At 41.2% G+C, this 71894-nt stretch overlaps 5 protein-coding genes across 5 annotated transcripts in view; 2 read left to right on the top strand and 3 right to left on the bottom strand.

The window, feature by feature from the left end:
* The first annotated feature begins 2579 nt into the window (after positions 1–2579).
* On the top strand, positions 2580–12558 carry LOC143825403 (vomeronasal type-2 receptor 26-like). Its single transcript, XM_077313433.1, has 5 exons — positions 2580–2845; positions 7716–8445; positions 9866–10084; positions 10802–10928; positions 11630–12558. Exons 1-5 carry the CDS (start codon positions 2580–2582, stop codon positions 12556–12558), a joined length of 2271 nt encoding a protein of 756 aa, XP_077169548.1.
* Positions 12559–17242: 4684 nt separating this feature from the next.
* On the top strand, positions 17243–23456 carry LOC143825404 (vomeronasal type-2 receptor 26-like). The gene is made up of 4 exons (XM_077313434.1): positions 17243–18031; positions 19857–20084; positions 20860–20986; positions 22534–23456. The coding sequence occupies exons 1-4, from the start codon at positions 17243–17245 to the stop codon at positions 23454–23456; spliced, it is 2067 nt and encodes a 688-aa protein (XP_077169549.1).
* Positions 23457–40080: 16624 nt separating this feature from the next.
* Positions 40081–44606, bottom strand: LOC143825405 (vomeronasal type-2 receptor 26-like). Its single transcript, XM_077313435.1, has 4 exons — positions 44475–44606; positions 43610–43837; positions 42920–43046; positions 40081–41155 (listed from the first exon to the last, which is right to left on the bottom strand). The coding sequence occupies exons 1-4, from the start codon at positions 44604–44606 to the stop codon at positions 40245–40247; spliced, it is 1398 nt and encodes a 465-aa protein (XP_077169550.1). The 3' UTR covers positions 40081–40244.
* An 11658-nt stretch (positions 44607–56264) lies between these two features.
* Positions 56265–57173, bottom strand: LOC143825406 (vomeronasal type-2 receptor 26-like). The gene has a single exon (XM_077313436.1). The coding sequence runs from the start codon at positions 57171–57173 to the stop codon at positions 56265–56267; it is 909 nt and encodes a 302-aa protein (XP_077169551.1).
* An 11369-nt stretch (positions 57174–68542) lies between these two features.
* LOC143825408 (vomeronasal type-2 receptor 26-like) overlaps positions 68543–71894 on the bottom strand; it is a 9284-nt gene continuing 5932 nt past the window's right edge. Inside the window, exon 6 of the mRNA XM_077313437.1 lies at positions 68543–69441. Within this exon, the coding sequence (XP_077169552.1) occupies positions 68543–69441 (899 nt within the window). The remainder of the gene's footprint in view (positions 69442–71894) is intronic.

Genomic DNA, 71894 nt, shown 5'->3' on the forward strand with positions numbered 1-71894 from the left:
GGAGTAGGCTGGTACAAAATGGCTACCATGAGTGAGCTAAAATGGCTGCCATAGAAGGGAAGGGAAGGAGTTAACTACAAAATGGCTACCATGAGATTGGAGGTGTCAGCTAAAAAATGGCTGCCATATGAGGAGTCAGCTACAAAATTTTTGATTAGTAAAGGGGAGGAATCAGCTCCAAAATGGCTGTCTATGGAAGGGGAGGAGTCAGCAACAAAATGGTTGCCTAGTGTAAGGGAGTTTCCAGCTACAAAATAGCTGCCTAGGGAAGGGGAGGAGTCAGCTACAAAATGGCTGCCTATGGTAGGGGAGGAGTCAGCTACCAAATGGCTACCTAGGGAAGGGGCGGAGTTAGCTACAAAATGGTTGCTATGAGAAGGGAGGAATCAGCTACAAATTGGCTCCCATAGACAGGGAGGAATCAGCTGCAAAATGGCTGACTAGGGGAGGGGAGGAATCAGCTTCAAAATGGCTGCCTAGGGAAGGGGAGGAGTCAGATACAAAAGGGCTGCCAAGTGTCAGCTACAAAATGGCTGCAATGAGAAGGGGATGAGTCAGCTAGAAAATGGCTCCTTAGGGGAGGGGAGGAGTCAGCTACAAAATGGCTGCCTAAGTGAGGGGAGGAATTAGCTTCAAAATGGCTGCCTAGGGAAGGGGATGAATCAGCTACAAAATGGCTGCCATGAGAAGGGAGGTGTCAGCTAAAAATGGCTGCTATGGAAGGGGAGGAGTCAGGTACAAAATGGCGTCCCAGGGAAGGGGAAGCGTCAGCTACAAAATGGCTATCATAATATGGGGAGGAGTCATATAAAAATGGCTGAATAGGGAAGGGGAGGTGTCACCTACACGATGGCTGCCATGAGTGAGCTAAAAAATGGCTGCAATGAGAAAGGTAGGAATAAGCTCCAAAATGGCTGCAAAGAGAAGGAGAGGAGTCAGCTACAAAATGTCTGCCATAGAAGGGGAGGTGTCAGCTACAAAATGGCTGCTATAGGAAGGGGAGGAGTCACCTACAAATTGGCTGCCATGAGAAGGGAGGAGTCAGCTAAAATGGCTGCCTGTGGAAGGGGAGGAGTCTGCTAATAAATGGCTGCCTAGGGAAAGGGAGGATTCAGCTACAATATGGCTGCCTAGGGAAAGGGAGGATTCAGCTACAAAATGGCTGCCATAGAACGGGAGGAGTCACCTACAATATGGCTCCAATAGAAGCGGAGGAGTCAGATTCAAAATGGCTGCCTAGGTAAGGGGTGTTCTCAGCTACAAAATGGCTGCCATGAGTCAACTTAAAAATGGCTTCCATGGGAAGGGGAGGAGTCAGTTACAAAATGGCTGCCATATAAGGAGAGGAGTGAGCTACAAAATGGCTGTTTTAGGAAGGGGAGGATTCATATACAAAATGGGGCCATGAGTCAGCTTCAAAATGGCTGCAATGAGAAAGGGAGAAGTCAGCTACAAAATGGCTGCTATAGAAGAGGAGGAGTCAGCTACAAAATGGCTGCCTAGGGAAGGGAACGTGTCAGGTACAAAATGGCTGCCATGAATCAGCTACAAAAAGGCTGCAATGAGAAGGGGAGGTGTCAAGCTACAAAATGGCTGCCTAGGGTATGGCAGGAATCAGCTACAAACTGGCTGCCATAGGAAGGGTAGTTAGCTACCAAACGGCTGCCATGAGTCAGCTACAAAATGGTTGCCAGCCACATATTCCTCTTCTCCCACCATCTGCAGCGTCAACTTGCAGTTTCCAGTAAGTCACAGCTGCCCTTTATGCTAATTAGTGATCCTTTGGCATTTTTAGGAAAGCTTTCTCCTTCAGGGTACTCACAATTTAGGGGTGTTTGGCTGCCAAACAACTCTTCTAAATGATTCATCTAATGCTCTCTGATCATAGACAAATAAGTGGTATAGTTGATTGAGTGGTGATTATGACTTCTGTGACAGACCCACACAGGTAGGAGCCCAAAGGGGGCTATGTAGGATGAGGAGGCAGTCCTGAAGGAGAAGGTTGAAGTGGCCTTGGAGAGTTCTGAGAGAGAGAATTCCAAGGGTAGTTAGTGAGAGTAAGGAGAGGCAGAAGGAGACATAGTGTTGAAGAGAGATTTTAGGAGGAGGATCGGTGGAAGAGAGAGGATATATGAGACCCTTTGAGTGAAACAAGGTCATGTTTCTCATAAAGATTGTTGAATCACTGCTGCCTCAGCTCATTATGAAAGAAAATCAACAGATTATTTTGCATTTTTAATGAATCACAGAAAATGAAATCAGAAGATATATGCTTACATACCTTCATCTGTTGGAAACCCCAAAATGACAATGGGTGGTCCCCTAGAATTTGGGTTGCCAACGTCTAGGTCAGAGGTAGTCAAACTGCAGCCCTCCAGATGTCCATGGACTACAATTCCCATGAGCCCCTGCCAACATAGGCTGGCAAGGGCTCATGGGAATTGTAGAACATCTGGAGGGCCGCAGTTTGACTACCCCTGCTTTATGTGGTAGCTGGAAATCTCTTGGATTACAACTAATCTCCAGATGCTCAAAAGCAATTCATCTGGACATAATGGCCTCTTTGGAGGGTGGACAGTATGGTATTATATCCCAAAGAAATCCCTTCGCTACCAAACCATACTCTTCTCAGGCTCCACCCCCAGTCTTCTGGTGGCAACCTGAAGCTGGCAACTCATCCTAGAACTGGCCGCCTACACTGTGCTTCTCAGCAGTTTCAGCTTGGCACTGTTGTGGCAGTCCTTTGGGGGATCCTCTGTTTAGAGTCCATGATATTCACCTGTACTTGTGATCCTCCTGACTTTGGAGTCATACATCAAGGCCAACTGATAAGCAGTGGGACAAGGCAAGTGAGCCTCAGGGGGCAGGAAGCATATAAATGGGAAAGTATAAACAAAATAAAATAAATAGCAATGCCATTCTCTCTCAGTTGGAGAATTTTAACATATAAAGAACCTTTTCCCAAGTGCCATAACCTGGATGCATGTGATAATATGAGTAAAGGTTAAAAATGGATGAATATTTAAACTTGTGAGGGAACATTCAGATTTGAGTCTGGGTTTTCCAAATTCTAATTAAATATTCTTAACCACTCTAGCACAATTACTTATCCTGTTCACTGATCCAGTTGAGTGTCACATTAGCAGCCTGGAATGATCCAGATCAGCCATCTGCCACTTTCCTCATGGTATGCTTTTAGGAGCAAAAAACCCCAAACAAAAACAGAGGTAGGATTCCTGGCATTCACCTCCTGCAAAGAGTGTTTTCCTCTACTGTCTTTTCTTGTGTGATGGTACGAGACCAACTCATTTGGGAGAAGTCATTGCCCAATTACTAGTTTCCATCATTGTAACAATAACAGTTGTCCTTCATGTCACCAAAGAATCCCACAGGTTTCTTAAAGATCATCAACAGCTGAATGTGACAAATCATATATAAAACCCACATTTTGATTATACCACAGTCCAGAGAGGGAGAGGCCTTTGCTGCTAGCCCTATTTCCATTTTACATTTCAAAGTATTTTTTTCATACCAATTCTTCTTTCATAGTTCTTATATACAAATCTACCAATGAATTAGGGTTATCAGCCTCCAGGTGGGGGTTTACAGATGACATCCAGACTACAGAGATCAGTTTATCTGGAGAATGTGATTGCTTTGGAGGTTAGATTGTATGACATGATACCTTTCCCCACACCAAACACTGTCCTTCCCCTCCTCCATCCCTAAATCTCCAGGAATTTCCCAACCCAGAGAGGGAAATGCTGGTATGAATACTTCTAGATCTAACCTCTTCTCTCCGGATTAGGTTTGCTTTCTCATGTGAAAATATGAAGCTCATAAAGGAGTTAATAGCTCCCTCCCTGAAACACTGCAAACAATTCTTACCCACCAAGCCACCCCCAAAAAATTGCTTGGACTATATATATGTATATATATTGTGGCTTTTCACACTGATCTTCCACTCTTGTTTTTTTTTTTGTGCTTTTGCTAATTATCATTAAAAAATAAAGAAGTTTCACTTAGCTTTTTGCATGTCCAGGCAAAGCTAATAATAACCAACTTCTTCGTTATTTTAGATTTTGTTAAAAGAAATTCACTCTGAGCCAAAATAACAGCATGTATCCTCAGTATTCATTCTCAAATAAGATAGTAATTTTCTCAACTGTGCTCATGTCAACATATTACAGAAATTGCTTCTGTTTCTTCTTGACCATCTATGTCTCTGAATCATATCTTCTTCCTAATCCAAGATTGACAGTTGTTGACCAGCGGAGTAATTTGTTACTTGAGGAAGGCTGAATTGCAACTGATGCTAGCCAGACAGATAGAAGCATGGGAATTTACATCTGGAGGGAAAAAATTGTGATCAGGATTATAATGATCATGACACTACTACTTATCCTGCTGGGTCACACTGTGGGTAAGAAACCTTTGACTACTTGCAGTCTACAAGATGATCCCCACCCTATTTCTCATGGATTCTATCAGCCAGGCAATCTAATCATTGGTGAGATTGTCAGTCACATTCTCTTCTTCCATGAATCTTCCTCTTTCCTGGAGAAGCCCAAAGAGCTGTTGATTAAGGAATCAATGTGAGCATTTCTTTCTGTCTATCTGGTTTATATTGTCAATGTCTTTCTCCTAATGCATTATAGATAATAGAAATGGGAAAAAAATCAATCTGGTTTGAATGAAGATGACACTGTACATTTCTCCTTCTTCTATTTTCTTGCTGTATTCAGGTTGTTTAAGGCCTGTTGTGCTTTATAATACCACTGCCTTGGGACTGCCTTGATTCCTAGGTCAAAATCAGCTCTCTGTGGATCTCTGCTCCAAACCCACTTGATAATGCCTAAATTTTAGGGAGCACACAGTGATACAGTAACATCTGTCCAATGGACATCTTCATCCCTTGTAGTTTTGGAGAGTGGCTACAGTGGATGAAGTTTCCAGTTTCTTGTTCCCTTACGTGTAACTGTTGTTTATTGGTCTTCTGTGCAGACGCACATCCCTCCCACCTGCCCCACTGTGAACTCTCTGGAATCTTGATTTCTGCAGGTCTCTGATGTTGGCATGGAGGAAATTTAGGGAGACAACTAGATTCTAGGAGCAACATTTCATGTAGATCAGAGGGTTGCAGTGGTAGGAGGAAGTCACAACATTTTCAGGAAATTTCTTTCTGAATAGAGTTGATCAATGATCAGCTTTCATGCTATGGAGTGGCAGGAACGTCGACATAAAGTGGCAGAAGAGTTTTAGTCTACATTCCCTCTTTCCATGAAATTTATTGGGTTAAATCCTATTTTAAAGATCCATTCACCACCCAATTGTAGTACTCTATCTCCCCCTCCTTTTGTTCTGGAGATGCCTCATCCACCATAACAATGCCATATAGCAGTAGTTTTATACAGCCATAGGTTATTACAAAGTACAAAAGACATCTGTAAGCAATAAATTAGATAATCGCACAATATCAATACCATACTTTCAGGGGATGGACGGGGATCCTTCAGGAGGCAAGGAAGTTGTGTTTCCTTGATAGAATCCAAACCATTACTTATTTTTTATAAATATTTAAACAGCTCTCTCCATTTCTTTTTGTAAAGCTGGTTAGTGCATCCCTTACACAAAGTTTATTGACAATGAGCTATATTGTTTTGGTAAACCCAGAGAAAAAGAGAGAAGAAGGGTCTGAGGATATTCACTTTCCACTTTCAGATAAAGGTAAAGGTAAAGGTATCCCCTGTGCAAGCACCAAGTCATATGTGACCCTTGGGGTGACGCCCTCCAGCGTTTTCATGGCAGACTCAATACGGGGTGGTTTGCCAGTGCCTTCCCCAGTCTTTACCGTTTATCCCCCAGCAAGCTGGGTACTCATTTGACCGACCTCGGAAGGATGGAAGGCTGAGTCAACCTTGAGCCGGCTGCTGGGATTGAACTCCCAGCCTCATGGGCAAAGCTTTCAGACGGCTGCTTTACCACTCTGCGCCACAAGAGGCTCTACTTCCACTTTCAGATAGTAAATGACTAATGCAAAAAAATTTGATGAAAAAAAAAAGTGGGAGTGTTGGGCAATGGTATCTCATGCTAAAAGTGAGTAGTGTAAAATATACAACCTGAGATAAATATACCTAATCTCTACCAGGCAGATTTGCTTTTGTCTCAAGGTAGGTTACGGATTGTGCAAGTGGTTTAAGAAGTTGGAGTTCCAGTGAAAATATAGCTGGTCTGGCATGACAATAACTAGGTATGTTTGTTGCTGGCATGAAAAAAAAAATGAGATTTTTCTAATCACAATTACTGAGTGTCATGTTCTCAATATAGGCTTCAGGTTTCTGATGGTTTAGCTGTCTGGGTAAAAGGAATACATTCTTGCCTTTTTTGTGAACACACAAAAACATTTCATCTGGTCTAAACTAAATTAGGGAACTAATGACATATTTCCAAGAAAACCTAACTCCCAGGGATGGGCATCCCATCCATGTATGATTAGGAGAGGCTCTTGGATCTAACTGGGAAGAAATTAGCACAAGACTAAGTCTGTTGAATTTACTTTCTGGTATGGTAAACCATCAGATTGAAGAATGATGCTAAAGATAGAAATCCTCTCATGAATATATAGCTGTTTGACATCATGACCAGACAGATAAGTCCCATTTTGCATAAAACAGAAAAGCTTGGATTGTTTTAGTATGTGGCAAAAAAACCCCACTGTGTCTTTTAAACAACTGAATCTAGAAGCTGCATTTTACAGGCTTGTTTCATTCAAGCAACATGCAGTAAGAAAGGTTACACCAAATTGATTGCCTGTTTTATGGCAAAGTTAACAGTTGGTGAAACATATCAAGATTATAGCTTTAAGACTGATGGGGTGGATGTAGTAAAGAGGCTATGTCTCTCACTTCAGGTCAGTGACGAAGTTCTACCAATATCTCTTGGCCTTGGTATTTGCTGTAAAGGAGATAAATGAGAATCCTAACATTTTGCCAAATATCACTTTGGGCTTTCACATTCTCAATTGCTACTACCTTTTGAAGATGACCTATAAGGCTACTCTGAGTCTGCTTTTCACACACCCGAACTTCATCCCCAATTTCAGATGTGATACCCAGAAAAATCTTTTAGCTGTCGTTGGAGGACTTATGACTGAAATATCTACCAGCATTGCGAGGATTTTAACCCTTTACAAGATACCGCAGGTAGGCCATATAGATGGTGGTACTGAGATTTCACACCGTGGACATGTATATTATCTTCTAGGTAAAGATAAAGGTATCCCCTGTGCAATCACCGAGTCATGTCTGACCCTTGGGGTGATGCCCTCTAACGTTTTCTTGGCAGACTCAATACAGAGTGGTTTGCCATTCCCTTCCCCAGTCTTTACCATTTTACCCCCAAGCAAGCTGGGTACTCATTTTATTGACCTCAGAGGTTGGAAGGCTGAGTCAGCCTTGAGCCAGCTGCTGGGATTGAACTCCCAGCCTCATGGTCAGAGCTTCAGACAGCATGTTGGTTGCCTTACCACCATGCGCCACAAGAGGCTCATTATCTTCTAGTTCACTTCAAAAATGCCTATACATTTTCTTTCAGTTCACTTTTGGATCATTTTCCCCAGTGTGGGGTAGAAAGATGCTATTTCCTTCCTTGTACCAGATGGTCCCAAATGAATTTTATCAGTATATGGGAATAGTGCATTTGCTTCACCATTTCAGATGGACATGGATTGGTCTCATTGCTGTGGATAATGACAACGGGGACAGGTTTCTGGAGGAGGCATTGCCCTTGCTTTCACGGAACAAAATCTGCTATTCTTTTATTCTAAGAATAAACAAAAGAACATACAAAGAAGAAACCCTCATGTGGCTATTGAAGTTTCAGGAACAGTATTCACATCTTGTGGAGAGCAAAGCCAATACATACTTAGTATATGGGGAACCTCCAACACTACATATTCTGAGCATGCTGATTTCTGCCTCAGAGCACTTGCTCCTTGGAGGTAAAGTATGGATTGTGACATCTCACTGGGAGTTTGAATCACTGTCCATTCAAAAAATCTGGAACACAGAGATCTTCCATGGGGCCCTATCATTAACCATTCACTCTAATCAGCCACCAGGTTTCCAAAAGTTTCTTCAGATCATAAGACCTTCCTGGGCAAAAGGAGATGGATTTATTCAGGAATTTTGGGAAGAGGCATTCAGCTGCTCATTAAAAAATTCCCCTGTGCAGGAAGATCATGAAATAATTTGTACTGGGGATGAGAAATTAGAGAATATCCCTGGGATTTTGTTTGAAATGGGTATGACTGGACACAGCTACAATGTCTACAATGCTGCCTATGCCATAGCATGGGCTTCCCATGCCATCTATGCATCTAGATCCATACGAAGAAGATTCAAAGATGGAAGCCGTCTGGAATTTCTGAATGTTCAGCCATGGCAGGTAGTTACAACTCTATGATACAAATTCCATTTAAAGCAGACTAACATATTATACAACAAAGTACCCATCTTACATCGTTCTAAGTCCATTAATTCCAGTGGACGTACAAGGGTGTATGTGTGGATGTAAGAGAATGCAGAATGAGCCACCAACGTGCAAAATTGACCAAGCTGAAGTTTCCAAGATTTTTACTGATCATGTCACAAAACATGTGGCTGGCATTGGCTTAAAATTTATTTAACTTCTATTGTGACCACAAGAGCCTCTTGTGGCACAGAGTGGTAAGGCAGCTGTCTGAAAGCTTTGCCCATGAGGCTGGGAGTTTAATCCCAGCAGCCGGCTCAAGGTCGACTCAGCCTTCCATCCTTCCGAGGTCGGTCAAATGAGTACCCAGCTTGCTGGGGGGTAAACTGTAATGACTGGGGAAGGCACTGGCAAACCACCCCGTATTGAGTCTGCCATGAAAATGCTGGAGGGCGTCACCTCAAGGGTCAGACATGACTCGGTGCTTGCACAGGGGATACCTTTACCCTTTTACCTTTATTGTGACCACAAAGATTTGCATTGTGATAAATTATTTTTAAACTCATAAACAATCACACAATGTGGACTATCCATGAGACATCCCAGTCCCCCTCCCATCAAGGAAATCCTTAAATAGTCATAGTACTCGCTCCCAATGAAGTTTCTCCTACAGTAGTTGCCCAGCATGAAAGCATGATGATGAAGGATTCATCACATGCAATCACACACACACTATTGTAAATTATTTTCAAAAAGTTCAGGGATGGGTGTAGTGGGGTGGGGGCATGGATTTGTGCAATGGAAACCTTTACTTTGTAAATACAAAAATGGACCAGAAGGAAGGATTGAAAACACAGAATTTTGAGAAGGTGCTCTTTCAAAGATCAGTTTAGTCAGTCAATATAAGATTATCTGAAAAATAGATGCAGACAGTATTTTTAATGCTAATTGCCAGTATTATTCCCACCCCTCAACAGGAATCAGTGGACAAAAGTGCCCTTGCATCAAAAGGCAACTGCTTCAGGGGTCAGTAATAACACACCTCTGACCACTCTGCTTGAAATTTTTTGGAGGCAGCACCTTTCGATTAGAGCATACCTTTCTCAACTTTTTTTTTTTTTTTTACTATTGAGACCCCCTGAAACATGCAGATTTAAACAAATGTATTGATGATGGTGTTTCTAATTGAATAGATGATGAGCAAATCTCAGTATTTCTTTGTTCTGGGTTTACTGAATACTGTAAAGCAGATTTGCTATATTCGATGAACTGCTCTAAATAAATTAAAACATTCAACATTTTTCATTTATTTGTCTTTTTCTTTCTTTCTTTATATTTCTATACTGCCCTCCTGTGAGGCTATCTTCCCTTAATGTTCACTCCTCTTACAATACAGCTTCATGTTTTTCTGAGGAACATGTCCTTCAACAACACTGCTGGAGACACTGTGCATTTTAATGAAAATGGAGAATTAGTGGAAGGTTTTGACGTTACCAACTGGATAACTTTCCCAAACAGCTCTTTTGTTAGAGTGATAGTGGGAAGACTAGATCCTCTAGCTCATCAATTAACCCTTAAGGATGATATAATTGTGTGGAACAAGAACTTTAGCCAGGTGGGATATTGCCATGAAGCGTGAGTCCTTTATTCATTTTGGGAATTCCTTTTTACCATTTGGTGAGCTATTTTCATATATGATAGGGAATTTGGGAGTTTGCCTTTTTCATCAATGTATTCTCACTATGAGCCTCTTGTGGCGCAGAGTGGTAAGGCAGCCGTCTGAAAGCTTTGCCCATGAGGCTGGGAGTTCGATCCCAGCAGCCGGCTCAAGGTTGACTCAGCCTTCCATCCTTCCGAGGTCGGTAAAATGAGTACCCAGCTTGCTGCTGGGGGGTAAAATGGTAATGACTGGGGAAGGCACTGGCAAACCACCCCGTATTGAGTCTGCCATGAAAACGCTAGAGGGCGTCACCCCAAGGGTCAGACATGACTCCGTGCTTGCACAGGGGATACCTTTACCTTTACCTTTTTATTCTCACTATCCCAATCATGATTTCATGGATTCTTATTAAAATAACTGTTTCCCTTCATAACTGTCCTTTTTTGGGGGGTGGGATGATGAATTGTCGTGAATTGGGAAACCATTTTAATTCATCGCAGCTTTTATTGAGCTAAATTATCACCAACATCTTAACTATTTCATAATGAGATTTCAGAAAATGCATGTTTGATACCTAGCAAAACCTTAAATTTTCTAGCTGTGATCATGGCAATTACTCATGATGTTCTTCTGCTATGCCCTGTGAAATACTGTTTCTATGCTTATTGACAGGTACCTCCTCTTTCTGTGTGTAATGACAACTGTAATCCCAGCTATTACAGGAAAAAGAAGGAGGGAGAGAAATTCTGCTGCTATGATTGTGCTCCATGTCCAGAAGAGATGATTTCTGACCAGTTAGGTATGACAATGAATGTATCAAGGACCCAAATATTTCTAGTAACGTATCATTATAGTTACTGATAGGTCACAAAGGAACCTGATGTTATGGATTCTGCCCTCAGGTTGAGATGTTAAACTCATCATTGTTTCTAGAAACAAGCTTTTTGCAAAGTATGCTACTTTAATGCTACTTTTAATGTTATGATCCAGACACAGCATTCCTCAGATAGGCCTTAGAAATCTGAGAGTGCCCTGGGTCTACTCACATAGCTAGACATCTCAGACAAATCCATAGCTTTAAGTGGATAGCTGTGTTAGTCTGAAGCTGCATGACTAAATTTGAGTCCACTAGCACCTTTAAGACCAACAAAGATTTATTCAAGGCATGAGCTTTCATGTACCTGCACAAACACTTGAGGAAGTATGCATGCACATGAAAGCTCATGCCTTTAATAAATCTTTCTTGGTCTTAAAGGTGCCATTGGGCTCAGATTTTGAAATCCATAGCTTCTTATTTATTGGATATGTATATTTTAAAATAAACAGCAATGTATCAATCTATACCTTTTCAGAATAACCCACATGTTCATTTTTACTTGGAGATGATAAAACTTGAATTTATAATTGGAAGTTATAATTTGCTGTTCCAGAATTATGAAATTCCTTTGCCCAATGTTTAGGTCAAAGTCTTGAAAAAATGCTGTGGTTTCTCTTTTGCAGATATGGAGTCTTGTGTGAAATGTCCAGATGACAGTTTTGCAAACACCCACCAAACTCAATGTGTTCTTAAGGACATAAGCTTCCTCTCTTACGAAGAACCTTTAGGGATCTTATTGGTTGCATTGGTTATATCTTTCACTCTGCTCACAGCTTTGGTTCTTGGAACCTTCATAAAGCACAAGGACACTCCCATTGTCAAAGCCAACAACAGGAGCCTCACCTACATTCTTCTTGTTTCTCTTCTTCTCTGCTTCCTCTGTTCTTTGCTCTTCATTGGACAGCCTCAAAATATGACCTGTCTACTTCGACAGACTTTATTTGGCATCATATTCTGTGTGGCCCTTTCTAGTGTGCTGGCCAAAACCATCATTGTAGTTCTGGCCTTCATGGCTACCAAACCAGGATCTAGATTAAGGAAACTGCTTGGAGAAAGAATGGCTTATTCAGTAGTGATTTCCTTTTCCTTGATTCAAGTGGTTGCTTGTATTTTCTGGCTAAGTGCTTCTCCTCCATTCCCTGATAAAAACATGCATTCATTGCCCAAGACAATTATACTGGAGTGCAATGAAGGGTCAGTTACCATGTTTTACTGTGTTCTGGGTTACATGGGCTTCCTGGCCATTGTCAGCTTCATGGTGGCTTTTCTTGCCAGGAAGCTACCAGACAGTTTCAATGAAGCCAAACTGATCACTTTCAGCATGCTAGTCTTCTGCAGTGTTTGGCTGTGCTTTGTTCCAACCTACTTGAGCACTAAGGGGAAATCCATGGTGGCTGTGGAGATCTTCTCCATTTTAGCCTCCAGTTTTTGTTTATTGGGCTGCATTTTTTTACCCAAATGCTACATCGTTATTCTAAGGCCTGAGATAAACAGGAAGGAGCAGTTTACACAAATCAAAAATAATAGGAAGAAACATTTAAGCTTCACTTGATCTTTATGATTCTTTTGGTGACAATAAAGATTTTCAAACTTGGTTGCTGTTACTGAGAACTTCTCAGGCTATGATATTAGAGAAGTATAGAAGTATAGGCATCTCAGAGTGGAATTATTATTCTCTTACTGAACCAGTTATCTGTCATGGAAAACTACAACCATTGATGGGACATGTTAAACTTAACTTGTTGGAATATACAAGATCAACAGTATAAGAACAGTTATAACAGGGGGCATTAGAAGATAAGTGTATTTAGCATAGTTAGCTTAGGAACTTCCTGATGGTTTTCAAATATACTTCTCCTGGGTCTTGACTGACTAATTTGGAGACTTCCTGCTCCTTTGAGCATACTTTCTCCCTTCTTGCCTTCAGAATGAACAGACAGAATGTCAAACACTTAGAGAGGTTGCTAGAACTTTCCCTCTCCATCTTTCTATTTTATTCTTTTAAACAACCTGGTGCTTTGCTACTCTTTGTTTATTCAAACTTTGCCAAGAGGGTTATGGGCTACATGTGTGAATTCAGGCTTCAAAATAGAGTTTTTGATTGGCAGAACAAACAGAAAATGTCAGTTTTCTGCAACACTCAACATAATTACCTGCTGAATAGTTTTACTTTAGGCAACTGTCTGATCTGGAAGGAGAGAATAAAGAGCCACCTGCTAGAGATGAGACTGTGACAAGCTGTTAGAGACACCCCCTCCCCCAACCACAAGATGACCAGCAGGCAATACAAAGGTATTCAGAAGGCAAGAGAAGCCCTGGTCAAAGTACACAGTTACCTACTTGATCAATGAAAAAGGACAAGTACAGGAGAAACTCAGTGACCCCATTATAATCAACAAATTTTATTTCATGGTATAAGCATTCATGTATCTGAAGAAATATGCATGCACATGAAAGCTTATACCCAGAAACTCAGGCTGAATTCCTACATTGCCTAAAACACAAAGAAAAAAACAAAAGCAAGATGAACCAATTTAGCATCTAAAATGCATTCTAGAAAACAAATATCTGTTTTAGCAAAAGGAATATGTGAATCTAAAAACCTCTCATTCAGAGGTCTCCTAACCTTGTTGAACATTGTGGAATTTGGAGAATAGGGTATTTAGAGTATACGGAATAGGTGCCACCACGTGGGGATAGAGGCCCATGACAGAATGCTTGGAGGTTCCAGTCTATACATCCTCTTATGACTGAAGTAGCTGTTCTTGAATGCATGCTCCCTGCAGATACAAACACAATGTATGCTAAGTAGGCTAAGTTCTTCTGAAGCCACTTGTTGCTCCAATGAAGTGGAAGAAAGCTAGTACCGGTTATTCACTTTGATGAAGGAGACAATGGAATTCCATTGTTGTGTGACACTTCGGGGAGCACAGTTCTATCTGAAAAGATAATCAGTGTATTCAAAATTCATACAAAACTCATATAAAATCCAGCTGTCCAAATTCATCCTAAATTAGGAACACTGCAGTCTAAAAATAGGAGCATAAACTTAGCTTTTGGAAGACTGCATGTTTGCAGTTTCTTCTCCCCACCCCCCACCCTGAATTCCTTGGCCTAATACTTGTTTAGACCATGTTCAATCTTTATTTATTAATTTTTCTTATAGTTGAATGTTTAAAGTCTGCTCTTTATAACCCCAGCATACTTAATTCCACTTTTTGTGGCATTTTGTGTGCTAAAAGTACAAAGTTGGCCTTACCATGACTGCTGGCTGCTCCACTGCAGCCACAGGGGGTGAGGAATGGAATAGAAAAGGTCTGCCAGGCTAAATAAGGGTCTAGTGTGAGGAGGGGGCAGGGACCTCAGTCCAGAAGACCCCATGCTGTGCAGGAGGGCTGACCGAAGCCTGCCCTATTTAAAAGACTGTATCTAATGGTTGGCCTCTTCCTTGGTGGTCTGGTGTCCTAGGTCCTCTTGCAACCTCCCCATTTGCTTCAGTTCTGTTTTGGGTGGGCCTGCATCTTGGGGTCCTGGTTAATATTGGTTGATAATTTTACCCAAGTTGCTTTGTATCATCACAAATTGGCTTGGGGCATGGGCTGAGCTGTTTGGGGGGCAGTCTGATTCTGTGCACTGGACATGCCTAGCAGAGGCTGTGTGGATGCTGAGCATGGCCTTCTTCACTGGGGTGGTCTGATGTGTTTACATTTCTGGGTGCCAGAGGGTTACCATTTAGAGGCTTCCATTTGCTTGTATCCATCATCTGCCACCCCCTGGGGTTGTTCCCAGCAGACCAGGAGCACCATGTGCTCCCTGCAGACTGAGTGAGTACATCGGTTGTGTGGGTGGGCACTAGGAGTGGTGTTTCCTGGAGGTCTACTGACCGCTAGAGACCAGTTCCCCATGTGCTGTACCCTCCTCCTGATTGGGGTTATAATAAAACTGTGGTCTGTGTCTGAGTACTCTTTATCAGTCTCCTGCATGCCCTCCTGCATTGCAAATCCCTTTAGCAGGAGATACTCTTCCATATTTGTTAGTGTCAGCAGTTAAGTTACTCCCCATGGGGAAGTTGTTACATCTGGAAATAAGAGGTGGGGATGTATCTCACTGGACAGAGAGAGAACGTCTTCAGCTATATACATTTTACTAAGCTAACTTACTTTGGCCTAAGATCATATAACTAAATAAAGATACTCAGCTAACTTTGAAGCAGAAGTATTTTGTCATGTTTCATGGTTCAGCAGAGGGTAATCCATTGGGAAGTGATGAACTTTGCTATTATGAAGATTATGGGTTACCTGCCTGCTACCCAAAGGATTTCCAGAGTCTACTAGCAATTCAATCCGCATTACATCGGAAGGCTTCCGTTTTAAAAATTGATATGTTGATTAGAACTCAGTCTAGAGATAGGGAGCTTGCTGACAGCCTTTGCAACCATTACATTTTGTTTACACAGAAATCCAGACCTGTGAATAGCATGTTGTAGCTGCTCCCCTGATTATATCTCCAGATGTAGCATTTTAAACTGAGAAGCTGAAATTAACCCCCCTAAAATATTTGCACCCCCACACACACTTTTATAGACGCACAGTAATTTACTCTGTTCATTTGAACAAACATTCTGTTTTGCATGCCTTCTAGTGTGAAAATTCCTTCTTAACTAGGCTTTTCTTCAGTAGACATCCAGAGTCACTGGACAGTCATAGAAGACTGAAGCCCAATGGAAGCTGTCCATCTAAAGGGAACACTGGGATTTGTACCTGGAGGGAAATCAGAAAGATCAAGATGCTACTAATCATCTTGTTTCTCATTATACTTCTGGGTCAGAGTGTCTGTACGACACATGCTATTATTTGCTGCATAAATGGGGATCCCTTTCCTATTTCTCATGAATTTTATCAGCCAGGCGATCTTCTCATTGGCCAGATAGTTGCTCACATTGTCTTAGTTTATGACTCCCCCTCTTTTCTTCACCTGCCCACATGGATGTTGAGTAAGGAGCCTCTGTAAGAAATACTTTTGACTTTCTCTCACATCACAGAAGACTTTGGTGTCAATCACATCTTTTGCTTTGCATTCATTATTGTATTTGTTAGACAAACAACATCCCAACATAACTGGAGAGAGTGAGGTGGCTGCAGGGGAATAGAGAGCTGAAGCCATAATCCTCTAGCTGGGGACATTATACCAACTGGGAGGTGGTCTAAATTTCAAGTTAGGAGGACTTGGAGAAGGGATGGAAGGTATCACCGGGTAGTTACTTAGGACAATTATGGAACTTGCAAACTCCTGACAGAAGGAGCACTGGGTGTCCTCAGGACAGTGCAACTCAACAGAGCAGAATAATAGGAGTCAAATATAGCAAGATATTCTCAATATACATTTTAAAGATGGAACCTTTTATTACATTGTGGAATATTTTCAAGCCAATGGAGGATGTCAGGGGGGTAATTTTGTTACATATTAAAATTAAATTATTTTTGTCGGATGTCGATAAAAGCTGGTTTTATGAAGGGTGATTTAAGTGTTTTAAATGTTTTGGCTCTCATCAGTTGCAAGTCTGTGTTCTTGCAATTTTTTGTGTGCATATCTTTTTTGATATGGTTCTTTTAATAAAATAATATTAAAAGGTTATGATTGGTTGTTTTGACACTGCAGATCCGTGGTAAAGAACTACCAATTACTTTTGGCCTTGGCATTTGCGATAAAAGAGATCAATGAGAATCCTGACATTTTGCCAAATATCACTTTGGGGTTTCACATCATCAACAGCAACTATCTGGCACAGATCACGTATAAGGCCACTTTGAGCCTGCTTGCTACACCCCAGAGTTTTGTTCCCAATTTTAAGTGTGACATTAAGACAAATACAATGGCTGTCATTGGAGGACTTTTCCCTGAGACCACTCTCCATATAGCCACTTTCTTATCCATCTACAACATTCCACAGGTAGACCATTCAAAACACTGTCAATGAGATTTCATGATGTTAACCCATAATAGATCATCTAGTCATAAGCCATGACAAAAATGCTTATATATTCTCTTTCAGCTTGTGTATGGATCATTTTTACCTGTTTCTATGAGATTTTACCCCTTTAACACTTAATTGAAATTTTTGCTCTAATGCATGCCAAAAATGAATCAAAACAACCATCTGTATTCTCTTCCAGCTCACATATGGATCATTTTTCCCAAGGCAAGAGGACAAAACACTGTTCTCTTCTTTGTACCAAATGGTCCCAGATGAAGCACATCAGTACCTAGGAGTAATACGTTTACTTCACCATTTCCGATGGACATGGATTGGTCTCATTGCTGTTGACAATGACAATGGGGACAGATTTTTACAGTCCATGGTTTCTTTGCTTTCACAAAATAAAATCTGTCCCTCTTTTATATTAAGAACACCAAAAAATACATACGAGGATGAACTTATAATAACGCTTTATAGGTTTCAGGAACAATATCCTGTTCTTGTAGCGAGCAAAGCCACTGTATATGTTGTGTACGGAGAGCATCCAACACTGCACATTTTAAGAATCCTGTTATATGCATCAGAGAACCTGCCACTTGGAGGTAAAGTATGGATTGTTACATCTCACTGGGACTTTGAATCTCTGTCCGTACAAAAGTTCTGGGACATAGAAACTTTCCACGGTGCCATATCCTTTACAGTTCACTCCAGTCAGCCACCTGGATTCCAAAACTTCCTTCAGATCATAAGGCCTTTCTGGGCTCCAGGTGATGGCTTTATCCAGGAATTCTGGGAGCAAGCCTTCAGCTGTTCTTTGATGACTTCCAATCTGCTTGAGGAAAATGAGAGGCTGTGCACAGGGGACGAGAAGTTGGAAAGCATTCCTGGAATTTTGTTTGAAATGAGTATGACTGGCCACAGCTACAATGTCTATAATGCTGCCTATGCTGTGGCACATGCTCTGAATGCTATTTACCTATCCAGAATCAAACACGGAAGACTGAGTGACGGAGGCAGGAAGGTGCTTCAAAAGTTGCATCCATGGCAGGTAATTCTGCATCTTTCACAAACCAGTAATTGATAGGCTAACACACATGAACACATAGAGAACCACCTTCTATTGAGCCAGAACACTGGTCTGTTAAGGTCCATGTTGTCTATTCCCTTTGCAATAGTTTTAAAATTCAGACTGAAATTGCAGTTGTCCCTATGTCATTGTTCTGAGTAAAACTGAGCTCTTTAGTGTACTATCTTATAATGTTTACTGTTCCTTCTCTTCTGAATAAATATATGTCAATAGATTAAAATTAATCTGTATATCTGCAATGGCACAATACAATTGGTGACATCAAGAAGACAGGCCCAATTTAATCCTTTGAATCATTTGCCCAGACTTTACTGATTGTTCTGATTCACTGAACATTATTATAATGCATGTGTAGTTAAAGAATGAAAAGTAATTATGGCTACCAATGGCAAGGTGGGATCTGGAGTTCTCCTGAAATTACAACACCAGACTACAGACATCAGCCTTCTAGGAGGCCAATGACAGGACAATATGGTTGACAATATGGCATCTCTTCTCCACTGAGCTCCTTAGGTGTGTTAGGTGGTGTTCCTCAGGAATATGATTGGTTAGCTTTTCAGAGTAACGTTAACTAACACTAACAGAGAAATAGAAAAACATTAGGTTACACATTGTGAGGTTTGTAGTAAGCATGTGCAATCTGTTTCAGATAGTCTGAACAGCACCCAAATCAGTGTTGATTTAGACACTTTTATGGACAAATCTTTTCTGAATCACACTTCCCGTGCAGTTAAACTGCCTGAATCAGCCATGGCCAAATTACCAAATCACGATAAAGCTCCAGTTAGAACATGATTCAGCTACATTGTGTGACAAATATTTTTAAAGTTTAAAGTGACAATTTTTTAAAGTTTTTAAATATTTTTTCTTTTCTGTCTATTATTTGGTGAGGGGGGCTGGGGTGTTTGAGGTAGATGCACCAAACTTCCAATGTAGCTGTAGAAGTTTATCCCCAAAATTTCCCCTAGGTTTCCAGAAAGATTGGGCAAAGGGGTCCAATTCTACAGGCACCCAAAGGGGTGCCCCCATCTGACTTCCATTGTTTTCAATGGCGGAGGGTGGGGGGTAGGGAGAGACAAGAACACAAAATCTCTTTTCTCTCACCATTGGAAACAGTGGAGGTCGGATTAGACATTCTCTTTGGATACAGATAGAATGGGATCCCCTAGTCCAATCTCTGAAACTTGGGGGTTCTTTTGAGAAGATCCTGCAGCTATGCTGAAAATTTGGTGCCTCTATATAAAACCCCTGCCCCTCAGACCAGAGGATAGACAGAAAGGTGAAATTTCTCATTGACTTTATTCATGCCTAAAGTTATTATGCCACTGAATTGATTTGGATTCAGACACATTGATTTGGTAGAAACTGAGCCAGGGAAGGTTACTTCAGATGATTTGGCTTCAAGCTCAGTGAATTTGGGTCAAATCCAAAATGGTCTCAATTTTATTTATTTTTTGCACATGTCTGGTTATTCTATAAGTTGGATCCAATGTGCTTTCATGCTTTGGTTCCTTCTGACCACACACACACACACACACAATCACTGCTGTAGAACATGAGATGTGTTTGTCCAAATCCCCTACTGTAGCAAGGAGGGGATATGGACAGGACTGTATAAAATCAAAACAAAAATAAAGGATAGATCAAACCCTCTTTGTGGTTTCCTAGAGACAAGGTGAGTTACAAAAGATGATTTAAAAACCGTATAAAGCGTTGATTTTCTAAGGTAGTACTGCTATATACAACATTTTCATTTCATTGTAACTTACCCCTTTCTCCATCCCAGCTCCATCACTTCCTTAGAGGCATGTCCTTCAACAATAGTGCTGGAGATACAGTTCATTTTAATGAGAATGGAGAATTAGTGGAAGGTTTTGATGTTACAAACTGGATAACTTTCTCAAACGGATCTTTTATTAGAGGAAAAGTGGGAAGATTGGACCCTCATGCCTCTCAAGGTCAAGAGTTAACCCTCAATGATAATCTAATTGTCTGGCACAGAAGCTTTAACCAGGTGAGTCACAAATATAGATTATTTCATCTATAAAATAAATTTGGAGGAAAATGAATATTTTGGGAGGAATTTTTTGGAATATGCTAGATCTGTAGTGTGCGTGATTGAGAAGCATATGAAGAACATCCTTTGAGAGGTATCAGAGGATATGTATAGTTAGCGTAGTTGGATTAGCAACTTCCTGATGTTTTTCAAAGATTCCTCCTATGTCCTGAGTGGCTTAATTGAAGACTTTGACCACACTTTCTACTTCCCTTGCTCCAGAACATAAAGAAGACAACAGTTAGTTACATTAATAGAAATATTTCTCTCCTCTCTCACATACAAAGTTGTTTCTCTCTCCTAAATAAAACTATTATACTTGTTTAAGCAGCTTGGTTGGCTTTCTTTGCATATTTAAACTCTCCCAAACAGAGTTAACACATTTCTAAAATGCACTTTATTATCTATTTAATAAATCAATTTCTTTCTGATGAGTTTTGACTTTTTAAAATTAAAAAAAAATCAACATCTCGTTGTATTGCAGGGAAATGTTTACATTTCCTAGCTATTGATCTCAGGAAAGCATTTTAATGTGTACAATGAATTAGTTTATAATCACATCTCATCTGATTTTCGACAATTACCATGCAAGACATAACAGACTGCTCCATGGAAGAGTACATTCCGAGCTCTCACAAATAATAATTCCATGCCAAAATCTACTTCCTCGATACCAGCCATTTTTAGTATACATTTTCTTCATGAGTTATCTGACCTTTATGTTCATGGACAGGTTTTACCACTATCTGTATGCAGTGACAACTGTTATCCAGGATACAGCAAGACAAAGAAGGAAGGAGAGAAATTTTGCTGCTATGATTGCATTTCATGTCCAGAAGGAATGATCTCTGATCAAATGGGTAGGGTGTAAATAGTTATAGATTAGAAAACATCCATCCTTCATTTTTCAGAAACCTATTAGGAGTCCCAAACTGCATGCCAAATCTTACACTTATTTCAGAACTTGACAAACAAAGTTTACAAGCCAGAGCTTGGCTTCAGTCCTTCAAATATTGATTAAAAAACATTTCCATGCTCAACCAAGTAGTCTGCTGATTAACCTTTGAGTGAGCCTTATTCTCTTAACTGGTTAAGTAAAATGTTACAGAAACTTCAAATCATGGGTCTGGACATCTCAATCCTTAGCTTGCAAGAAGAAGGGGCTATACTAAAATGAATCTCAAAAAGATTAGAAGATCAGGATACTCAGTTATTAGGTTCTTCTATTAACAGTGTATGTTATCCCAATTTTCTGGGATATTCCTATAATATACAAAGCCATGCTCTTGTATTTCCAGACTTTGGAAGGACACCCATTAAAAAGAGCATTTCCATTATGTCACCTAAACCAGTGGTCCCCAACCTTTTTATCACCGGGGACCGGTCAATGCTTGACAATTTTACTGAGGCCCGGTGGGGGGGTAGTCTTTTGCTGAGGGACGTCGCTGCCGGTGCCTGATCCCCTGCTCCACTTGCTTTCCCGCTGGTGCCCCTGACTTCCTGTTGCCCACTGGGGGGCGCTGCCAGCAGTAGCTGTGCAGTGCCGCACCAAGGGGGAGCCCCAGCCATGGCGGCCGCTGGAGAGCACCAAAGGTGAGCCGGCGGCAGAGTGGCAGAGCAGCCCTGAGGCAGCAGCCAGGGAGGACAAGGAGGAGCCACGGCCCGGTACCGACTGATCTACGGACCGGTACCGGTCCCCGGACCGGGGGTTGGGGACCACTGACCTAAACATCTTTCCCTCAAACATCACTCGAGGTCGATTTCTGAAGATCTCTTCTCAGGAGAGACACTGTTTTCATGGGTGTAATGTCCCTGACAAGTTATGCCACATACTCTTGGAATGTCATAGAATCATAGAATCATAGAGTTGGAAGGAGCCATACAGGCCATCTAGTCCAACCCCCTGCTCAACGCAGGATCAGCCCTAAGCATCCTAAAGCATTAGGATGTCCTAGGTTTGCTCTATATCATTACCCCTTAGCGGAATATTTGAAGAAACTGAGATATTTCTGTGTAGATGAGAAACATTAAATTAAAGCTATACTAAGTATGAGGGACTCAGCAATAATTGTAAAGGTAGCTATGTCTTTGATGGGAATTTTAAATAAAAATCTTTCCCCTATGAAATCTGCAACTGAAACTTTAAAATTTTAGTTTTATGCTTTGTCATTTTTATGCCAATAAAGTTACTCTGGTTTAGGTGACACTAGAATCAAGGAACTATTAGCTTGAATTCAGTGGTCTTAGATGAAATTAAATTATACTTAGCTAGTAAAATGTCATAAAAACAAAACTTTGACCTTCATAAAAAACAAAATTAGGTTTTGCATTGACCATTAAAATTATGAATGTTATTTGCCTGGTAGGAGCTGCTTAAAGGATTTAAACACCTGTTTCTTTTTTTCAGACATGGATGCCTGTGTCAAATGTCCAGATGACCACTATTCCAGTAAGGACAAAAAACAATGCATTCCTAAATTGATAACCTACCTCTCTTATAAAGAACCTCTAGGGATTATCTTAGTCATATTGGCTATTTCTTTTTCTGTGGTCATAACTTTGGTGCTTGGAACATTCAAAAAATTCCAGGACACTCCCATTGTCAAAGCCAACAACCGGAGCCTCACCTACATCCTCCTCATATCTCTCTTGCTTTGTTTCCTCTGTTCTTTCCTCTTTATTGGGCAGCCTGGCAAGGTGACCTGCTGTCTTCAACAGATAACTTTTGGTAGCATCTTCTCTGTAGCTCTCTCCACTGTATTGGCCAAAACAATCACAGTAATTCTAGCATTCATGGCTACCAAACCAGGATCCAGTGCAAGGAAATGGGTAGGGAAGAAAACTACAAATTCTGTTATCATTTTCTGCTCCTTGATTCAAGCAGGGATTTGTACTCTTTGGCTAAGTACTTCACCTCCATTCCCAGACACAGACATGCATTCATTGAATGAAGAAATCATATTGAAATGTAATGAGGGTTCCTCTGCCATGTTTTACTATGTTGTGGGTTATCTAGGCTTCCTTGCCATTATCAGCTTGACTGTGGCTTTCTTTGCCAGGAAACTACCTGACAGTTTCAATGAGGCCAAATTCATCACCTTCAGCATGTTGGTCTTTTGCAGTGTTTGGTTGTCCTTCATTCCAACCTATCTGAGCACAAAAGGAAAATCTATGGTGGCTGTGGAGATCTTCTCTATCTTATTTTCCACTGCTGGCTTACTGGGATGCATATTTTTCCCAAAATGCTACATCATTATCCTAAGGCCTGAGATGAACAACAGGGAGCAATTAATGAAGAGGGGGAAAAGGAAAGGAAGCTTTTCTGGGTGAATGTTCTTATACATTTGTGATTTCTTGTTGGAAAAGTTAGAACTATGGGCTTATTTGGTTTCCTATCCTGATGTCCATTTGTATCATCCTGAACTGTGAAATAAGAACAGATTTTCTACTCCAGAACTGGTGGCATTTTGGTTGAAGAAATGTTCCAGATTTAACTGATCAATGGACCTTTTCCTGGTACTGTTTTAAGAAGTGCTCTCTAGGATTTTTTCTGTATATTCCTTTCAACCAGCCAATAAAATATGAAATCGCTACCAATTCAAACACATTTCTTGTTTGAATAGAGTCCAGTGGCATCATTAAGACCAACTAATGCCTCCCATGCTCAGTTTGGTTTAAGGTTGTGTGTTTCTTCTGTCGCATTCCATGGCCAATGACTGCATCAACACATGCCATGCCAACATTCCTGCTATCACCAATAAAGTTGTGGTCGGTTTTACCACATTCTTATTGTTAGCCACCACAAGCCTTCGAGGGAGTGGTGGGATAAAAATACAATAAATAAATACATACATACTTATACTTACACACACACACACACACACACACACATACATAAACACATAAATAAATAAATACATAAATAACATTTTGTTTTTTGTGTCCATCTGTCCCCCTCTTTTTCACTCCTGTATTCTCCCTGACCTGAAGGCCACTATTATCGCACCAGTATGCCACTCACACTTCTTCTAAAGAAACTCTGTATGTGGGATCATTTCATTTTGGGAAACTATATTTAGGACAAAAAAAAGTGGAGAACAGGTGGCTAAAGATGTCATCCTGAGAGGGTGGCAGGGCATCTGCTCTGCTATCTCTGAAGCCTGACAGGGGTCAATTGTGCAAGCAATTGGCAGAAAAGAGGAGGGGTACGCAAACCCCACCTCACCTTTCTACCCAGGAAGTTCTTGGGGCCGTCTCCAATCCTTTAGGGAGTATATCTCCCTGGATTATAGGCTGTCAGCGTTCCAGGTCCAGAGGACGACTGCCATTTTCTACCTCGGACTTTTTTTTCTTTCTTTAATCTTAAAGTATCTGCTTCAACCCTACATGATGATTTACCACAAATGAACGCTTTGAACTGAGGGGAGGACATCGGCTGAGTTCCAAAACATCATTTACTGCAAGTATCTCTCGCTTTTTTTTTCTTCGTCTCTCTTCCTGCATCAAAGCCCTTTGTTTCCCCCCTCCTCTTACTCTGCTCTGCCTGAAGCCACCTCGTTAAGAGGCAGGCTAATTCTCCTAACTAAGCAGAAGAAGGACTCAAATCAACTCGAATTAATTGGCAAAAGCTCTTATTGTAATTGTTTTGGTTTTCGGAGATAAGAGATAAGAGCTGTGAGGGAAAATCTCATGAGAACTCTGTGCCAGTACGAGAATCTCTGCCTTAACCGACTTCAATACGTCACATGCCTGTGCCGGAACATTAGAGGATAAAACAGAGGACCTCTACTGGCCACTTGTAAAATTGTTTGAGGCCGGGTTTTTTTTAAGTCAAAATCATGTCTATGTTAAAAAGATTGGCTCATCTAATAGAGATACAAACCCAAGATTACAAAGTATTTTTAGATGGATTGATCAAAAATATCTCCAAGGAGATCCAAGATGGCAAGGAAGAAGTCTTCAATAGGAATGATGGATCAATAACAGTGACTGATGACAGCTTTAAACAAGGTGGAAAACCAACAGCAGAAGAGAAATCTGAAATTCATATCTTCAAGGAGATCCAAGATGCCAAGGAAGACGTCTTTAACAGGAATAATGGATCAATAACAGTGGCTGATGACAGCTCTAAACAAGGTGGAAAACCAACAGTAGAAGAGAAATCTGAAATTCTGGAGACGGAAAATGGGATGCCGGAGTTCTGCAGCCCAGATAAGGACACCCTTTTTAAAAAGACATACAGCCATCTCAAAGCAACAGTGTACAAAAATCAATCAAAAGAAATATGGATCTGCAGTGAAAGTAATCGATTTAAAGGATCTCTCTGGGGAAAAAATTGCATTGATACTGGAGTCCAGGAGGTGCAACGGCCTCAAGATTTATCGATGCATACTCTGCGGGAAAGAGTACAACTGCACTTTCTACGCCAAAGGCCATTGGGACAGAATATAATTTTACGGGAACGACAAGATGTAGCAAGCCTCGAGATGAGACCCCCTTAAGAAGACCGAAAGCTCATATTGTTTTATGTTTAATGTTATACTGTATTCTATATTTCCATTTTTATGAAAAAGGGGAAGCAATGTCTCTTTCTCTCTTGTTTTTTTTTGTCTCTTTTTTTTGTAGGCATATAGGTAATATAATCATTAGTGCTGAAAATGTAAAATGCAAAGCTCTCAACTTATACCTGTCAGGATGGCTCTTAGAATGGGTCAAGTATAAATGGTTTGTAGATGTATCTGTATTAAGGATAAGGAGAAATTATGAAATCCTTTTGTAATTTTTTTTCTTTGTACATCTTTAAGGCAAAGCCCTACTTTCCTCTCCCTTCATCAGGGTATTGATACAGGGCCAAAACTCATACTGTGCTATAAGAAATGTTTAATGTTAAGCATCTAACTCAAACCTAGAAATATCTGCTAGGATAGCTCTTAGATTGTATCAAGCAGTTAATGTGAGGTCTACGATCTCTCAAGTAAGTTGACTAATAATAACTTTTCTTTTGTATATCTAAACAGGCCTTTTTTTTTTAATGTAGTGGAAATGTGGATGGCTCTTAGACTCATGGCTCTTAGAGTTTTGGGCAAAAGTTTATATCACTGTGGAGTCAATGTGGGGTCGTATATTCTCAAGTGATGATTATATTTCTATCTTTATGAAAATAAAAAAAATCATTATAAAAAAAAAAGTGGAGAACAGATCATTCTTAACTATAGAAATATTCCCCACATACAATCTCCTGTTCAAATATGCTTTTCATGTTCAGTAGTCTATTTGCACATAGCATTATCACCACCAGGTCCATCTCATTGTGTGTTTTCTTTCTGATGTGAGAAACCAGTTATGGTTCAGTTTAAGAAAACTCTTTGTAGCTACTTGGTAATGTTGGATAGTACAACAGAGGCTGATCCATTGGGAAGTAATTATGTCCTACATGATTGTCAGCAGTTATCGGCTCTTTCCTATTGACCCAAAGGATTTTCAAAGACAGTTAGTGATACAACCACCTGTGATACAATCACATCTGAAGGAGCATTTAAATACTTCACATGTTGGTAAGATGTCAGTCTAGTGAGAGGGAAGCCTCAATCTTTTCAGCCATCAAATCCAGAATTGCTAATATTGTTTGACTTTGTATCTCCTTTCCATATAATATTTGCATTTCTTTTTCTACCACTCTTTTATATACCTGTAATGGTGATTTAGAATGTTCCTATGAACGGAAGTTTTGTTTTGCATGGCATCTGGTGCAGATCCTTCTAAACCAAGCTTTTCTTTAATGTATCACCATTCACCTGACAATCAAGGAAGGCTGAACCACAACTTAGCTGGGTAGCTAAGGTAGTAAGAACACTGGAAAATGCATCTGAAGACGAAGTAGTAAGATCAAGAGGAGACATGGTTCAGTAACAAAGCCTTTGCTTAGCATGCAGAAGGTCTCAAATTCAATTTCTAGCATCTTTGGTTAAAAAGACTAGGTGGAAGCTGATATGAAAGTGCCCTGCCTGAGATGCCAAAGAGCTGCTGCCAGTCAGATTAGATAAGGTCAACTTCAATGGACAAATGATATGATTCAGCATATGGCAGCTTCATAAATGCATGTGTTTAGGATGGTACTGATACTATTGCTTATACTAATACTGCTAGGCCCTACAGTCTGCAGGACAATTTTGACTGTTTGTTCCATAAATGAGGATCCCCTTCCTATTTCTCATGAATTTTATCAGCCAGGTGACCTTCTGATTGGTCAGATTGTGGAACACATCTTCTTGGTTTATGACTCTCCCTCTTTCCTTCACCAGCCAAAAGGAATGTTGAGTAAAGAGCCTGTGTAAGAACCACTTTTTGTTTTCCCCCTTAACCCTTCATAGCATGTTGAGAGCATAATAAGCAAGGCCTAGTTATCAAATAAAAGACTTCTCAATTATTTTCATCAGAAAAAGAATCACAGCACAGAAGGAAGGCATTTAGGTGTGTCGAGTATGTTGTTTGCTCTGTATTCATTGTATTATTGTACAAACTCTACCAGGAATTTTCTTGCATAAGCCAGTGAATGAAACATGTTTTTCTGTGGGGTTTACGAGTACAACCTCACCCTGAATCAAATTACTTCAGATCCCTGTTCTTTCATCATATCACTCTTATGTTTTGCCTGCAGTTCTGTTTTTGCCCAAGTGTTACCATCCGTTGGATAATGTCTCAAATTCTAAATACCATACTGTTTTATTCTTCAAGTCATTTTTGCTCTGGTAATTTATTGTATAGTTCTTCTTTTAATATGATGGTACAGTTATGATCAGCAATTAACATAATTTGGTTGAGTTCTAGCTAGGATTCTTTCATTCAACTCTCTTTCTTAGTACAGCCCCCCAATTGCATATGATTTTGGTTCATGTTGGTATCATGATCTACTGTAAGAGAGGTTAAAGGGAATCCCCATTGTCACCAGTGGAACACTGGATGGATCTAACCCATGGAGATAGAGACTCCATTTTGTCCATGTTGTGAGGGACAATATGGAGAAGTCCCATTTCTGAGAACTAAGATCATGACAGACTTTTAAATGCTGCAAGTTTAATATTGACAAGAATCTTCTAATTAAACAATGTTTAGGATTAGTATAGACTATTTATTATCTCTTTTAAAAACACAGAAAAAAGAACAAAAAAGAGAGAGAGAGAGGAGAGAAACACTAAAACCAGTAAGAAAAGAATGGGGAAATGTAGAAACAAACAAACAAAAGTGGAGACGATTGGTCTACCATTCAGATAGGTTTTGATAAAAGATTTCCAAATATCTAAAATGTCCACATTCAATCAACATCTTATGCCATTCATTCAGTTGCAAGGCCCTCACTCCATTGGTTTCCAGAAGGTTAACTTGAGGGTCAAAAAGACTGTGTGTTCATTCACTTTTGCTCAGTTCTGCTACAGTGCTGTGTTTTATCTTTTCTCTCTGAATTTACTAATTAGAATGCTGGAAGTCTGAATTCCGTACCCACACTATGCCTGCCATAGTTATATTTAGCAAAGAAAAAGTAATGGGAATCAACAGTAATGGGAATCAAACCCTTTTGCCCATGAATGCACAAATGTGTGCTTTCTTCTACCTATGGTAATTAGAAAGAATGAGGCAGTGGAAGGGGACAGAGCCTTTACACCCATAATATGTGTGTTTCCTTTATACATTTATTTACTGAAATAATTTTTTAAAGGTTGTAGTTTGATGTTATGGCCCATAATTCTATTGATGTACAAAGGAGTCTCTCGCTTTCACCACAGGTCAGTGCCAAAGCATTACCAGAACATCCTGGCCTTAGTATTTGCTATAAAAGAGATCAATGAGAATCCTGACATCTTACCAAACATCACATTGGGTTTCCAAATCCTCAACTGCAACTACCTTGCACAGATTACCTATAAGGCCACTCTGAGCCTGCTTTCCACACCTCAGAGTTTTGTTCCCAATTTTAAGTGTGCTGTTCAGAAAAATATGATGGCTGTCATTGGAGGACTTCTCCCTGAAACCTCTGTCCATATAGCCACCTTTGCATCCATCTACAAAATTCCACAGGTAAGCCATTAAAAACAGTGGTAAAGGGATTTTACCCCTTTAACACTTAATTGAAACTTTTGCTCTAAGGCATGCCAAAAATGAATCAAATAGACCATCGGTATTCTCTTTCAGCTCACATATGGATCATTTCCCCCAAGGCAAGAGGACAAAACACTGTTCTCTTCTTTGTACCAAATGGTCCCAGATGAAGCGCATCAGTACCTAGGAGTAATACGTTTGCTTCATCATTTCCGATGGACATGGATTGGTCTCATAGCTATGGATAATGACAATGGGGACAGATTCTTACAGTCTATGGTTTCTTTGTTTTCAAAGAATAAAATTTGTCCCTCCTTTATTTTAAGAACACTTAAAAAGACATACAAGGATGAATTTATACTATTGTTTTATAGGTTACAGGAACACTATCCTGTTCTTGTAGCGAGCAACGCTAATGTATATGTTGTGTACGGAGAGCCTCCAACACTGCACATTTTAAGAATCCTGTTATATGCATCAGAGAACCTGCCACTTGGTGGTAAAGTATGGATTGTCACATCTCACTGGGACTTTGAATCTCTGTCCGTACAAAAGTTCTGGGACATAGAAACTTTCCATGGTGCCATATCCTTCACAGTTCACTCCAATCAGCCTCCTGGTTTCAAAAATTTCCTTCAGATCATAAGGCCTTTCTGGGCTCCAGGAGATGGCTTTATCCAGGAATTCTGGGAGCAAGCCTTCAGCTGTTCTTTGACGAATTCCAGTCTGCTAGAGGAGAATGAGAGGCTGTGCACAGGGGAGGAGAATCTGGAAAGCCTTCCTGGGATTTTGTTTGAAATGAGCATGACTGGCCACAGCTACAATGTCTATAATGCTGCCTATGCTGTGGCACATGCTCTGAATGCTATTTACCTATCCAGAATCAAACACGGAAGGCTGAGTGAAGGAGGCAGGAAGGTGTTTCAAAAGTTGCATCCATGGCAGGTAATTCTGCATCTATGACAAACCACTAATTGGTAGGCTAACTCATCAGCCAGAAACACGTTGTTCAATAGTTACCATGCCCTTTACAATTGCTTAAAAAAATCAGACTAAAATTACAGTTGCCCTTGAAAATACCCAGCAAGGTCATCCCTATTTGTAGTTTCCTAAGATTGAAAAGTGGAATTAAAGAGATCTAATTACCCCTTTCTTTTACACATCTCAGCTCCACCAGTTTCTAAGGAGTATGACCTTCAATAACAGTGCTGGGGATGCGGTGCAGCTTAATGAAAAGGGTGAATTAGTGGAAGGTTTTGATATTACAAACTGGATAACTTTCCACAATGGATCTTTTGTTAGAGGCAAAGTGGGAAGACTGGACCCTCAGGCTCCTCAAGGTCAAGAGTTATCAATCAATGATGATCTAATTGTCTGGCATAGAAGTTTCAACCAGGTGAGACATTCATGCAGATCCTTTTATCCATACAATAAATGTAAAATAAAATGTGTGTCTGGATGGAACATGATCTGTTCCTGGTTGCTCAATCCTAATTTAACTAGAGATCACAATATGATTATAACTTTCTGATCACTCTCTCTTTTCCCCTCTCTCTCATTTTATCTTTAACACATCAGAAACCATTTCTATATATTGCAGGCAATTTATTTTTACATTTTTAGGAAAGCATTTTGATGGTCATCAGATGTGCAGTAGTAATTTTAGTAGGGATTACCAGACTGCTCCATGGAAGAGTACATTCTCAGTTTCTGGCAAAATCATTCCATGCTGACATTCTTTATAGACATTGCCTTCCTCGTTGATATGTCCTTTTATGTTCACTGACAGATTCTGCCAATCTCTGTATGCAATGACAACTGCTATGTGGGATACAGCAGAAAAAAGAAGGAGGGAGAGAAATTTTGCTGCTATGACTGTGTTCCATGTCCAATCGGCATGATCGCTGATCAAATGGGTATGATAAACATAACTCATTTTCCCAAAAAGGAGATTCCCAAAATATGAGATCTGTAAGGGATCAGAAAATCCAAATTCTGAACCAAAAGTTTCTCCTGAAAACATCATTCTGAAGTGTATATACAATTCAAAAGATGAAAATGAAGACCCAGACATAGGATTGACTGCACATAGAGAATATAATGGAGAATGTTGTGAAGTCTGCAATGTCTCTCCTCGAAATACCAGAAACAGTCATTTAGTTCTAAGGTCTAAACATATAATGATCAACCATATCAAAAGCAGTGTATAAATCAAGCAAGTTGAATACGCCAAATGGAAATCATCAGTCAGTCAGTCAATCACAGGTTATTTGGTCATTTGACCCATATAGAAATATCAGTGGCAGACGGGACTTACCCTGGCGGCATTTGCTGCAGCAGGGAAGCTCCTATGCCCATGGAGGCTCCAGGCTGTGGGACTATGAGTCCCAGGTGGCTTTGGGGCGAAGGAGGCTGTGGCAGGTGCTGCTGGGGGGGGGAGGGGCGGTGGCCATTGCTCTGTTCCCTCCATTCTTCAGGGGGCGGGGCAAGAGGCTTGTGATTTTTTCCCTCTCCCTCACTGACAGGAAATACCCACCCACCCTCCCATAGTTGGGGGTATATGTTACTTTTTAAACAGTCTCCTTACACTTCTTCCATCTGACCATTATACTTTGAAATGGTCTCAGGCCATTGCCTCTAAAATTAAATCCATAGATCTTGATTCTTTAGCTAACTCTGGAGAGGATCATATTTTTTCAAACTATCCAAAGAAGAATCCAGAATATTGATCTCCAGATAATTTATGCTGGTGCAGGGGGACCATGCTCTCCATGAGTTTTCGGTCTATCCTACACCCCAAACACTATGGCACACTATTTTTCCAACCTTATAATACCTTCAAACTGCAGAGCATTTATGTTAGCCAGACTAAACGTATTTCCTTCTGCAATGGTTGAAGGCAGGTATAGGAGAATTCCCCGCAATGAAAGAATTTGCAGGTATTGCCATACAGAACCAGACTCAGTTTGCCATATCATTCTGCAATGTGAGTTGTATAACAACAAATGTTCTGACTTGATCTCCCCACTTCTACCCTTCCCTAATGCCTCAGATGGCAGGGCTCTTGAATTGCTGCTTATCGATAATTGCTCGGAGACCACTGAATGGGTAGCCAAGTTTTTATCTATAGTAATGTCCCATAAGGTAAAGAAGTAAATGTAACTGGCTTCATCGTTTTGTATTTGCCACTCCCTTGCCTTTTGTAACTTCCCTCACAGTTTTTCAGACTTTTATTACAGAACCGATTATATATTGTATATTGTGAATGGCATTAAAGGTTTTGTATTGTGCGTATTGTGTGTGTGGTTAAAATATTTTAATACTTATTTCTGTTCTTTAGATATGGATGCCTGTGTCAGATGTCCAGATGACCGCTATTCCAATAGGGACCAAAATCAGTGCATTCCTAAATTGATGACCTACCTCTCTTATAAAGAACCTCTAGGGATTATCTTAGTCATATTGGCTATTTCTTTTTCTGTGGTCATAACTTTGGTTCTTGGAACATTCAAAAAGTTCCAGGACACTCCCATTGTGAAAGCCAACAACCGGAGCCTCACCTACATCCTCCTCTTTTCTCTTTTACTTTGTTTCCTCTGTTCTTTCCTCTTTATTGGGCAGCCTGGGAAGGTGACCTGCCTTCTCCGACAAGTTACTTTTGGTATCATCTTCTCTGTAGCTCTCTCCACTGTGTTGGCCAAAACAATCACAGTAATTCTAGCATTCATGGCTACCAAACCAGGATCTAGTGCAAGGAAATGGGTAGGAAAAAAAATGGCAAATTCTGTTATCATTTTCTGCTCCTTGATTCAAGCAGGGATTTGTACTCTTTGGCTAAGTACTTCACCTCCATTCCCAGACACAGACATGCAGTCACTGAATGAGGAAATCATATTGAAATGTAATGAGGGTTGCTCTGCCATGTTTTACTGTGTCATGGGTTATCTTGGTTTCCTTGCCACTATCACCTTGACTGTGGCTTTCTTTGCCAGGAAACTACCAAAGAGTTTCAATGAAGCCAAATTTATCACCTTCAGCATGTTGGTCTTTTGCAGTGTTTGGCTGTCCTTCATTCCAACTTACCTGAGCACAAAAGGGAAATCTATGGTGGCTGTGGAGGTCTTCTCCATTTTTGCTTCTACTACTGGCTTACTGGGATGCATATTTTTCCCAAAATGCTACATAATTATTCTAAGACCTGAGATGAACAACAGGGAGCAATTATTAAGGAGGAGAAATTGAAAAGAAAGTTCACCGTGTACTATGTTCTTATATTGCCCTAGCAGCCCCAAATAAAGACATGAGACTACAATTTGAGTTTAACTAGTTTATTCCAATTAGCTGATCAATACCATCAGATATTAAATATGCTAATACTTAAGGAGATAGGATGTGATAAACAGTGTAGCCATGACTGTCAGTGTTCTGAGCAATCCACACTGACTTCAAAGTTGCTCAGTGGCATCCACTCGCATTTTTTATCCTTTTCTCTCCATATGGTGTTGAGAAACGCCAACTGTCATCAACATTTTTGATGCATCACAAAGCCACTACCAGGACCAGGTTCAGAATGAAGTTGCTTAGCTCCAAAGGTGCTTCTTGTCAAGGCCCATAGCCTTGTGAAGCCACTGATGGTCTGTTGGGTATATGCCCTTCAGCACTTCTGATTCCTCAGGATGCATGTTATTCATCTCTACCTAATATGAGAAACTCATCCTTTTCTTGCAATATAAGAGTTTCAACCTAGCTTTATAGCCTTTTTTTCCAACTGCTGACCATGGGGTCTGTGACATGGATCACCTAAATAAGCATCACAACCTATAGGAAAGAGATAAACATTACCATTCCTGTACAAGTGAAGTATGTCATACATAATAGCCTGGTAATCTCAGATTTCCAACCAGCCAAAGCCTCTCTGAATGTAGTTTGGTTAATCTTGTGTCACACACTCCCAATTTTGGTAGGCCTGACCATCCCCCTTCAAACCTATCTATGCATCTCTGTCTACATCACTTTAATGCCATGGGACCTTTCCTTAACTTTCTTCAAATCCATAATTATTTTGTGTTTTAATGTGAATTATTGTGTTTGTACTAGAGCATTCTTGTCCAGACACAATAGCAGGATTTCAGAAAGACTTCTGTATCTGAATCTGGTGGAGAGAAAGCATGAGTGGATTCTACAACACCCCCCCACACACACACACACACACACCATGCCACTGGATGCAGGCATGTGGGTAGAGACTTGACTGTCCCCAAGTCAATGGATGTAAGCTTCCTGCTTGCTCTGAAATTCTCAATAAAAAAAAGCAATCAGATTTTGTGCCTCAACGTGTCTGCAGCTGCAAAATAAAATGTTGCTTATATGATATAACTCTTAAGTGAATTTTATTTTCATCTCCTAATAGTATGAATTGTCTGCTCTAGCCTCAGAGCTGACTAAACCAAGCCGATGGGGGATGAATGGATCCCATACACATGAGCTGGCAGCCTTCTTTCCTCCAAAATATGCTAGATAACAGACCAAAGCTGGAACTGTATCTGTGAAGGACAATTGACTATTAGGAAGGCATTTTAAACTGGAATAAGACACAACACACCCATGTTGGGTATAAACAAAGCCACAGCTTTATAACCTCCTGATGGGAGGGTTGGTGGAGCATGGGATAGAGAGCCTGCAGCAGACTGCACCAAAACCTGCAGAGTACAAAGGCATGCCGGGGACCTGCACCATTCCCAGCCGGGAGTGCAGATCCTCTTGCCTAATGAAGTCCGCCTTAAGGGAAGCGACCTGTGTGGGGGAGCCAATGGGAATCCAACTCATTTGGCTGCCCCCAATCTGCCTGGCAACAATCCCCTGGCCTCCCAGCCGGGTAAGCTGCTCTCATTTTCATGCCACCTCTTATGGAGGTCTTGCACCCCAGGAAGTCTAATCGCACACCAAACTCCCTACCAACAGGCTCCATTCCATACAAACCTGCAGCTGTGATTAAATACTAACGATAAAACATCTACCTCAAACACTAGAACAAGGCTGTTTCCACATCAACATAGGGTGGGTGGGAGGGAAGCTGCTTTGTGGCATTCTGGGCAAAGCGGCCACAAGTGGCACCTTTATAGCTGCTGTGGGTCCCACCTACCCACTTAGACACTGTGCATGTGGGTATGCACACCTCACACCATGAAGGGCTGCTGGGGCAGTCATGTCTGCCTCCAGCCAGCCCTCTGCAGCATCAACCAGTGGTCATGGTGAGTCTTGGCCCAGACTCACCATGTATTGCTGGAAAAGGTAGCCTGGGAAATATTGACTCCTGGGAGAGGAATGGGAAGGCAACTGTAAGTCGCTTTGAGCCTCCTTCGGGTAGGGAAAAGCAGCATATAAGAAACAACTCTTATTATTATTATTATTATTATTATTATTATTATTATTATTATTATTATTATTATTATTATTATTATTATTATTATTATTATTATTACTAACAAAGCTGTCACTGGGCATAACTGGAGATACCCAGCAGTCCATAATACCACTTGATGGCCCTTGTTATGCTGGTCCATCTTGGCCCAGACTAGAGTTGGTTTCTCTGGAATAAGCACTAGGCTCCTTTCTTGTAGAACTGTCTGTGAAATGTCCCAGTGTGACAACTGATTTGCCGACCCTCAGGATGTCCTAGTGCCCTGACAGAAGTCATGATGAGGAATTGATGTTTAAAGTGACAGGAGTGAGAGGCTGGTTACAGAGGAATCCACCTTTATATACCAAACTTCAACCACAGGAACTCAGTTAAAGAAGATTAATAGTTAATAAGAATATTTTTTATTTAAATTTAAATTAGTAATTTAAGTAACTGCATACATACACTGACATTAGGAGAAGGAAGGGAAGGTGATGTTAAACTATGTCCTGCTGGGTGACTGTGGACCATTCCCATCCTCCTCAAAACTATCATTGCAGGTGGTGATGTCACTTCTGTGGGTGTAGAAGTGTGTCAACTGGTCAGCTGGCATCACGTCCTGGGCTCCTTGGAGCATGAAAGATTAGTTCAGAGGTTCCCTAATGGTGTTAGATTGTTTTAACAATTAAATGGGATGGCCCTATGTACATGGTGGAAGTGTGGGGGAAAAGAGAAAACCGGAAATACACTTTATCACATAGGCCAACTTTATTATTAGTCTGCTGTAAATGGAGAGGAGATGGATATCTTTCCTAAGATACAGTAGAGTTCATGTCTCAGTTGTAACAGGTGTGCAGGAGTCATATCTCAAAGTTTGCCAACTTTCAGCTGGCATCTGAGGTGCTTTTTTAAAATTTTGAAGCTGAAACTCAAGAGCATTTTCTGCTCTGATTGATTTGCAAGTGCTCATTCCAACCAACAAGCCATCAGGGTGTTCATGCAAAGTCCCCAGAGATGAGCCTTCAGGGAAGAGCAGATGATAAATGTCAAATGAAATAAAATTAAAGTCAAAAAGAAATAGCTGCTTCTCTTCTGCTTTTCCCATCAAGGTTGACAAGTTTAAAACATTCTGAAAACACTCAGTATTCTCGTCTCAAGGTCTAAAAAAACAGCAGGTGATAATGTGAAACTTTGAATTAAGAAATAAATCTCATTTGTTTTCATGGCCCAGTGCTGCAATACATGGTTTTTGTGTCTGCCAGCTGTCAACAGCTGTGAAATTTTCATGTTGATATTATTAACGTAGAATCTGTGGTGGGCAGCAGATGCGTCCAAGAAACGCTACCTGTTTGTAACATCATCCAGCCTGCTAATCCACTGTTACCTTGGCTCCCCAAATTAATGTGGACACCTGGGGCCTTGTTGTAATTACCCTTGCCAGAACTGTGTCAATTAGAGATAATTGCAGTCTTGATTTGTGCTGGGAGATGTCCCTTCTGAGAGTTGACACTGAACTGCAAGAACAAAGTTTAGAAGGGGGAAAAAATAACATGTTACAGCTGATGTAACATCTTAAGTCCTCAGACTTTTTCTTTACTTTTTCTTTTGCTGGTGTATTTGTGTCCTGCTAAGCCACTGCCTTGATTGACAGTGGACCATTGGTGTTCCATCACACTGTTCAAATCCTATGCCCTATAAATATGAAATCTGTGACAAAAAAAATCAGTTAAGGACAATGTAACTTCCATTCTGTTAATTCATTTCCCTGCCAAACCATTAGGACAGCCTTTTTCAACTTGTTTACCATTGAGAACCCCCCCCCTCCCGAAACATTCTTCAGGAAACCCCAGAAGTGACATGATCATACCAAAATATGATTGGGAAGCATAGCTGGGGCCCTTCCCCTTCCAACTCCTCCAGGCATATCACTGGACAACTGGGGAGAGGGTGGACTTGACCATATATGGTCATATCACCTGATAAATCCTTCCAGGCCTGTCAAGAAAGCTCAGGGTTTCACAAAACCCTGGTTGAGAAAGCCTGCCTTAGGGAGATGGATGACCCCCGAATATTCATTGCATCTCCCAAATGACTGCAATTTTTAAAAAGGGCAACGAACATCTTAAAACCTTCTCATTTGGCAAAATGAATTTGTTTGATTGATAAGTTAAATGTGCAACCATTTTTGCATATGGGGGTGGGGAGAAATATATTTTCCCCAAAGCACACTTCTTCAGATCACACAAGACGATTGTGCACCAGTGGCGCCGCATCATGTATCACTGGTGCATTGCAGCAGAGCAGCATGCTTGGCCATTTTTGCGTCCCTACAGGTGATCCATTTCAGTGGTTCACTGGGTCACTGCTGCAATGTGTCCACACAGGGGATGCAGCTGCAGCAGAAAGCTTCCGCCACATGAGGGCAGGGGGTGGTTTGTTTGTTTGCTTGCATGAGAACGCAATCACTCCTATCAGCAAAAAATGAAAAAATGCCCCAGTCTGCCCCATGGCACTGCAAAGCACCTTGAAACAGTTAGGGGAGATGGACCATGTTCCTTTCTATATCAAGCAAAAGGGGCAACAATCTACCTCAGCTGTAATAAATATTCCTCTAATTTAAAGGTTTTATTCCCCATACCTCCTCGACATGCAACCAGCTGGGTATCATTGGGCCAAGCTCTCTCAGTGCTCACACAGTCTCACCTACCTCACAAGATGTCTGTCACAGGGAGAAGGGTGGGCAATTGTAATCCACTTAGAGAGACCTTTGGATAGTAAAAAGTCGAGTAATAAAAACCAGCACATCATTATAATCAGTGTGGTGTGGTTCCTAGATTATATGATTAGGATCTAGGAGAACCATTGAGTCTGCTCAGAGCTGACTTTGGGCCCTCCTGGCTCGACCCATCAAGCCATTTGTTCCTGGACAGCAAGGCTGTCCCGAAGTGAAGCTGGTGGAGAGAGTGGGCTTCCTCCATGTGGCACCTTATATAGGCACCCCTGAGCCCAGCAGTAAGGAGACCTTTGTTCACAGCGGGGATCTGGATGGGCTCCAGGGTGCTGCTGGGGTTTGGGTTCTTGTGGTCTTCTGACTGTAAGTGGAGTAGTAATAAAGCTGTGGCCTTGTTTAAGCAAACGGAAATGTGTGCATGTCTTCCTTGAGCCCAAAATGGCCTCCTGCAAGTCATTAACAGTAGCTAACCTAGCAACTGCTGTGTAATGTTTTGATTTCTGATATAGAGACTGTGAATATTAGTAATGCTGCAGATCAGCACCAACCCTAATTAACTCTCTTTAGTCTCAAGCATATACTAGGAGTGTGCAAAGAATCTGATATCTTTCAGGTTTGGGTATATTGAATCCCCAAAATATTAGTATTCCCTGCTATTTCTGAATATCAATACCTGTATGTTATTCAATTTTGAAAATAAAAGGGAAAGCCATATTATTCAACTCTATAAATGCAAGGCATTTAAAGGGAAAGGGATCTTTTTAGTTGTCAGAGTTAGAATTCTCTCAAATCTGGGAAGTTTTGTGGCTTACAGCATACCCCTAAGCCATTTTAGCAATCCATTTTGCTTCTTTTCATCTTGGAGGGGAAGTAAATTTGATTGCTGAAATGGCTGCAGATCATTTATACCTAGCAACTTGATAGGTCTGGCAATCAGCTATTAGGCTTAAATGGCCAGCAGCCATTTAAATACTTTGTTTCATTTCCCTCCATCTGAAAGCATAGGGGAAGTGAAACACAGGAGTTAAAGGGGTAGCAATCATTTAACCTAACAATGGATAGGTGGACCCATGAAGCTGCTAGTCTTAAACCCAAACTCCAGCAGGCCCCATACCCTACTTGGAAGAGGTCAGCAGAATTGATATCTAATTGGTATCACTGAATATGTCTGAAGAAAAGAAAAGAAAAGAAAAGAAAAGAAAAGAAAAGAAAAGAAAAGAAAAGAAAAGAAAAGAAAAGAAAAGAAAAGAAAAGAAAAGAAAAGAAAAGAAAAGAAAGGGGGATTTCTTTGGGTCAGCTGTAATGTTAGACAAAAAACTCCAGAAAATCTATGTTTGGCTTAGAAAATACCTACAAATACTGGTATTGGTATACCAAATAAAAACACATTGTTTATATGGTGAGTGATGTAAGCTCAGGCTAGCACTGAAAAAACTTTATGGATAATGAGAGTGACATAAAAAATAATCAAATAATACCATGAAGAAAATGATGGGATGTTCAGGGTTTTTTTCAAAGCAGATTACCAATGTAACAAAGGACACTCTAAGGAATGATTAAACATACCAAGAATAAATACAGATTTATTTGTTTAGTTTTGATGAAGTACAGTCCATCATTCCAATCACACGTGCACCATTCCTTTGGCATAAATCTGGTTCATGTGTTAACTATCAACAATAGCAAGCATTGTGGCCTTGTAGAACTCTTGTGACTAGCATGTCTATTGGGTTGGATGTACACATAAAACTTTTCATTGCAGATGTACCCCTCCATGGCAAGATGGTAATTTCTAACATGGAGTCTTAGACTGAATAAGTCTATGGCATAATTATACCCTTCCAGATCAACATATCAAGGTAATACAATAAATGCCTAAGAGTATAAGATAAATCTACAACAAATCATTTCTTCTCTTTACTAACTGATCCCTACTGTTCATCTCGGGCTTCAGAATAATGATATAGCATTTGGGGAAAAAAATGCACCCCAGTAAGCCAGCACCAGAGGCTAAAATGGAGAAGATCTCCACAGCCACCATGGATTTCCCTTTGGTGCTCAAGTAAGTTGGCACAAATGACAACCAAACACTGCAAAAGAGAAACATGCTGAAGGTGATAAATTTGGCTTCATTGAAACTGTCAGGCAATTTTCTGGCAAAAAAAGCCACAGTGAAACTGACGATGGCCAGGAAGCCCATGTAGCCCAGGACACAGTAAAACATGGCAGTGGATCCCTCGTTACATTTCAGGATGATTTTCCCTTTCAAGGAATGCATATCTGTGTCTGGGAATGGAGGTGAAGTGCTTAACCAAATACTACAAATACAAGCCTGAATAAAAGTACAGGAAAATATAACTGCATTTGCTGTTCTTTTCCCTACCCATTTCTTCATTCTGGATCCTGGTTTGGTAGCCATAAAGGCCAGAACCACAGTGATGGTTTTGGCTAACATGCTAGAAATGGCTACAGAGAAGACAATGCCAAAAGAAGTTTGTCGGAGAAGACAGATAATCTCCCCAGGTTGTCCAATGAAGAGCAAAGAGCAAAGGAAGCAAAGCTGGAGGGAGATGAGGAGAATGTAGGTGAGGGCCCGGTTGTTGGCTTTGACTATTGGAGTGTCCTGGAATTGCACAAATATTTTAAGAATGAAAACAGTAAGTAGAAAGAAAGTAATGGCCAGAAGAGCTAAGACAACCCCTAAAGGTTCTTTGTGGGACAGGTAGCTTAGAATCTTGGGGATACACTTGTTTTGATCCTTGTTGGGATGCAGTTCTTCTGGACAGTTAACACAGGAACCCATATCTAAAAAAAGGAAAATTTGGTAAATACTTGAATATAGTGTCTTTTGGATGCAAACTACTTCCATCCTTTTCAGGAACTCTATGGAATTTTCATGGCCACCTCATGAGAAGGAAGGACTCCCTGGAGAAGAGCCTAATGCTGGGAGCGATCGAGGGCAAAAGAAGAAGGGGATGACAGAGAATGAGGTGGCTGGATGGAGTCACTGAAGCAGTAGGTGCAAACCTAAATGGACTCCGGGGAATGGTAGAGGACAGGAAGGCCTGGAGGATCATTGTCCATGGGGTCGTGATGGGTCGGAATCGACTTTGCACCTAACAGCAACAACAATGGAATTTTCCAGGTGAGTTTTATTCTTGAAATGACTTCATCACTTCATTTCATATCTGGCTGGTTGCTAGTTACCTTCAAAGGTTAGAGGATGCACAGGATGAGGACTGAAAGAACTAGATTCACTGCATTAGTCCTTGCAGGTTTTGTCCTTATTCTTTGGAGATGCCTATTTGAGGCTAAGGCTCTGAGTGCTCAGTCTGGGACCATTTCCACATTGTGAGATTTACCTTGTTTTAGACTTGCTTTGGATTTCCTTTGGATGCTGTGAGTGGACTCTAGTCTTTCTGCATTTGGGCTTTCTTCTCCTTATTTCCGAGGCCAAAATTTGTGACAGGTTTTGAACACTGAGTCTGACGGAGGCAGCCTCCCATCATATTTTGCTCCCTTCCCATTTTCAAAAAATGTGGGGATTTTATGCAAAACAGTGCATACTTGCACCTTTGTTTTCATTGCACCTTTTAATCCCACCATTCTGCACCTTTGCTTGCATTCCCTCTAAAGTGCCTTGAATGTAATTTTTTTAATAAAACCTGGATTATAACATTAAAACAGTATTATACTGCTATGTAAGCCTCCAGGACTGCTTTTTAAAAAACTTAGGAACATAGTTGTAACATGATCACCTCTTTCAAAAGAAAAAGTCAGACTGTTTGGAATAGAGGGAAGGGGGAATGGAGGGATGGAGGGGGAGGGAGAATGGCATTGAGGGAAGGGGCATTCCCAAATGATTCAAATTGGTGGGCACAGGGAAAACCCCAATTTTGCACATTTCTGCATTGGTCAGTCCGAAGTTAGACCTCGTTATACCCTGCTTGAAAAGATGAAAACTGTTTTTCTGGGGATTCCTTTACTGTGGAGCAAGTGAGGGGGGAATTCAGCACTGCAACAGAAGCAGCAAATGTTAGTGTGGAAATGGACAAAAAAGCAACCCTTTAAAAATGCAAATCCGAACAATATTGCTAGTGCGGAAACAGTCTGGGTGCAGTGAGTGAGACTGCTGCCTTATCCATGCATGCGGATGCCTGCCCAGCCTGATCATCTGACTGTTCCTGATTCAGATTGGCCATGACCTTGAATGATTGCCACCTGCCTTGACCCTTGGACTGCCATATTTCCACACTGCCTTGCCAGATCCTTCCTGGCCTTCAGACCATGTTCCAACCTGCCTTCTATCTGCTGTGACTTTGTCTCAAAGATATTGCTTTGTACACATTCCTTCCCTTTGCTGTTGGCCTCTAGTGAGGACTGATAACAACAGAGTTGGGAACTCAGTCAGCTCCAAGGCTGACATGCCAAGACCAGCCCAGGGTCTCCCAGCCAACCTAGGAGATGGCCTGCTTTTCCAGCCCAGCTGGGGACAGACCATCAAAGCTATGTTGCATATGATGAAAGAAAGAATACAATACATTTTTATGTGTGTGTTCCATTACCTACCTTGCTGGTCAGATACCATTCCTTCTGGACATGGAGCACAACCATAGCAGCAAAATTTCTTTCCTTCTTTCTTTTGCTTGTTGTAGCCAGCCTTACAGTGGTCATTACACAAAGAAAGGGGCAACACCTGTCCATAAACAGAAAAGTTCATTGCACCCCATTGACTGTTGGAGGTTTCATGCCAGGCTGCAGGTTGCCCCACATCTTCCTGCACCCACACGGGGCAGCATTTGTCCCGGTGTGCCTCATCTGCCCCCTGATTTGTATTCCTGCATGGGAGCTGGGGCATTGAAGTTCCCAGTGCATAAACGGTCACTGTGAAGCCCGATGATACACAGAGATGACGTGAGTTGTCTTTTATGACTGACCTGCATCAATAGTAAGCTTAAGAAAATAATTTCAGCCTCACTGGATCATACTAGAGGTCCATCTAAAGAAACATAAACCTTACCTTCATGCATTAAGAGCATTTCCCCCTCTGTTCATGAATTTTAAATCTAAGAGGTTACTTCTGGTACCTATCTCTATTTATCAATAGTGGACTACAATAAGAGAGACCTGTGTTCAACCCCTACCTGCAATGCAATTTACTCAATTTATTTCGTTCAGGGATTCTCTATCAGACCTTTTTGTAATGTCTCAGATTGGACTGTCTCTTATTCTATAGAATCGTATGGTCTAACCTGTTACCTGGTTAAAGCTTCGGTGCCACACAATACGATCATCATTAAGGGTTAATTCTAGGCCTTGAGGCGCCTGAGGGTCCAACCTTCCCACTTTTACTCTCACAAAAGAGCCATTTGAAAAAGTAACCCAGTTCGTGACATCAAAACTTGTAACTAATGCTCCATTTTCATCAAAATGTACAATTTCTCCGGCTGTGTTGTTGAATGAGATGCTCCGCAGGAAGTGATGGAGCTGGGTTATAAGAGAAATGAATAAATAAATGGCAACAATTGGAATAGTTGCAGTAAACATTGCAGTCCCTTGATATATTTTGATGAGGATCATTCTTGTTCCTAGAATCATAGAATCATAGAGTTGGAAGGCCATCTAGTCCAACCCCCCTGCTCAACGCAGGATTAGCACTAAGCATCCAAGAAAAGTGTGTATCCAACCTTTGCTTGAAGACTTCCAGTGAGGGGGAGCTCACCACCTCCTTAGGCAGCCTATTCCTAAACATTACACCAGCATTTTTCCGATTAAGCTGTGACATTTCCCTCCTCTTGAATTGTAATTGTTCAGAATGATAGCAAAACCCCAATATTATAGCACAATGATACTCTTCATCCAAACATATTTAGAAGGCAGATAGATGAGTGTAATGTAGTGGAAGTATTGCAGGCTTGCTGCATGCATATTGTAGATGAATGTTTCACCTGTTATATAATTTTAATTAGTGCTGCTATGTATTTGGTGTTAATATTTTCACATACCACTGGTATCACAGATTTTTTTCCCCAACAGTGTAACTCTATTTATGGTTTCATTGTATGGATGATGGTTTCCCTACGTTTTAGGAAGGGAGAGAGAGAGAGCCTAGAGATGTCATTACCTGCCATGGCTGCATATTATGAATTTCATGCCTCTCTCCTTCTTTGTCTTTGGATCCAGACAGATACATGGCATGCAAAGCATGGGCCACAGCATAGGCAGCATTATAGACATTATAGCTGTGATCAATCATGTTCATTTCAAAGAAAATCCCAGGGATACTCTCCAGTTTCTCCTCCCCCGTGCAGTGCCCTGCATGTTCCTCTTGTTGGTATAATGTACCAAGTGACAGCTAACAGCGTGAAGGTGATCAAACTGATCTAACTGACAGGTACTGATCATGTGAGAAGTGTCAGGTGCACAGGAATGACACAGCACAAATGCTTCTATTGGCTGGATAGAAAGCTGATGCAACATTAGAGAAGGTTGCATGTACATAGGTTGTGTATATAAGGAATGATGGGAAAGCTGTTCTTCCCTCTCTCTCTGAAATGCCATTGTGCGCGCAGCACTCTGCTGGATAACTTGTAAATATTCTGTACATAAAATAACTGCTAAGGAACCTACAACCTGTGTTGTTTGTGTTCTTGTGTCACATCGAGGTGACACACCACTACAACGGCTTCCGCTTTCACAGCAACGCTAACAGGGTTATGGGCCCAGTGGTTCCAGTGGTTCCAGTGGTTCCAGAGGTTCCAGAGGTTGCAGTGGTGAGTTTGTGGCAGTGGTGTTATCCTGAGTGCTTGGATGTCTGCTGAGGAGGAGCAGTTGTCTGCCGGTATGGAAGGTACGGAGGCAGGCGGGAAGAGAGGCGTGTTGGTGAGTTCTCCAGCTGTGATGATGAGCACAGCTGCTATCCCCGTGGAGAAGCTCAACTCGGAAAACTACAATGTGTGGGCGCTGCGGATGAAGCATTATCTAACCAGAGAAGGGCTCTGGAGGTATGTGGATAATCCCCCTCCCAAACCGAGTTCACAGGAAGAGGTGGCTGATAAGAGGGCTCTTGCTACAATTGTGTTAGCTGTGGATAATCAACAATTGCTGCATATCTACAATGCTGAATCTGCAAGCGAGGCATGGACTGCTCTGAGCAAAGTTTATCTCCAGGACTCGGCCGGTACGCTGATATCTCTATCAAGGAAGTTGTATAGAACTCAGATGCTGCCAGGTCAGTCTGTGAGGTCACATATTGATGCTCTGGGTGAGTGCTTTCGTAATTTGGAGCTTAGAGGAAAAGCTACCTCGAAATTGGATCGCATTTTCATTCTGCTTTCATCTCTGTTACCTGAGTTTGAACCAGTCGTTTCCAGCCTGGAGGGCTATGAAGCACGTGATTTGGAATGGAGCCAAGTCACTGGGCGACTACAAGATTTTGAGTCCAGGCAAGTTGCCAAGGGAGTCTTATCTGTGTCTGGGCATATGGCCAAAGGAAAGGAGTATTCCAGCTCCCAGGTGGCTTCTGTCTATTGTAAACCGAAGGTCAAACAAGCAAGCAACTTTCAAAAGCAGGAGAAGGTGTCTGGGAGAGTGAGAAGGTGCTGGATTTGTCAGTCAACGGGACACATTGCTCGTTTCTGTTCAAAAACTAATTCCCAATCGGTGAAGGATGTTACAAATAGTGCCCAGAGGATAATGGGTACTGCTACCATCAAGCTCGTGAACACAGCATTACCCTCAGGAGGGGACTGGGTAATCGACAGCGGAGCTACAGGAATCTTCTGCAATGACCAGAGGCTGCTCACAGACATTCATACATCTCAGCTAAAGGAAGTGCGGCTGGCTGATGGACAAACAAGAGAAGTTGTCTGTATGGGTTCACTATATCTCCCACAACTTAATTGTACTTTTAAGAATGTAATGTGTGTTCCCTCACTTCGTTCCAATCTCCTAAGTGTGTCTGTCTTAACAAGTGAAATGTTTAATGTCATATTCACTAATAAGGGGTGTTCAATTTGGAAAGAAGGAAAGGAGTTGGTGCAGGGGAGTTTGTCTGGTGGTGTGTATCTGTTAAAGGAGACTTCAGAAAGTGCACAGGTTGTTGATAACACTCCCATTCACAATAATTGTATACATTTATTGCACCGAAGGGCTGGGCATATAGGGTACTCAGCATTGAAAAAAACCTTAGATATTCTTGGGGTTGGTGACATCTCGGAGTGTACAAATTATTTGGATTGCCAGGTGTGTAAGGAAGTAAAGGCCAAGGCGTTTCCAGTGGCTAAAATAAGCACATTTTGAGATATTTAAAGAGAACGAAAAACATGAAACTTAAGCTAAATATCTCTAAAGATACAAGTGTAAATGCCTATTCTGATGCAAGCTGGGGCGATGATCTAGGGACAGGAAAGTCTACTACAGGTTATGTGATATATTGTTATGGTGCCTTGATAGTGTGGAAGACACAAAAACAATCACTTATAGCTACGAGTTCCGCTGAAGCAGAGTATTCAGCGCTAAGCCAATGTATATTGGAATTAGAGTGGATTTCACAACTGTTTAAGGATCTGCATATTGAGTTTGCTAAACCAATATCAGTATTCTGTGACAACACAGCTGTACAGGAAATAGCACACAATAAAGTTTTGAAAGGACGTAGCAAGCACATAGTGATACGCTATCAAACTGTTAGACAATCTGTAAATAGTGGTTTCATCCAGATACGAAATTGTAGAACTGACGAGAATGTATCTGATGTGTTCACAAAGCCTGTATGTATAAACAAACATGAACTGTTTAGTAGCATGTTAGGACTTCACTCTGTTATCTGAGGAGGGGTGTTGGTATAATGTACCAAGTGACAGCTAACAGCGTGAAGGTGATCAAACTGATCTAACTGACAGGTACTGATCATGTGAGAAGTGTCAGGTGCACAGGAATGACACAGCACAAATGCTTCTATTGGCTGGATAGAAAGCTGATGCAACATTAGAGAAGGTTGCATGTACATAGGTTGTGTATATAAGGAATGATGGGAAAGCTGTTCTTCCCTCTCTCTCTGAAATGCCATTGTGCGCGCAGCACTCTGCTGGATAACTTGTAAATATTCTGTACATAAAATAACTGCTAAGGAACCTACAACCTGTGTTGTTTGTGTTCTTGTGTCACATCGAGGTGACACACCACTACAACGGCTTCCGCTTTCACAGCAACGCTAACACCTCTTGCTGCTCAGAAAATTTCAATGAACAGTTGAACGCCTTTTCCCAAAATTCTTGGATAAAATAATCTCCTTTGGCCCAAGATGGTCTTACATCCTGAAGGAATTTCTGAAAACCAGGTGGCTGATGAGAGTGCAGGGTGAAGGACAAGGCACCATGGAAAGTCTGTATATCTAAGCCTAGATTATATGACAGTGAGTCAAAATTCCACTGAGATGTAAGAAACCACACTTTACCCAAAGGCTGCAATGAAAAATTTACGACTGCAAAAATAAACAACCTCAACATGTGCAGGGTTTCAGGCTTTCCATATGCAAAATATACATTGGCTTTGCTCTCGAAAAGGACAGGAGACTGTTCCTGTATTCTGAATAACATCTCAAATATTTCTTCCTCATATACCCTTTTCCCTATTTTGAATATGAAAGAATAACAGATTCCATATTGTGAAAGCAAAGGAATTGCTGCCTGCAAAAACCCGTCCCCAATGTGATCATCCGCAGTCATGAGTCCAATCCAGGTCCACCTGAAATGTTGAAGTAAGCGGACAGCTCCCATGAACTCATAAGCTTCATTTGGCACCATCTGATAAACAGAAGGGAATTGCATTCTGTCGCTCTGCTCTAGAGAAAACGTGCCAAAAGTAAGCTGAAAGAAAATATATAGGGTTACAACGGAATGATTGTTTTTTCAGCCAAATGTGTGAAATCACCAAAGCCTCCCTTGTATATTGCTTACCTGTGGAGTTTTGTATGCCCGTAATACAGTCGCCATGTTGACGGATGTTTCAGTGTGAACCCCTCCAATGACAGATATGAGATGATTTTGACTACCACACTCGAAATTGGGAAGGAACGGCAGGGACAAGAGGCTCAGAGCAGCTTTATATTCAACCTTTGCAATATCGTAACCAGTGAGGACATGAAAACCCAAAGTGATGTTTGGTAAGAGCTTGGGATTCTCGTTGATCTCATTTACCGCAAATGCCAAAGCCAAGACATACTGATAGTGTTTTGGAATTGATCTGCGATAACAATATGACATAATTTAGCAACACAGTGTAAAGGCTCTGGTGCTATTTATTCTAACAACAAAATATAACCTGAATATATTTCACCTCAAAGCCAGGTTATTTCTTTTATCTTGACCATTTTTTGCTTTTGTGCAAGGCTTTTTTATGTTCGCCGGTACGAAAATATAGATACAAAGCATTTCACAGTATCGAGAGCGATCATAAGTAACATCCTCTTGTCTGGCTTGCTGTATTTCCAGATGGAAGCAGCAGCAAATGCAACAAACAAATAAAAACTAACTTGCCATTGTGGATTTTGGTTGGCACAGTTGAGAAAATGGTGTTTGCAAATGTTCCATCATGATTGTTTTTAGACCAAGTTGTTTGTGACTTGATTTGGGGGAAAGACAATTTAAATTCATCATTTCCCTATACTTCCTCAGTTTATACTTTAACTCTTGTATATTGTATATGGTGGATTGGGGAAGGGGGGGAAGTTAGCCACTTATACCAGGATTGGTTTAAGGATTTGTGGGGCCCATAGCACCAGAGCCAGATTTAGGATTTGTGGAGTCCTAGTACAATGAAGAAGAAGAAGAAGAAGAAGAAGAAGAAGAAGAAGAAGAAGAAGAAGAAGAAGAAGAAGAAGAAGAAGAAGAAGAAGAAGAAGAAGAAGAAGAAGAAGGGTTGGTTCTTATATGCTGCTTTTCTCTACTCGAAGGAGGCTCAAAGTGGCTTACAGTCACCTTCCTTATCCTCTCCCCACAACAGACACGCTGTGAGGGAGATGAGGCTGAGAGAACAGTTTTCTGTCAGAACAGTTTTCTCAGTGCCATGGCGAGCCCAAGGTCACCCAGCTGGCTGCATGTGGGGGAGTGTAGAATCGAACCCAGCATGCCAGATTAGAAGTCCACACTCCTAACCACTACACCAAACCTCTACACCAAATTGCAGCAGGAGCCAACAAACTAGGGATAGAGGACCCCACAATGGAAAGGATTATCACTCTGAGTGGTTTGAAAATAAGAAAAGGGGGAACAGAGGGACTATGGCCTTGATTCATGGAACCCCTGGAAGGTGGAGGGACCACAGCAAGTGCTACATGTCTTTCATTGACCGTTTATGCACTGGGAACTTCACTGCCCCAGCTCCCGTGCAGGAGCAAAAATTGGGGATGGATGAGGTGCACCAGGCCAAATGCTCCCTCTTGTGGGTGCAGGAATAGGTAGGGTTACCTGCCACGACTAAAACTCCAGCCTGCAACCTGGCATGAAGCCAGTGCGTAAATGGTCATAGAGAAACTAGCCCTTATTTATATCTATGTTAGCATTCACTTTCATACAAACACCTATTCCTTGTGCATATGACAAATTAACACAGGCCAATATATACACGTCACTCTTGGTGCTTTTGAGGTCTGACTGAGATTTGTAAAGGGGCCATCAGCTGCCATATAGTGTTAAACTTGAAGGAAAACTGGATTCACTTGCAGCTGCAGAGCAATGGTTTTAGCTTGGCATACGTCTTTTGGCTAAATCCTGCACAATTCCCCTCTTTCTTTCTTGAAGCCCATCACACTGTGTTTCTATTCATGCAGGTCTCGGAATCCTCACCATAGCCTTTTTGGTGCCTAAATGGTTATCCCTCCTCCATTTTGCAACAGTGGAAAAACTGGCTTTATACAAGCCAGTATCAATCAGTATTGGCACATTTTAAGAACACATCACAGAAAGCTTCAAATTTCTTTCTGACTGGAATTAATCATATTAATTACATTACTCAACATATCATTTAAGTTTGTATCATTACCAACACATCCAATTCTTATAAATTATTTTAATCTGTTATATGTTAGGCATGGGGAAAAATAGTTTCTGTGTAGCTATGGCTTGTAGCTATGCATCTTCAACAATAAAGTTAGTATAATATCATCAACATAATGTTGTAAATGCATTATTCACGCTTAGTTTAAAGAAACTGGATTTGTTCTTGAATAAATTATATTTAATTAAGCAGAAAAATCACAGGAGTGGATTTTTCAAAACATGATATATTTGTAATTTTATGAAAGGTACAAAAATTGAAGTCTGTAGGTGTTTTGGGAGGAGATGTAAGGTAAAGGTGAATGGGAATGAAAGGTTGAATGAATTAAAAAGGGTGAGTGAACTATGACAGACACATCCTAACATGGAGTCCTGTTTCGTGGGTTTCATAGAAATTTACGTTTCAGCTTGGCTTGTAAAGAAAAACAGCGCAATACATTATGTCCAGTAGTATATTAGAAAGGTTGAGATAACCATCAAGATTGGCAAGTACCCGTGTCTTCCAGAACACAAAATTTCTTCTTCACTAATTATTGTCAGAACATTAAAAAAGAAAGTGATATCTTCCATAGATTTATCCTTCAGCTGCTTTGCTGGCCATCCCCTGTTGGTACTTACAGTTGTCAGAACACATTATAGCAAAAAAGGTCATTCCTTACGAGAATACATTAATCAACTTCTGTGTTGGTCGTTTGTCAAAAGAAGGGGTCTTGTACAAGATGAAGATATGAGACATCATCCCACCTAGGATAAAATCACCATGCTGCTGAAATCTATGATGGATGGGGAAAGCATCTTCAGGTCTTGTGCATCTCATATCCTGCATCTTGCATACAGAATGACAAAGGAGTAGAAATAAGAAGACCACAATCAGATTCAGCACCATATCTTGTTAATAGTTACCAATGAGTCCGATTTTGCAATTGCTTTTTCATGAGTATGTCTTAAAAATGAAGTTTCTCTATGAATTCACTTTCTCCTTTCAGAAAAAAATGGATTGGTTGTCAAGCCCACTGTCAACTTTGTTTAATAACAAGTTAAATCATGTTTGAAGCTATAGATCTCAATAACTCTGTGGGAATAAATGAGAATTTTCTATCATCTTTTGCTTTTAAAAATTAATTTGCAAGAAAGCTGGAAAAGAAAAGCATTGGCACTATGGATGGATGTGTGAGAAGAATTTGTGTGATTCTATTAATTAATATGTATTTTCAATTACATATTTTTAAATATTAACATACATTGATGTAACAAACTAACAAGAAAGGAAAAGAAATTAGATGCAGAGTTATTAAGAGAAATGCATTAAGAGAAATCATGAAGAAACAATTCCAAAAATGAAGGAAATGTTTTACACAAAAGACCAACAAAGACCTGCTGATCCCAAGACCCCACCCAAAATGTAGGATTTTTATGACATCTTGCAGAAGCAAACATCGTTTGGTCCAATAGCTCCTCGAAATCCACTGCATAGTAGAGGAAAGCAATAATTGAGATAATTATAAGGGAGAATGTCTACTCCCTGTTAGGTTATTGTCTGATTCGGCAGGTGATTAAATGGTTTAGAACACCTGAAATCCATGATTTCTTTGTAGTTGACATCATACAGAAACTCAGGAAAACATGCTGCACTTAATGAGAAAAAAATGGAATCACATACAAAGTGTTGAGAGAAGTTAGACCTTTGCTGGAAAAGAGTTATTTCTGAGGAGTCACATAATATGGAGATGGATGTACTTTAAAAACATTTCCTTTTATTATTGATTTTGTATCAACACATATCACACCTTTCCTTACAGTTCAAGGTAACTTACACTGCTACTTAACAATAAAACCCAAATCCTTCTTCCTTCACCCATTAAGGGATAGATGCTGGTCAAAGCCTCTCAAAAGCTCTGATAAAGAAGATGCACAAACTCCTTTATTTGAAGGATGAAAATGTTGGTTAGGGCCAGGGATGACCACCAGCTTCTTCTTATAGCTATTTTCATATTTACGCAGATATGGTAAGAACCATATGACCTTAAGCCCCAAAAGCCAATTGCTAGTATTTTTACAGATGTCCACTGTTTGGCCACCAAAGAAGAACAGTTGGTTCTTATATGCTGCTTTTCTCTACCCAAAGGAGTCTCAAAGTGGCTTACCTTCTCTTTCCTCTCCCCACAACAGACACCCTGTGAGGTAGGTCAGGGTGAGGGAGCCCTAATATTACTGAATTTTATTACACGTTCTTAAAGGAATGAAGTTTCAGTAGTTTATTTATTGTGAATCATATTTTGTTGATGTGAAACATCTACTGGAGCGCTCCCTACAATAGAAATGTAGATGGACTTTATGTCCTAATGGAGCATGCCTTAGGGAGCACGCCAGTGAATGGCTGGCAGCAGCAGTAGTGCAAGAGAAGTGAGGCCTAGCATTGAGGTATGCTCATTGCTCGGCCACCACCACCAGTCTTTCAAGGCCTCTCTCACCATCCAAGGAAAAGGAGCAGCCTTGGAAGATTTGTGGGGCTGGCGATGGCAAGCACACCTCACTGCTGGGTTTTGCTTAGCTGGCGCTGCCTCTGACAGGCTTCTGAGGCCACTCCCATGCTCCGGAGACTGGGAGAAGTTCAACAATTAGAAGCATTCAGTGCTTGCGGAACTCTTTTGAATAGTGTTCCTATCTGGTTGGGAGTACACATAAGAATTCTCAGTGCAGATTTGCCCATGCTTGTCAACCTTTATAGTTGCAAGATTGGTGTTCCAATTTTGACTTTCACTGTAAGTGCTTCCAAGGTATTTGAATGTTCGGCACTGTTTAATGGGAATCTTCTGTATACTCCAAAGGGTTTTTTTTTTTTTTTGGTCTTTTCCTGAAGACCATTACTTTTGTTTTCATGTAGTTAACGGTAAAAGACTCTTTCTTACAGTAAGTACCCAGGTAACTGAGTAACTTTTTCAGACCAATTCTTGTAAGGGAAATCAAGGCTATGTCATCAAGTTATAGTAGGATGAAAACTTTTACTGACCAATGGAGGGAGACAAAAATTATTGACTCAATAGCGTTTGATGTAAATGTTGAGAAGCAGAGGGACCAGTACACATCCCTGTTTTACCCCTTTTCTTACTGGAATTTCATTAGTTAGGGAGCCTGAGGTGCCCACGATGATTTTTGTGTAGGTGTCTGTATGTAATTCAAGCAACAGAAATAGTAGGCATTGATCAGTGTCATTTTCAACATATTGAAGCTATGTTCAGTCTTGTTAAGTATAACAGCTTCCTTCTAAGAGTGTGCCCCCCCCAAGGTTTAATTGCAGCCCTTAGCCCACTGGGTACTCCAAGACAATTCAATATCAGTAGAATGTACAGACAACTCTATCTTATTTCATTTTATCTTCTTATTAAATATTTCCTGCTGTTCAGTTGTGACCTTAAAAAAATGATATAACATTTAGGGGAAAATATAAAACTAAGTAAGCCAGCACTGGAGAATAAGATACTGAAGGTCTCCACAGCTACCATGTATTTCCCCTTAGAGCTCCAGTAGGTTGGAATGAAAGACAGCCACATGCTGCAGAAGACCAGCATGCTGAAGGTGATGCACTTGGCTTCATTGAAACTGTCAATCCTGGCAGAGAAAGCCACCATGAAACTCACAATTGCCAAGAAGCCCAGAAAGCCCAAGACAAACATGGTAGCTGAGCCCTCATTACATGCCACTATGATTTCTCCATCCACTCCATGCATATCCAGTTCTGGGAACTGAGAGAACATAGCTAGCCAAAGAATACAAATACCAGCTTGAATAAAGAAACAAGATAAGATGATACAATGTATCAGTCTTTTCCCTATCCATGTGTTCACTGTTGAACCTGGTTTAGTAGCCATGAAGGCCAGAATTACAGTGGTAGTTTTGGCCAGTACACAGGAAAAGACCACAGAGAAGACAATGGCAAAAACCATTTGTCGGAGAAGACAGGTCCGTTTTCCAGGTTGACCAATGAACAGAAATGAGCAGAGGAAACACAGGAAGAGGGGAATCAAGAGAATGTAGGTGAGGCCCCATTGACTATGGGGGTCTCCTGGTACTTCAAAAAGGTTGCAAACACTAATGTAGTGAACAGACAATAAAAAATAGTCAATGTGTGCTATTCAATACAGCTCAAAACCCTGACAAGGAAGATGCAGAAGCTCCTTTATTTGAAGGATGAAAATATTAGGTGGGGTCAGGGTTGGGCCCTGGAGGTTTAACACAGACTCACTGATGCCTGATTCTTCTCATAGCCATTTTCATATATGGGCAGATTTGACAAGGACAATATGCCACTAAGCCCCAAAACTAATTGCTAAGATGTTTAAAGTTGCCCACTGTCTGACAACAATTGGGCTGAAGGAGTTGGAAAACCTTGGTTGCCTACCATGTGTGATTTGCCCAAAACACACTTTCCTTGGGGAACCTTCTCTAAGGGAAGTAACTTAGCCCCCATAAATGCACCAAACATGGAGGACACTTAAAGAAGAGTTTGCTGACTCCAGATATCCCATTTGAGCTTGGTGTTTCTAGCTTGGAGAGGATCAATTCTATGCACTCCAAAACCTGTCCCTGTAAAAATAACCAACTGTCATTGATAGGCAGTCATTTTGGCAGGTGCAAGTTCAGGAATATATAGACCATGTCCTGTGTAAGCTAGAGACATTACTTTCACAGAGGACCTCTCCCAGATTTGTCTGTACATGTCCTCCACATTCACCCTCCCCATACCATGCTTTGAATTTTGATAAACATTTAGGTTGGGTGGAGGAAGTAGATCTGGAAATGTACCCATTCATGCAGCTGGAAAATATATGAAAAGCTTTTGCCAGCTGAACTGCCACCAACAAGACTGTGAGAACCATGAGCAGGCCAAATTCATTATATCAATTAATTTCTTGAGCCTGTTCATACACCAACCTAATTTGGACTCTGATTTACCTTGGGAGAATGATGTCAAACATTAATGGATTCAAGGTATGGGGCCAATCAAATCACTCAAAGGCAGATATGTTTAATTATGCAGATCCATTATTAATGGTGCTAGTTAACCTAGAAGCTGGTATGTCATGTTTCTATTTTTGATATAAAGACAAAGAATTTCAACATTAGTCTCATGTATATACTGAGATTTGTTATGACTGCCAAGGGATTCCTGATGCAAGTTCTGGCTGGGACAGGAGAAGCTTTATGGATAATGCCAGTGATGCCAATGATAATTAAGTCATATTTTCCCCTCCCCCAAAAGATGGGATGTTCCATTTTGCTTTAAAGCAGCTGAGCAAAATGTCAAAGAAAGATCTAAAAATGATTGAACATACTAGAAGAAAGGTAAAATACATGATCTGTCCTGCAATTTGTTATGACTGCCAAGGGATTACTGATGTAATTTCATGCTGGAATTGGGAAAAAATTATGGATAATGCCAGTTTTCCATTCAGTTTCAAAGCAGCGTAGCAAAGTGTCAGAGGATGATGGAATGATTGAACATACTGAGATGAAAGGTAACCTACAATGATCAAACCAGTTTGATTATTATTGGCTTATTATAACATTTGCCACGTATCTGCTAGCAGAAATCCTGATCCAGAATGGAAGGTGAACAACTTGAAATATTCTGTGCTTGTAGAACTCTTGCGAATAACATGCCTGTTTGGTTGGATGTCTACATAAGAATTCTCAGTTCAAAGTTGTCCATGCTTGTCAGGCCAAATGTGTGTTTTTTTCCATTATGGTAATTTCTAACATGAAGCCATAGAAGGACTTGTTCAATGATGATGTTATTATACCTTTCCAGATCAATATTGTGAAGTAATATAATTAATGTCTAAGAGTTTGAGAGATATCTATAGATTTTTATTTCTTCTGCTTGTCAACTGATCCCTGCTGTTCATCTCGGGTTTCAGAATAATGGTGTAGCATTTGGGGAAAAAAATGCACCCCAGTAAACCAGCACCAGAGGCTAAAATGGAGAAGATCTCCACAGCCACCATGGATTTCCCTTTGGTGCTCAAGTAAGTTGGCACAAATGATAACCAAACACTGCAAAAGAGAAACATGCTGAAGGTGATGCATTTGGCTTCATTGAAACTGTCAGGCAACTTCCGGGCAAGAAAAGCCACAGTGAAGCTGACGATGGCCAGGAAGCCCAGGTAGCCCAGGACACAGTAAAACATGGCAGTGGAGCCCTCGTTACATTTCAGGATGATTTTCCCTTTCAGGGAATGCATATCCCTGTCTGGGAATGGAGGCGAAGTGCTTAACCAAATGCTACAAATACAAGCCTGAATAAAAGTACAGGAAAATATAATTGCATTTGCTGTTCTTCTCCCTACCCATTTCCTCATTCTGGATCCTGGTTTGGTAGCCATAAAGGCCAGAACCACAGTGATGGTTTTGGCCAACACGCTAGAAACGGCTACAGAGAAGACAATGCCAAAAGAAGTTTGTCGGAGAAGGCAGGTCATCTCCCCAGGTTGTCCAATGAAGAGCAAGGAGCAAAGGAAGCAAAGCTGGAGGGAGATGAGGAGAATGTAGGTGAGGGCCCGGTTGTTGGCTTTGACTACTGGAGTGTCCTGGAATTGCACAAATATTATAAGAATAAAAACAGTAACTACAAAGAAAGCAATGGACAGGAGAGTTAAGACGATTCCTAGAGGTTCTGTGCGAGAGAGGTAACTTAGAACCTTGGGAATGCACTTATTCTTATCCTTGTTGGGATGCAGTTCTTCTGGACACTTAACACAGGAATCCATGTCTAAAGAAAGGAAAATCTGTTAGATACTTGAATATGCTAACTTTCGAATGCAAACTACTTCCATCATTTGGAGCAGACCTAGGAATTTCTTAGCAGAGATATATACTGGAAATTAGTTCATGAACTCCACTGTACTCTTAGTAGTAGTAGTAGTAGTAGTAGTAGCAGTAGCAGTAGCAGTAGCAGTAGTAATCTGTCCCACATAATAATACTGGGGTTACATGCTGATGATGCACACCATATCTGATTGGCCCTCAGAATTAGATATGCCCCCAATAAACAATAGTACTCCTCCACCAAGGGCCAATCACAGGACTTTGCCAATACCATCATTTTCCTCCCAGAAGAAGAGGAGCTGGCCCATTGTACTGACCCAATTTGCAAAGTTAAACTGGGATGCAGAACAGGGGGGATGGAGAATGAGAGCAGGCCTGTTTGCCAGTGCTAGAGCAGTGAACACAGCTTCTGCCACTCCTTCAGCGGAGTGTTCCTCCAGACTGGGGTCAAGGCCAAAAAAGCCCTGTGAGGCCAGTCTCAACTCATTGGGGCCTTTTTTGCTTACAATGGCAACTTCTAATCTGCCACAACTGAGGCTTGGACTTATGATAGCCACTGACATCAAGTTGCTTCTTCCTCTGCTTCTACTTTGCAGAATTGCTCATTAATACTTTCTCTACCCAATTATATGTTGAATCCTCTTTAACCAAAAATAGAAACTGCTGGAAACTGGTTGTTACCATCCTGCTCCACCTCAAGACATTTGTCTTAGTTTTGATGCATATGATGGGAAAAGGGTATAATACATTATTTGTGTGCTCTATCTCCTACCTTGCTGGTCAGATACCATTCCTTCTGGACAAGGGGCACAAGCATAGCAGCAAAATTTCTCTCCTTCCTTCTTTTCTTTTCTGTTTCCAGCACTGCAGTGGTCATTGCACACAGAAAGGGGCAGTACCTGTCCATAAACAGAAAAGTTCACTGCACCCCACAGCGAAGCCAGAAGTTACCAACAGATATGCTAAGCTGTATTTTGATTTGCGGGCTGGCCCTCTGCCAAATTAGATATGACTCTCTTTAATGGATTTAACATGGCCACAGATTTATTCAGCTCCAACCCAAAATAGAGGGTTGGCCCCAATTTGGGCACGTAGGAAAAGACCCATAATGCCACAGCCATCCGGCTGATGCAACCCATCCGGCTGATGGAGCCCAGAAGTACCCTGGCCCTGAGTTTTCCCAGCCAGGACAGCCTTGCCTCTGAAGTTCTCCATGTGGAAAGCGGCCTATGCGAGGAGCTAATGGAAGCCCATCTCATTTGACTCTCCAGGTCACTTGGCTTTGAACCCCTGGACACCCATGGATTGAGCAGGATCAGCCATGCTCAAATCAGCCAGCCCCTTAATGGAACCCCCAACACCTCAGGGAGTCCAATGTACAAACTGGCTCCCTGCCAAACAGTCTCCTCCTCATGTTCCCTAATCTGCAGCTGTGACAAAGAGAAGTTTCAAAGGTAATCAACAAAACCCACAATAAATGACTCCCCAAACAACCTGCAAACAAGGAAGGAGGACAGGAAGCTGTCCTGGTGGCATTTCAGATAGGCTGAGCCAGCCGCTTGTAACAATTTTTAAGGCACCATGCGGCCCTCACTCCCAGTTAGACACTATGTGTGTGGCTGGCACACATGTTCTTGGGCTGCTTTTTATGACTGATCTGCACAAATAGTAAGAATTGGAATATCAGAACAGCTTCACTGGATCATACTAGTGCTCCATAATTCATAGAATCAGAGAATCATAGAGTTGGAAGGTACCTGCAGTGTTATCTAGTCCAACCTCCTGCACAATGCAGGAACTCACAACTATCTGCCTACCCACAGTGACCCCAATTTCATGCTCAAGTGATCCCCCACCCACACAAAACCCTCAGAATCAAGCCTGGCTTGGAGGAAATTTAGCTACCATCCCACAGTGGAGATCAGCAATTCCCTGGGTATGCAAGAAAGGGCCACAAGACACAATCACTGTCACATCTCTTCATGCCCAACCAGTTACACCCTGGCTGAGTTAATAACATCAGCATTTCTTCTCTACAACTCCAACATGTCCCATAAAATGCCCTTACAAGCATCACATTGTCATCCACACACTGAGAACATTTCCCTCTTTTTTAGTGAAATTTACATTTAGCAGTTTACCTCTGGGGCTTACCATCATTTGGTTAATGTTGGACAATGTCCAAATCTCCAGCTGCAATTCAATTTATTAAAAGACTTCAGTGCAGGCATTTCTTTGTAGCCCAATGTGAGATGACTAAAATTGGTCTTGCCCTATTATTTTATAGAATTGTATGGTCTAACCTGTTACCTGGTTAAAGCTTCGGTGCCACACAATCTGATCATCATCAAGGGTTAATTCTTGGCCTTGAGTGCCCAGCCTTCCCACTTTTACTCTCACAAAAGAGCCATTTGAAAAAGTAACCCAGTTTGTGACCTCAAAACTTGTAACTAATGCTCCATTTTCATCAAAACGTATAATGTCCCCGGCTGTGTTGTTGAATGAGATGCTTCTTAGGAAGTGATGGAGCTGGGTTGTAAAGAAAAAGAATAAAAAGAATGGCAAGAATTGGAATAGTTGCAGTGAACTTTGCAGTCTCTAGGTTTATCTTGATCAGGATCATGTTTCTCCCAGAATGAATTGCAACAGGTTTACTCTGCTAAAGATGGGTCATTTCCCTCATTATGACTTTCAATGTCCCAAAACGCTAGGGATATTAATAATATTATCACACTGCAATGCTACTTTTCATTCAAACATGTTTACATGTCAGAGTAATGAGCATAATTCTGGGAGTGGCAGGCTACAAATCTAATCAATCAATCACTCAGTCAATCAATCAATCATAAAGCAATGGAAGTGTTAAGCTGTAGATCAATGTTCAGATTGCATCTGTTACATAATGCTCTTAGATCAAGTATTCATTAAGCGAAGCGAAGCACTAAGCAAAGCACTAAACAGGATATAGATCTAATGTCTTTGTTTTAGCAGTCATGTGTATCATGTCTTTCCTTTGACATGTGATATAACTTTAAAGTATTCACATAAAGATGACCATTCTTGTATATGTGGTTTTGAATGCAATATCCATGATCAGTCACAAACCAGAGTATGATTTCGATCAGTGAAACTATTTATGCACTGGGAACTTCAGTGTCCCAGCTCCCATGCAGGAGCACAAATTGGGAGCGGATGAGGCACACCAGGCCAAATGCTCCCCTGTGTGTGTCCAGGAAGAAGTGGGGCAACCTGCCACAACTAAAACTCCCAGTCTGCATCTTGGCATGAAACCTCCAGTGCATAAATGGGCTGAGAGAAACCCCTGTTTCCTCATGGTTTCTTCAGTTCTTTAAAGGTAAAGGTAAAGGTATCCCCTGTGCAAGCACCGAGTCATGTCTGACCCTTGGGGTGACGCCCTCTAGCGTTTTCATGGCAGACTCAATACGGGGTGGTTTGCCAGTGCCTTCCCCAGTCATAACCGTTTACCCCCCAGCAGCAAGCTGGGTACTCATTTTACCGACCTCGGAAGGATGGAAGGCTGAGTCAACCTTGAGCCGGCTGCTGGGATCGAACTCCCAACCTCATGGGCAAAGCTTTCAGGCGGCTGCCTTACCACTCTGCGCCACAAGAGGCTCCCTTTAGTATCCTTCAGTTCTTTAGTATGTTGCAATTTTTAGTAAAATAAGGGAGTTCATCAAGTTTGGAAATTGTATTTGGAAAAGAAGTGAATAAAATGGGTCTATCTTGAGCACCATCCCTATGAAATTAGGGATTGGAACTTTCCCCTCGCAAATGTATTATTTGATCATTCCAATAAAAGTGGAATATTAGAAATCTTTGTCTATCTTTGTCAGGTCCAAACAGTAACAACATGCACAACCACTATAACAATATGCATTTGAAGATATTACAATGGAAAGCTGTAGAAATGAATTAATAATGTCCAACTGCAATGGTGCATTTTATCCTTACAGGGCAGAACTCCATCTCAATGGAATCCTACCCATAGTTAAAATCCTAAAAACCTATCGATTTGATTTTTTAACAGTTGTAAATCCCCTTATATTTACACTGTATTTATGATGCGCTTCCCACCTTTTAAACAGAGGGAGAGTCTAGAGATGTCATTACCTGCCATGGCTGAATATTGTGGATGTCCTTCCTCTCTCCTTCTTTGTCTTTGGATCCAGATAGATACATGGCATGCAAAGCATGGGCCACAGCATAGGCAGCATTGTAGACATTATAGCTGTGATCAATCATGTTCATTTCAAAGAAAATCCCAGGGATACTCTCCAGTTTCTCATCCCCTGTGCAGTGCCCTGCATGTTCCTCTTCCTGTTCAGAAAATTTGAATGAACAGCTGAATGCCTTTTCCCAAAATTCTTGGATGAAATGATCTCCTTTGGTCCAAGATGGTCTTACATCCTGAAGAAAAATTCGAAAACCAGGTGGCTGACGAGAGTGTAATGGACAAGGCACCGTGGAAAGTCTCTATATCCATGCCTGTATGATCTGACAGTGATTCCAAATTCCACTGAGATGTAACAAACCATACCTTGCCCAAAGGTATGAATGAATGCAATGAATAATTTTCTGCTGCTAAAATAAACAACCTCAACATGTGCAGAGATTCAGGATCTCCATAAGCAAAATATACATTGGTTTTGCTCTCCAGAAGGACAGGATATTTTTCCTGTACTCCCATTAACATCTCTAATACTTCTTCCTCATACGTCCTTTTCCCCGCTTCGAATATGAAAGAATAACAGATTCCATTTTGCAAAAGCAAAGGAATCACCGCCTGTAAAAATCTGTCCCCGTTGTCATCATCTGCAGCTATGAGTCCAACCCACGACCACCTGAAATGTTGAAGTAAGCGGACAGCTCCCATGAACTCATAAGCTTCATTTGGCACCATCTGATAAACAGAAGGGAATTGCATTCTGTCGCTCTGCTCCGGAGAATATGTGCCAAAAGTAAGCTGAAAGAAAGCACATAGGATTACAACCATATGTGGTTGTTTTGGTGCCAATAGTGTGGACTCACCAAACCCTCCCTTATGTGTTGTTTACCTGTGGAATGTGGTATGTGTGTAATATGGTGGCCATGTTGGCTGATGTTTCAGTGCAATACCCTCCAATGACAGATATGAGATGATTTTGACTATCACACTTGAAATTGGGGAGGAACGGCATGGACAACAGGCTCAGGGTTGCCTTATAATTCAACTGTGCCCTGTGGTAACCAGTGAGGACGTGAAATCCCAAAGTGATATTTGGTAAGAGCTCTGGATTCTCATTGATCTCATTTATAGCAAATGCCAAAGCCAAGACATACTGATAGTGCTTTGGGATTGATCTGCAATACGAATTTGAGATAATTTAATAGCATTGCACAAAGTCTCTTCAATATATTCTAACAATCTTGTATTAACCCCCCATCTCTTTATTGTAGCCTATTACACATGAGTACTCTTCCTGCAGATCACACAAACCTCACCATATCCTTTTTAGCAGCCATAGGACACTCCCTCTTCCATTTTGCACCAGTGCAAAAGCTGGCTGGATCCAATCCAAAATCTTAAAGGAATTTTAAAGGAATGCTTCATTTTCCTGCTCATACGATTTTAAACATTGGAATTAATATTTTGATCAATATAGTTTTCCAACTTATATCCTTGCTAGCACTTCTCTTATGGAATTTCCCAAAATTACCATTCTTCTAATTAATTTTAATCTGTCGGTCAATTAGTTGATCACTATTATGGTAATATACTAATTGACAAATGTAAAATTTGGTTGACATAGGAAATAACAAAAGTGAAAACTTTAAAATATGGTCTATTTGTAATGTCATGAAAGGTACCCAAATAGAAATATGATAGTGTTTGGGAGGAAATGGAGATAAAAGTTCAGTGGGAATTAAATCCCGATTGAATAAAAACAAGGTGAATGAACAATGACGGACACAGTCTAAGATGAACTTCTATTTCACGGGTTTTATAGAAATTGTTCATTTCACCTTGGCATGTGCAGAAAAGCATCTCCATAAATTGTGCTCATAAAATATTAGACAGGGCAAGATAAACATCAAAGTTAGCAAGCATCCATGGTTTCCAGAATTCAATATTTTACTCAGAGAATGAATACTGCACTATTTATTGTCATAACATTACAAAAACAGAATCATTTCTTATTTGGATTTATCAGTCAACTGCTATGTTGGTTTTCCCATGAAAGATGGAGTGTCATTGAAGAAGAAGTGAAATATTGGTATTTTTACCAATGAAAAAGTGCCCATCTGATAAAAGTCATGAGAATCTGGAAGAATATTTGCAGATATATTGCAAATCACAAGTTTCGTTTGGCACACAGTCTGACCAGGCCATGGAAGTAGGAAGCCTATTACCTGGACCAGCTCTGCACAACAGTTAAAAATTGTTCACCCTTTTTAGCATACCTGAACAATGTCCTCTATGATCTCATATTCCCCTATGAAAAATAATTGTAAAGTAATCGACCATGTGCAATTTAAGAAAAATCTACAATTTGCAAAAGGAGCTTTTTGTGTTAATACCTTTTCAAATAAAATCTGGATGAATTCCTTCATTAACGACTTGTTTTTTACTTACAATTTTCAGAATACATTACAGATAAAAGGTCATTCCTTACGTGAGTACATTAGTCAACTTCTGTGTTGGACGTCTGTTGAAAGATGGAGTCTTGTGATAGAAGTACATATGAGAGGTCATCCCACCAATAAAAAGATCACCAGGCTGTTGAAATTCATGATGGATTGGAAAAAGATCTTCAGGTCTGGTGCAACTCACAAACTGTGTTTTACATACAGAATGACAAAGCAGTAGAAACAGCAAGACCGCAATCAGAACCATATCTTTGTAACAAATATCAGCGGGTCCTATTTAGTTTCTCTATGAATTCACTTTCTCCTTTCAAGCTGCATGCCAAGGCCCAGGGTGAACTTTGTCTAATAAAATATGACATCGTGCTTGAACTGAACAATATCCATAATTTTGAGTGAGGGAATAAATCAGAATTCTCTATCGGATTTTGTTTTTTTTTAAATTAATTAGACAGAGAGAAGATGAAAAAATAAATTGTACGCAGATGAATGTGTGAGTGTTGAGAAGTATCTGTGTGGTTAATATATTTAATTAATAATTAATTAATATCCATTTTCAATGGTATATTTTAAAATCTAACATATATAGAAATAGCAGGCTATCCAGGAAGAAAAAGAAATTAGGTACAGAGTTATTAAGAGGAATGCATTTCAGTATTAAATTGGAGTAAACATGTGGAAACCAGTCTGGAAAAGCAAAATAGTATTTTACACAAAAGACCTGCAAAGACCTGGTTAACCTTAAACTCTCCAAAACAAAATCTAGTAGGATTTTTATACCATCTTGCAGATGAAGATATTGTTTGTTCAAAGAGCTCCTAGAAATCAACTGCAGAGTAGAGGAAAACAGTAATTATGATAATGATTAGGAAGATCTTCTAACTTCTGGTAGGGTTGTGTCTGCTATTGCAGGTGATTAAATAATTTAGAACAGTATTTTCTTCTGATCTCCCCCCCCCCCTTTGATGACAGGAAATCTGAGAAACATGCTGCTCTTACTTATTCAGAAATAAATGAAACCATATAAAAGTGTTGAGAGAAAGAATCATAGAATCATAGAGTTGGAAGGGGCCATACAGGCCATCTAGTCCAACCGCCTGCTCAATGCAGGATCAGCCCTAAGCATCCTAAAGCATCCAAGAAAAGTGTGTATCCAACCTTTGCTTGAAGACTGCCAGTGAGGGGGAGCTCACCACCTCCTTAGGCAGCCTATTCCACTGAAGAACTACTCTGACTGTGAAAATTTGTTTCTTGATATCTAGCCTATATCGTTGTATTTGAAGTTTAAACCCATTACTGCATGTCCTCTCCTCTGCAGCCAACAGAAACAGCATCCTGCCCTCCTCCAAATGACAACCTTTCAAATACTTAAAGAGGGCTATCATGTCCCCTCTCAACCTCCTTTTCTCCAGGCTGAACATTCCCAAGTCCCTCAACCTATCCTCATAGGGCTTGGTCTCTTGGCCACAGATCCTCCAAATGACAACCTTTCAAATACTTAAAGAGGGCTATCATGTCCCCTCTCAACCTCCTTTTCTCCAGGCTGAACATTCCCAAGTCCCTCAACCTATCCTCATAGGGCTTGGTCTCTTGGCCACAGATCATCTTCGTCGCTCTCCTCTGTCCCATTTCAATTTTATCTACGTCCTTCTTGAAGTGAGGCCTCCAGAACGGCACACAGTACTCCAGGTGTGGTCTGAACAGTGCCGTATACAATGGGACTATGACATCTTGTGATTTTGATGTGATGCCCCTGTTGATACAGCCCAAAATGGCATTTGCCTTTTTTACCGCTGCATCACACCGCCTGCTCATGTTTAGTTTACAATCCACAAGTACCCCAAGGTCCCGTTCACACACAGTGTTACCTAGAAGTGTATCCCCCATCCAGTAGGCATGCTTCTCATTTTTCTGACCCAGATGCAGAACTTTAAACTTATCTTTATTAAATTGCATCTTGTTCTCATTTGCCCATTTTTCCATTGTGTTCAGATCTCGTTGAACACTGTCTCTATCTTCCGGAGTATTTGCCAGTCCTCCCAATTTGGTGTCATCTGCAAACTTGATGAGTAGTCCCTCCACCCCCTCATCTAGATCATTAATAAATATGTTAAAAAGTACCGGGCCAAGCACCAAGCCCTGAGGTACCCCGCTACTCACCTCTCTCCTGTCTGATGAAACACCATTGACAACAACTCTTTGAATGCGGTTCTCTAACCAATTCCCTATCCACTTAACTATCTGAAAATCCAGATTGCAGTCCTTCAACTTATCCATCAGAACATCATGGGGAACCTTGTCAAAAGCTTTACTAAAATCCAAGTAAATGACATCAACCGAATTTCCCCGATCCAGCAAACCTGTTACTTGGTCAAAAAAGGAAACCAGGTTGGTCTGGCAGGACCTGTTGGAGACAAATCCATGCTGACTTCCTTGGATCACCAAATTGTCTTCCAGATGTTTGCAGATTGCTCCCTTTAATATCTGCTCCATTATCTTCCCCACAACAGAGGTCAGACTCACTGGTCTGTAGTTTCCTGGGTCTTCCTTCCATCCTTTTTTGAAGATCAGCATAACATTTGCTCTCTTCCAGTCCTCTGGGACATCTCCAGTCCTTAAAGAGGTCCCGAAGATGATGGACAAGGGTTCTGCAAGTTCTTCGGAAAGTTCTTTGAGCACTCTCAGGTGCATTTCATCCGGCCCAGGGGATTTGAACTCATCCAGTGCAGCTAAATGCCTCTCGACAACCTCTCTATCTATCTCAACCTGCCACCCAGACACTATCTTTTGGCTACTGCCATCTCTAGATGTGCCTAAACCCTTTGGCCTGTGGGAAAAAACAGATGTAAAATAGGTGCTAAGCCTTTCTGCTTTCTCTGCATCTTCCATTAGAGTTTGTCCATCCGCACCCTACAGTGGGCCTATTGCCTATTTACTTTACATTTGCTCCTCACATAACTGAAAAATCTTTTCTTGTTACAATGGGCTTCCCTGGCCAATCTTAGCTCACTTTCAGCTTTGGCCTTTCTGATGATTGATGTACAGTGCCTAGTAACCTGTAGGTACTCTTCTTTAGAACTCTGTCCTTCCCTCCATTTCCTAAACATTTTCCTTTTCTTTCTTAGTTCCTCTTGAATTTCTCTGTTCATCCAAATAGGCTTCTTAGAGCTCCTGCAGTGTTTTCTTCTTTCTGGGATAGTCATTGATTGAGCATGCAATAGCTCTTGTTTGAGTAGCACCCACCCTTCACATGCTCCCTTCCCTTCCAACATTCTCATCCATGGTATGACACTCATCATGTCTCTGAGTTTATTAAAGTTTGCCCTACGAAAATCCAACATCTGCGTCTGGCTACAGGCTTCCTTGCCTCCCCATCTCAAAAAGAATTCTATGAGGACATGGTCACTTCCCCCTAGGGTCCCCACCTCCTTCACCTCATCCACCAACTCTTGCCTGTTGGTCAGTATTAAGTCCAGTAAGGCTGAACCTCTTGTGGGTTCCTCTACCATTTGATAAATGAAATTATCAGCCAGGCAGGTCAGAAAGTTGCATGACTGAGGACGCTTCACAGAGTTTGTTTCCCAGCACACATCTGGGAAATTGAAGTCACCCATGATGACAAGGTCCTGTTGCTTGGATATTTTCTCAAGCTGCTCACAAAGTGCAGCATCCACATCCTCTCGTTGGTCAGTCAGTCTGTAGCCGACACCAACCACCACACTGTTTGTTTTCCCCTCGCTTATTTTCACCCAGATGCTTTCCACTGTAGATATATTCTCCTTCATTAGAATTTCCTGACAGGTAAGCCCTTTCCTCACATACAGTGCCACTCCTCCACTTCTTTGATCTATTCTGCTTTTTCTGAACAGTTCATATCCATCCACTATTACATTCCAGTCATGAAAATCATTCCACCGATGCAATCCTCTTCCCTTGACAGGCAAGATTGTAGAGAATACCACTTGTGCCCCAATTTGTTTGAGCTTCCTCCCCAGATCTTGATAGTCTTTTTTAATAGGAGCGATGGTATTCACGGTCATGTCATTCATTCCCACATGGACCATGACAAATGGGTAGCGATCCGTATATTTGAGGAGTTTGGGCAGCCGTTCCGAAAAGTCTTTAATTTTCACCCCTGGCACGCAACACACCTCTTGGGTTGGGGGTCAGGCCTAGCCACATGGCGATCCATTCCTCTTAGAGGGGAGTCTCCAATTACCAGTACTCTCCTTTTTTTTTCCTTCTCAACTCCATTTCCTTCTGCACCCATGGCCTCTTCTTCTGTTAAACAAGAACTAAACAGTGTGAAGGAAAAATGTTACTTAAAAATCCCTTTGCAACTTCATCTGCATGAAAACTTTCTGTGTATTAAAAGTATGATTACTGAAATAGGCTCTTGTTATTTAATTGGGGTTTTAATGGGGATTTTATTGTGTTTTAACTATTTATGTTGTAAACCGCCCTGAGACCTATTGGGAGAAGGGCGGTCTAAAAAATTAAATAATAATAATAATAATAATAAATTGATCTGCTACAAAACTACAGAACCAGGATTCATACTGATGGCACTAGGAGGTAGGGAAAAAATTACACAGAGATTCTTGTTTCTTTACACACAGCCACTGGCCTTCAGCCAAAATCTGCTTCCAAGAAAGAAGAGAGATTTTCAATTTTTCCTAATCATCTGCTCTCGACTGTTCAGCTCTGGCCTCAGTAAAATGATGTAGCATTTTGGAGAAAAGATGCAACCCAGTAAGCCAGCACCAGATGATAAGATTGAGAAGATCTCCACAGCCACCATGAATTTTCCGTTAGAGCTCAAATAACTTGGAACAAAGGAAAACCAAACACTGCAAAATACGAGCATACTAAATGTGATGAACTTGGATTCATTAAAACTGCCAGGTAACTTCCTGGCAAGATAAGCCACTGTAAAGCTGACAAGGGCCAGAAAGCCCAGATAGCCAAGGACGCAATAAAACATGGCAGTAGAACCCTCATTACATTCCAGAATGATTTCCCTGGGTTGTGAATGCATATTAATTTGAGGGAACGGAGGGGATATGCAGACCCAAAGAGTACAAATAACTGCTTGAATTAAGGAGCCAGAGAGGACTATGGTATGGGCCAGTTTTTTACCCACCCATTTCTTCATGTGGGACCCTGGTTTGGTGGCCATGAAGGCCAAGACCACAGCGAAAGTTTTGGCCAAGACACTGGAAAGAGCCACACAGAAGCTGAGGCTGAAAGTAATTTGGCGCAGAACGCAGGTCACCTTCCTTGGCTTTCCAATGAACAGCAAGGAGCTGAGGAAACAAAGTTGGAGGGAGAGGAGGAGAATATATGTAAGGCTTCGGTTGTTGGCTTTCACAATGGGAGTATTCTTATATTTCATGAAGGTTCCAAGCACCAAAGCTGTGACTAGTGAAAAAGACAGAGCCAACATCACAAAAATTAGCCCTAAAGTTTCTTTGTACGAAAGGTAAATTGTGGTCTTCAAAATGCATTGATGATGTCTTTCACTGGAGTAGTGATCATCTGGACATTTGACACAGACATCCATATCTGGAGGGTTCAAAAGATCCTTTTCAGTATTTCAAGGCTGTGATTAGTATCTAAGAGACAATAATATGCATAAGCTGGAAATTAATGCTGAGCCCTACTTTGTCCTTCTCCACCCACTTACGTACACATCAATGGATTGAGGTAATAGTATAGCTAATAATTTCATTTATTTTTATTATCATCTGCCCTCCCTTCCAGCTCAGGGAAGTTTACATATACCATAGGAATAATACAGTATAATTCAAGAACTCAAATAAGTACAGCAATAATAGTAGTTTCAATAACAGTTCTGTAACTTCTTCTGTAATGATTCCAACACTAACTATAACAACATCAACCTGTTAACTATGGTCCCGTAGGTTGATCAATTCAGGTTTCATTCATGGGAAGGGATTTCTGGGGAGCCCTGCAGATGTTGTTAGTTTGGTTGATTTCACCCAAATGCCTGGCAGAAGATCTTCATTTTACAGGCTGTGCAGAACTACAATAGCTCAGGAAGGTCCCCGATTTCTTTGGGGGATTAATTCTACTAGGTGGGGACAAGGATAGAGAAAGCTGTGGCCCGGATTGAGTTCAGACATGCTTCTTTAGGGCCAGGGACCACAGTGGCAGAGCGTAGAGCTCTTTGAGGGGTAAAGATAGTGAGGAATCTCCTCAAGTACACTGGGCCCAGACCACATATGACTTTGAAGGTGATAACCAAGACTTTAAGTCTGATCTGGAATTCAATTGGTAATCAGTGCAGTTGTTGGAAAGGGGGCTGAATGTGGGACCTCCATGGTGTTCTTGTGAGGGCCCTAGCCACTGCATTCTGCACCAGCTGTAGTTTCCAGATCAAAGTTAAGGGTAGGCCTCCATAGAGCGAGTCACAAAAGTCCAGTCTAGAGATGACCATCACATGGATCACTGTGGCTAGGTTTTCTAGGGCCAAATAGAGTGCTAGTAGTTTGACTTGGTATAGGTGGTAGACATCCAGTTGTGACTGTAGTGGGACACAGGAATGGGCCACTGATAGCTACACTCCTTCCAGGATGAGCAAACACACTTCCTCACATGAATGCTTTATCCCCAGCCATAGCACCTCCATCTTTGAAGGGTTGAGCTTTAGATGTCTCTGCTTGAGCCACCTTGTCACTGTTTCCGGATATCTGGCTAAGGCTTTTGGGGTAGAATCAGGGTACACATCTAGCAGGAGGAAGAGCTGAATGGCTTCTGCATATTGATAGCATCTCAGCCCGAACCTCAGCACCTGCTGGGTGGCCAGGGGCTCGAAGTCAAGCGACTGACGAAGCCAAATAAGATGGGCATCCATTGGCCCCTGGTAAAATTGCTTCCCACATGGAGAGCACCAGAGGCAAGGGACTGGCCTTCCTGGCTGGGAAAAGGTGGTCCCAGGGTGTCTCTGGGCTCCAGGTTGTGTGCAGCCAGATGGCTGTGGGGTGTGGGTCTCCTCTCAGGTGTCCCAAATTGGGCTGACCCTCTGTTATGGGTTGGATGTAATAAAAAGCTGTGACCATATTAACACGATTCCTGAGAGTTGTGTCTTATTTGGCATCAGTGCCACCCTGCAAATCAAGCCGTTCTACTTGTCAGGAACTTTTTCCAGATGTTTAGGCAGAATTTCTTTTGAATTAATTTCATCCCATTGTTTCTCTCTTTCCCATCCCTCCTGGGCAAGAAAGAAGAACTCTGCTCCATCCTCTACATGGCTGCCTTTTAAATACTCAAAGATGGTTATCAGATTTCCTCTCAGTCGTCTCCTCTCCAGGCTAAAAATTCATAGATCTTATGAATTCCTTTCATTCAATCTTGGCTATAGTTGCTCAGTTACTTATGCCTCTTGACTCTAACTAGAACTTCTTGGCAACTAACTCTACCCCACCCTCTCTCTACCTATATGTAAGCCATTAGGAAACCTGTTTCAATATAACTGAAGAAGCATGCATGACCATGAAAGCTTATAACCAGAATCAAATTTAGTTAGTCTTAGACCCATTATGCACGGGGGTTTTAGCGCACATTCGGGGTGGAATGGCGGTGACTAAAATCACGGATAACGCACGGAGCCGGCTGCAACCGGCTGCAGCTTCGGTGCATGCCGCCGAAAAAGCCGCGTCAGTGAAACGCGGAAGAAAGCGCAGCTTCCGGGTGAGCGGGGCGCAACCAGACGCGGCGCCCGGATCGGCGCGTGCATAATCGGTTACTCTGGGTTTTGCCGCCGTCGCGCCCCGCCCCGTGCATAACCGGTATGCGTCGCGTCTTCCCCCTCCGCGTTTTCCATGTGACCTGAAATCGCCGTTTCGGCGGCCGTGCATAATGGGCCTAAAAGGTGTCACTAGACTCATACTTTGTTTTATTGCTTCAGACTAAAATGGCCACCCAAATGAATCTAAATTTTTAACTATTTGTTATGTAGGGTGGTGGCTTTAAGACTATGATATCCAAGTAGAAAG

The sequence above is a fragment of the Paroedura picta genome, chromosome 16, assembly GCF_049243985.1.
Source record: "Paroedura picta isolate Pp20150507F chromosome 16, Ppicta_v3.0, whole genome shotgun sequence".
NCBI classification, from domain to species: Eukaryota; Metazoa; Chordata; class Lepidosauria; order Squamata; family Gekkonidae; genus Paroedura; species Paroedura picta.

Coding starts and splice junctions, on each gene's coding strand:
- LOC143825406 (XM_077313436.1), bottom strand. CDS start 57,173: ATGGATTCCTGTGTTAAGTGTCCAGAAGAACTGCATCCCAACAAGGAT.
- LOC143825404 (XM_077313434.1), top strand. CDS start 17,243: ATGGTCCCAGATGAAGCACATCAGTACCTAGGAGTAATACGTTTACTT. Junction 18,032..19,856: donor AAAAGTTGCATCCATGGCAG/GTAATTCTGCAT, acceptor TCTCCATCCCAG/CTCCATCACTTCCTTAGAGG. Junction 20,085..20,859: donor GGCACAGAAGCTTTAACCAG/GTGAGTCACAAA, acceptor GTTCATGGACAG/GTTTTACCACTATCTGTATG.
- LOC143825403 (XM_077313433.1), top strand. CDS start 2,580: ATGGTATTATATCCCAAAGAAATCCCTTCGCTACCAAACCATACTCTT. Junction 8,446..9,865: donor TGAATGTTCAGCCATGGCAG/GTAGTTACAACT, acceptor CTTACAATACAG/CTTCATGTTTTTCTGAGGAA. Junction 10,085..10,801: donor GGAACAAGAACTTTAGCCAG/GTGGGATATTGC, acceptor GCTTATTGACAG/GTACCTCCTCTTTCTGTGTG.
- LOC143825405 (XM_077313435.1), bottom strand. CDS start 44,606: ATGATTGATCACAGCTATAATGTCTATAATGCTGCCTATGCTGTGGCC. Junction 43,838..44,474: donor ATAATATGCAGCCATGGCAG/GTAATGACATCT, acceptor CTTATAACCCAG/CTCCATCACTTCCTGCGGAG. Junction 41,156..42,919: donor AATGGTATCTGACCAGCAAG/GTAGGTAATGGA, acceptor TCCTTTTTTTAG/ATATGGGTTCCTGTGTTAAC.